Raw genomic sequence first — 72,089 nt, 5'->3', positions numbered from 1 at the left:
TAACTATATAACAGAAAAATCATCGCGTTTCAGATTTTTACTTCAAGTGGCAAATGTGAACACCATGAGCTTTAATTGACGATCGACACTAGTATTACCTAAAGGGGATGTAAGAGATGAGACTTCCGCAGTTCTGAGTGAAGCCTTATGTGCTCAAAAATGCGGCATCGTGTGCGTTCATTACCTTGTCGGTGATCGTCAGGGGGCGGCGAGCAGCACAGCTCCGCTCACCTCGCCGTCTCTGAAGCAACTCTCTCCTAACTTCTCCTTACTACAATTTACCGAAGTTGGTTTAAAAAACTATCTGGCTGTGTTTTCATCTGACCAATCAGGGTCTCAATGTTAACCTTAAGCTCCGCCTACAAAAATTCTGTCTATCCAATGAGAAACGTTATACTTTTCGTGGTGGGGCAATGTTTTTTAAAGTTTGCAACGTAACAGAGACGCGAAAAAGTCTCACGCTAAAACTTGCAGCTGGTGTGGTCCTTTTAGCGTTGTCGTAAGATCTATACTGTTCTTCTGGAGGGCTCTATCTTTTAACATGGGCTGGGGGGTGGTCCTAACGTAACAGAGATGCGAAAAAATCTCACGCTAAAACTTGCGGGTGGTGTAGCACTTTTTGTGTTATCGTAAGATCTATACTGTTCTTCTGGAGGGCTCTAGCTTTTAACATGGGCTGGGGGGTGGTCTTGACGTAACAGAGACGCGAAAAAGTCTCACGCTAAAAAACTTGCAGGTGGTGTGGTCCTAGCAGTTAGATGGTGACGTGGGTGTCCGTCCGTCCCTTATCGTAGGGCCTTCTCGCTTAACACGATTCTGCTCTCGGCTTCTGATCTCGTTTCTCCCCTCGGAACTGCGTCTGTCTCACGGTGGGAAGGTATGACATGCATTTAGGCATTCTTGTGTTAGTCTGTGGTATTCCATTTGCTCACTCGTTACTCGTATTACTTTGGTTAATTTAATGTCACGATTTATTCGGAGCTATGTGACATACTACTGGATTTGCTTATCATGTCAGGGTTTTCATGGAAGGTGTTGGATTTGCCTGACACCTTACAGTACCATACTGTAGAAATATATCTATAAAAACTCCTGCAAAGTTGTTTTTGAGTGTTGCAGAGAATGAGGAGATCCATAAGACGTGGTTGCACTGTACCGAAAAATTGCCACCACGTCGACGCACAAATTTAGATTAGATTAGATTCAGTTTTCGTTCCATAGACCCAAAAAATGAGATGATTCTCGTGGATGTGGAACATGTCAAATTATTACATAAAAACATAAAACATTTAAATATAATACTTGCTACCCTGATCATTTGTCAGGAGATTGTCGAAATAGGTGAATACAATGCAGTAAGGAACAGCTAATATTTACAAAATTAACACATTGTCAGAATGAAACACTGTTATGTACTATTAATAAATTTATCATACACAAAATACCTAATCTTGAATTATGTGACCACGTGTTGTGAAAACTGAAATCTAACAGATATTTTTACTTAAGCTGGCTTAACAGTCTCTGTTAAGATATTCATCTGTGGAGTAGAAGGAGTTGCCTATCAAAAAGTCTTTCAAACTGTGTTTAAACTGTGCTTCACCTGAAACCAAGTTTTTAATGGTTTCTGGCAATTTATTGAAAATGCGCGTTCCTGAATATTGGACCGCTTTTTGGACCAAGGTAAGTGATTTTAGGTCTTTATGTAGATTGTTCTTATTCCTAGTATTGATACTATCTATTGAGCTATTGATTGGAAACAGAGATGTATTATAAATATACTGAGAAGTAGTGCTTAGAATACAAAGTTCCTTGAACAGGTTTCTACAAGATATTCTTGAATTTACACCACAAATGATTCTTATCACACCCTAAAAACTTCTGCTCAGTTTGATGAGTTGCCCCAGAATATGATCCCTTATGACATAATACACTCCTGGAAATTGAAATAAGAACACCGTGAATTCATTGTCCCAGGAAGGGGAAACTTTATTGACACATTCCTGGGGTCAGATACATCACATGATCACACTGACAGAACCACAGGCACATAGACACAGGCAACAGAGCATGCACAATGTCGGCACTAGTACAGTGTATATCCACCTTTCGCAGCAATGCAGGCTGCTATTCTCCCATGGAGACGATCGTAGAGATGCTGGATGTAGTCCTGTGGAACGGCTTGCCATGCCATTTCCACCTGGCGCCTCAGTTGGACCAGCGTTCGTGCTGGACGTGCAGACCGCGTGAGACGACGCTTCATCCAGTCCCAAACATGCTCAATGGGGGACAGATCCGGAGATCTTGCTGGCCAGGGTAGTTGACTTACACCTTCTAGAGCACGTTGGGTGGCACGGGATACATGCGGACGTGCATTGTCCTGTTGGAACAGCAAGTTCCCTTGCCGGTCTAGGAATGGTAGAACGATGGGTTCGATGACGGTTTGGATGTACCGTGCACTATTCAGTGTCCCCTCGACGATCACCAGTGGTGTACGGCCAGCGTAGGAGATCGCTCCCCACACCATGATGCCGGGTGTTGGCCCTGTGTGCCTCGGTCGTATGCAGTCCTGATTGTGGCGCTCACCTGCACGGCGCCAAACACGCATACGACCATCATTGGCACCAAGGCAGAAGCGACTCTCATCGCTGAAGACGACACGTCTCCATTCGTCCCTCCATTCACGCCTGTCGCGACACCACTGGAGGCGGGCTGCACGATGTTGGGGCGTGAGCGGAAGACGGCCTAACGGTGTGCGGGACCGTAGCCCAGCTTCATGGAGACGGTTGCGAATGATCCTCGCCGATACCCCAGGAGCAACTGTGTCCCTAATTTGCTGGGAAGTGGCGGTGCGGTCCCCTACGGCACTGCGTAGGATCCTACGGTCTTGGCGTGCATCCGTGCGTCGCTGCGGTCCGGTCCCAGGTCGACGGGCACGTGCACCTTCCGCCGACCACTGGCGACAACATCGATGTACTGTGGAGACCTCACGCCCCACGTGTTGAGCAATTCGGCGGTACGTCCACCCGGCCTCCCGCATGCCCACTATACGCCCTCGCTCAAAGTCCGTCAACTGCACATACGGTTCACGTGGACGCTGTCGCGGCATGCTACCAGTGTTAACCTAAACTTCTCAAAGTTTAATGACAGTATATTAGCAAGTTCACTAAAGCAATTACAAATGTGTTTCACTGTGAAGTTAAGGTTAACTTATCCCCGAGATATGCTCTTCCACTGTTACAACCAAGGATAGCGCCATCCAACGAAATTGAACTGCTAGTGAAAATCGTCGTTTTACCCAACTATACTTCAACTATTCGATAGCTCAATTGTTATAACACTAGACCGTCGAATGTTATAAGATGATGTCCATAGACCGCTGGGTTGAATCTAATCCGAAAGAAGATTTTAAGTTATGTATAAAACGAGTAGACAGTCATCTCACATGAAAACCAAATCATAATTACAAATCTTTACCACACCGATCAGAAACAGAATTTTATTGTTTTCCTTGTTGATTGCATGCGCTTACACTTGCAATCGCTGTTCACACACGCCACGTTCAAAAAGATATTTTCTAGTAAATTCAACGACACAATTTTTACTTTATTAAAAACAATGCTTTTGATCTTCGTATCGTCCATCTAGGATCCTTACTGTTTAAGCTTTTGAAGTTTCATCATCTTTCGTAAGGTGAAGTTAAGTCTGCTTCAAACACTGTCGTTAGTCTACACTCACAAAGAGTGCAGCCCTTACGTTTGTGTTACCTCTATTTGTACATGCCTTATATCTCTCTGCATAGAAAACTTCATCGTCCTACACCTCGTTCTTCTGGGGTGTATGGTGATATATTCACTACCAGCAATGCTTTCCAAAAAAGTGAATTGTTTGTACCCAAAAATTGCATTTATCCTCAGTTGTCAAATGGGTCAAATGGCTCTGAGCACTATGGGACTTAACATCTGTGGTCATCAGTCCCCTAGAACCTAGAACTACTTAAACCTAACTAACCTAAGGACATCACACACATCCATGCCCGAGGCAGGATTCGAACCTGCGACCGTAGCGGTCGGGCGGTTCCGGACTGCGCGCCTAGAACCGCTAGACCACCGCGGCCGGCAATCCTCAGTTGTCCATTGCTCAGACTAAGATTAATTTGAATCTACACTACTGGCCATTAAAATTGCTACATCGAGAAGAAATGCAGATGATTAACAGGTATTCATTGGACAAATATATTTTACTAGAACTGACATTGATTAAATTTTCACGCAATTTGGATGCATAGATCCTGAGAAACCAGTACCCAGAACAACCACCTCTGGCCGTAATAACGGCCTTCCTACGCCTGGGCATTGAGTCAAACAGAACTTGGATGGCGTGTACAGGTACAGCAGCCCATGCAGCTTCAACACGATGCCACAGTTCATCGAGAGTAGTGACTGGCATATTCAGACGAGCCAGTTGCTCGGCCGCCATTGACCAGACGTTTTCAATTGGTGAGAGATCTGGAGAATGTGCTGGCCAGGGCAGCAGTGAAACATTTTCTGTATTCAGAAAGGCCCGTACAGGACCTGCAACATTATCCTGCTGTAATGCAGGGTTTCGCAGGGATCGAATGAAGGGTAGATCCACGGGTCGTAACACATCTGAAATGTAACGTCCACTGTTGAAAGAGCCGTCAATGCGAACAAGACGTGACCGAGAAGTGTAACCAATTGCACCCCATACCATCACGCCGGGTGATACGCCACTATGGCGATGACGAATACACACTTCCAATGTGCGTTTACCGTGAAGTCGCCAAACACGGATGCGCCTATCATGATGCTGTAAAGAGAACCTGGATTCATCCGAAAAAATGACATTGTGCCATTCGTGCGCCAGGGTTCGTCGTTGAGTACACCATCGCAGGCGGTCCTATCTGTGATGCAGCGTCAAGGGTAACCACAGCCGTGGTCTCCGAGCTGATAGTCCATGCTGCTGCGAACGTTGTCGAACTGTTCTTGCAGATGGTTGTTGTCTTGCAAACGTCCCCATCTGTTGACTCAGGGATCGGGACGTGGCTGTACGATCCGTTACAGCCATGCGGATAAGATGCCTGTCATCTCGACTGCTAGTGATACGAGGCCGTTGGGATCCAGCATGGCGTTCCGTATTACCCTCCTGAACCCAGCGATTCCATCTTCTGCTAACAGCCATTGGATCTCGCCAACGCGAGCAGCAATGTCGCGATGCGATAAACCGCAATCGCGATAGGCTACAATCCGACCTTTATCAAAGTCGGAAACGTGATGGTACGCATTTCTCCGCCTTACACGAGGCGTCACAACAACGTTTCACCAGGCAACGCCGGTCAACTGCTGTGTGTATGAGAATTCGGTTGGAAACTTTCCTCATGTCAACACGTTGTAGGTATCGTCACCGGCGCCAACCTTGTGTGATTGTTCTGAAAAGCTAATCATTTGGATATCACAGCATTATTTCCTGTCGGTTAAATTTCGCGTCTGTAGCACGTCATCTTCGTGGTGTAGTAATTTTAATGGCCAGTAGCGTACATTCCAAGTAAGGACCACGAAAATAAGACAAGTGAACTTCGGGCTTGTACGGTGGCATAGAGACAGTAGATTTTCCCTCGCTTCATTTGCAGGCGTATCAAGGCCGTTATTAGGGCCAGAGGTGGTTGTTCTGGGTACTGATTTCTCAGGATCTATGCACCCAAACTGCGTGAAAATGTAATCACATGTCAGTTCTAATATAATATATTTGTCCAATGAATAAATACCCTTTTATCATCTGCATTTCTTCTTGGTTCAAATGGTTCAAATGGCCCTGAGCACTATGGGACGCAACATCTTAGGTCATAAGTCCCCTAGAACTTAGAACTACTTAAACCTAACTAACCTAAGGACATCACACACATCCATGTCCGAGGCAGGATTCGAACCTGCGATCGTAGCAGTCCCGCGGTTCCGGACTGCAGCGCCAGAACCGCACGGCCATCGCGGCCTACTTTCTTCTTGGTGTAGCAATTTTAATGGGCAGTAGTTTACACTGGCGGCAGGTAATCGCTCTGCACACAGCTCCAAATACAAGTTCTTTGAATTTTCTCAAAACTGTTTCTCTAAAACACCGTCGTCTTCCCTGCTGAGATTCCCGTTTGCATCATCTCCGCAATACTCGCGTGTTGGTCGTACCTACCGGTAACAATTCCAGCAGCACGCCTCTGAATTCCTTCACTGTCTTCCTTTAATTCTACCTGGTGGGGATCCGAAACACTTTAACAGTACTCAAGAATGGATCACACTAGCGTTCTATAAGCCCTGTCCTTTGTAGATGAGCTACATTCTCCCAATAAACTGAAGTCGAGCATTGGCTTTCCCTGCTACCGCCCTTGAGTGCTCGTTCCATTTCGAGGGGATAGTTAAAAATTTATCACTGCCCCATGGAAATTCCTATATTCGTATTTTATGGCAAATGTTGCTCGAATGGCCAAAACTGTTATCTAATAGAGATTATTACGTAAACGGCAGCTTGCTGTCGTTCATGGCGGCTTTTTTCTCGTTTAGTTGGTGTGAACAGATCCAATCACCCCCCCCCCCTCCCCCCTGTCTGGTTATTCATCTACTTTCGCCACCCTCCACTGGCTGCAATCGTCCACGAACAGGGCAGACTGTTGAAGCAACTATCGCTTTCGAAAAGTTACCGGCGAGAGAAGTTAGCGACTCGGCTGCGGCCTATCTCTCACCTTGAGCTGATTTACATTAAAACGCCGTATGCATAATGAGCTTCATCAGAATGGCTAATGTGGCCGAGGTCGGACAGCGACAATGCGAAGGGCTGAGCGCGAATTACGAATTTCCTCGCGCGACTGACTGTGCGCGCGGGTTGCACCTGCTGAATCCCAGCATTTGTCTGTCGACTAGATCAGTAGCACTTACCGATAAGACGCACAACCACCACTCGTTTTTAGTAAAAGAGCTCTAGCGCTAAAAGCACAAGCAGCATCTTACTACAGATGCATTTATCACGGTTTGAACTTGATGGGCGCTTCCGTCGCCATATGCCGTAACTGTTTCGAATTTGAGGGTTCAAAAAGAAAAAAAAATTAGATTTGTACGTCTTACTGAAGTCATACTTGTCGTTAATGTTTGTACAGCTTCATTCGACAACTACTTCCAGTCTGACTCATATACGGCAGGATGTAGGTTTAACGGATTTTGAAAATATCGGTATTAACCTCGGACGTCATGACTGAGAGATGTGGCAGGAAGCTAAACTCTGCCCTTCTGTTAGTTCCCTGTTACGCACACTCAGACGAAACACACCAAAATAGCGGCATACTAGACGAACAAATGAGCTGCAGGAGCATTGGTATAGCATCCCTGCTTCAGTGTACCGCCTATTGTCTTTTTAACAAAAAATGGTTCAGATGGCTCTAAGCACTATGGGACTTAACATCTGAGGTCATCAGTCCCCTAGACTTAGAACTACTTAAACCTAACTAACCTAAGGACATCACACACATCCATGCCGAGGCAGGATTCGAACCTGCGACGGTAGCGCCTAGAACCGATCGGCCACAGCGGCCGGCTCTTCTTAACGTTATGTTTGTTATTGCAAAATGACGAAACAAGATCACAGTAAAAGAAAAAATTCGTCCAACAAAAAATCTAGTCATCGTCTTGGATGAACTCTTAAACGACTAAAAACAAACTGTCGCAGCATGGAGTAAATATTTCTGTTGCAGACCTGCTATCCAACAAATGTGGAGAGTATTTCCACCCAAATTGGAACAAAAACCAATCCAGTCTCTATTCCTACCCAATACTCACCAGTATGATGTCATTTAATACGGCACAAACACTGAAACAAGCAGACATCTTGCCCTAGTGTCCTGATGTTCGATCATGCCAGTCTTTCCTGTGCTCAGTTACGGTGGATGTGACATTATTTACACACTCTCTGTTTTCTTCATCGCTTTGGTTCAAATGGCTCTGAGCACTATGGGACTTAACTGCTGAGGTCATCAGTCCCCTAGAACTTAGAACTACTAAAACCTAACTAACCTAAGGACATCACACACATCCATGCCCGAGGCAGGATTCGAACCTGTGACCCTAGTTGTCGCGCGGTTCGAGACTGTAGCACCTAGAACCGCTCGGCCACCCCGGCCGGCTTCATCGCTTTCTGAGTCAGTCTTGTCCGCAGTACCTCTCTTCATATACGACATACCCTCGACCATTATACAGCTACAATACCAGATCCTACACGTCCAGCGTCTAGGCAGTACATGCCTTTGAAAAATACTGAATGTTTCTCCATCTGCTCCTTCATTGTATCCATATTACTGTGTTGTGAATTAGCCTGTAAACTGTCTCTTGTCCAAAATAACTCCGCTTTACAGAGAACATTAAATCTTTATCTGTTATCATAGGCGACATGTCCCAGTTATTTCCCTTCTGTCCAGCTGTTCAACAGGAAACCACTGTCTGTGTCACACTGAGGACACTAGAAGTTCTTTTCTCATCCCTTTCTGCTTCTGTTTTCTTCTTTCCGTCTCGTCTGGTGCTTTGCCCTCTTCTTCCTCGCCCGTAAATGAAACAGTCAACTTCTTTTCGAGATTTGATTCTTTTTGTACTGTTGGCAAGCGTTGCACATATGTCATCTCTCAAATTCGACAAAAATTACGTAACGCAATATTACGCTGATTGTCAAAAGTACAATCATATAGGCTATCAGATGAAATGTGTAACATGATTGAGGAATTCTTGGTAGGGAGGACGCAGCATGTTATCTTGAACCGAGAGTCATCGTCAGATGTAGAAATAAGTTCTACTGCATCCTAGAGAAACGTATTGCTTCCTTTAAGTTCATGTTGTATATTAATGGTATTGCGGACGGTATTAATAGTAATCTCAGATTTTCGCAGATTATGCAGTTATCTAAAATGAAGTACAGTCTGAACGAAACTGTACAACTATTCGTCCCGGCGGAGGTTCGAGTCCTCTCTCGGGCATGGGTGTGTGTGTTTGTCTTTAGGATAATATAGGTTATGTAGTGTGTAAGCTGATGGACTGATGACCTTAGCAGTTAAGTCCCATAAGATTTCACACACATTTGAACATTTTTGAACAAATATTCATTCAGACCTTGATAAACTTTCAGCGTGGTTGAATGATTGGCAAATTGCTTTAAATGTTCAAAAACGTAAAACTGTGCACATCACAAAACGAAAAAACACAATATCCTATAAATGTAATATCAATAACCCACGCTTGCAATCTTTAAACTCATACAGATATTTCGGTGTGACGCTTTAGTGGGGTCATGGAGTGTAACGAGCACATAAGTTCCTGTCGTGGATAAAGCTGCTAGCAGACTCCGGTTTATTAGCAGAATTAGGGAAATGCAATCGGTGTACAAGGGAGATTGCTTATAAATCACTCGTGCTACCCATTATAGAGTATTGCTCGAGTGTGTGAGACCCATACCAGATAGGACTAGCAGCGGATATTGAATGTATACAAGGAAAGGCAGCACGAATGGCCGCTCCCGTGGGGGAGTGTCACAGAGATGCTGACGAAACAGAACTGCCAGACTCTGGAAGAAAGATGTAAATTATTCTGAGAAAGTCTACTAACGAATTTTCAAGAACCGGCTTTAAGTAATGACTATATACAATAACCAGCTTCACATCACTCCCGTAGAGATCGTGAGGATAGCATTAAATTAATTACAGCATGCAGAAAAGCATCTAAGCAACCATTTTTCCCGTGCTCCATACGTGGAAACAACTGTAAAAAGCCCTAATAACTGGTACAGTGGGGCGTAACCTTTGCCATGCACTTCACTGTGCTTCACATAGTGTAGACATAGATGTAGATATTAATTAGACTGGCGTTTCTGAAATACTATATGTGCATTCTTAAACATATTGTCAGTATCATGTATATTACCGTTATCATTATCATCTTTAAGTACTACTAATGTGCTACTCATACACCGGCTGGTATGGCCGAGCGGTTCTAGGCGCTTCATTCTGGAACAGCGCGACCGCTACGGTCGCGGGTTCGAATCCTGCCTCGGGCATGGATGTGTGTGATGTCCTTAGGTTGTTGTTGTTGTGATCTTCAGTCCTGAGACTAGTTTGTTGCAGCTCTCCATGCTACTCTATCCTGTGCAAGCTTCTTCATCTCCCAGTACCTACTGCAACCCACATCCTTCTGAATCTGCTTAGTGTATTCATCTCTTGGTCTCCCTCTACGATTTTTACCCTCCACGCTGCCCTCCAATACTAAATTGGTGATCCCTTGATGCCTCAGAACATGTCCTACCAACCGATCCCTTCTTCTGGTCAAGTTGTGCCACAAACTTCTCTTCTCCCCAATCCTATACGATACTTCCTCATTAGTTATGTGATCTACCCATCTAATCTTCAGCATTCTTCTGTAGCACCACATTTCGAAAGCTTCTATTCTCTTCTTGTCCAAACTATTTATCGTCCATGTTTCACTTCCATACATGGCTACACTCCATACAAATACTTTCCGAAATGACTTCCTGACACTTAAATCTATACTCGATGTCAACAAATTTCTCTTCTTCAGAAACGCTTTCCTTGCCATTGCCAGTCTACATTTTATATCCTCTCTACTTCGACCATCATCAGTTATTTTGCTCCCCAAATAGCAAAACTCCTTTACCACTTTAAGTGTCTCATTTCCTAATCTAATTCCCTCAGCATCACCCTACTTAATTCGACTACATTCCATTATCCTCGTTTTGCTTTTGATGATGTTCATCTTATATCCTCCTTTCAAGACACTGTCCAATCCGTTCAACTGCTCTTCCAAGTCCTTTGCTGTCTCTGACAGAATTACAATGTCATCGGCGAACCTCAAAGTTTTTATTTCTTCTCCATGGATTAACACCTACTCCGAATTTTTCTTTTGTTTCCTTTACTGCTTGCTCAATATACAGATTGAATAACATCGGGGAGAGGCTACAACCCTGTCTCACTCCCTTCCCAACCACTGCTTCCCTTTCATGTCCCTCAACTCTTATAACTGCCATCTGGTTTCTGTACAAATTGTAAATAGCCTTTCGCTCCCTGTATTTTACCCCTGCCACCTTCAGAATTTGAAAGAGAGTATTCCAATCAACATTGTCAAAAGCTTTCTCTAAGTCTACAAATGCTAGAAACGTAGGTTTGCCTTTCCTTAATCTTTCTTCTAAGATAAGTCGTAAGGTCAGTATTGCCTCACGTGTTCCAGTGTTTCTATGGAATCCAAAGTGATCTTCCCCGAGGTCGGCTTCTATTAGTTTTTCCATTCGTCTGTAAAGAATTCGTGTTAGTATTTTGCAGCTGTGGCTTATTAAACTGATAGTTCGGTAATTTTCACATCTGTCAACACCTGCTTTCTTTGGGATTGGATTTATTATATTCTTCTTGAAGTCTGAGGGTATTTCGCCTGTTTCATACATCTTGCTCACCAGATGGTAGAGTTTTGTCAGGACTGGCTCTCCCAAGGCCGTCAGTAGTTCCAATGGAATGTTGTCTACCCCGGAGGCCATGTTCCGACTCAGATCTTTCAGTGCTCTGTCAAACTCTTCACGCAGTATCATATCTCCCATTTCATCTACATCTACATCTACATCCTCTCCCATTTCCATAATATTGTCCTCAAGTACATCGCCCTTGTATAGACCCTCTATATACTCCTTCCACCTTTCTGCTTTCCCTTCTTTGCTTAGAACTGGGTTTCCATCTGAGCTCTTGATGTTCATACAAGTGGTTCTCTTATCTCCATAGGTCTCTTTAATTTTCCTGTAGGCAGTGTCTATCTTACCCCTAGTGAGATAAGCCTTTAAATCCTTACATTTGTCCTCTAGCCATCCCTGCTTAGCCATTTTGCACTTCCTGTCAATTTCATTTTTGAGACGTTTGTATTCCTTTTTGCCTGCTTCATTTACTGCATTTTTATATTTTCTCCTTTCATCAATTAAATTCAATATTTCTTCTGTTACGCAAGGATTTCTACTAGCTCTCGTCTTTTTACCTACTTGATCCTCTGCTGCCTTCACTACTTCATCCCTCAAAGCTACCCATTCTTCTTCTACTGTATTTCGTTCCCCCATTCCTGTCAATTGTTCCCTTATGCTCTCCCTGAAACTCTGTACAACCTCTGGTTCTTTCAGTTTATCCAGGTCCCATCTCCTTAAATTCCCACCTTAGGTTAGTTAGGTTTAAGTAGTTCTAAGTTCTAGTGGACTGATGACCTCAGATGTTAAGTCCCATAGTGCTCAGAGCCATTTTTGCTACTCATACGATAATGTTTACTCATTAAGGCTGTCTGGTTATATGTAACATGTCAGCTGGCCATCTTGTCACATTAAATAATGTAATATATAAAAATGAATATTAGCTGAAGTTGCTGATGAGTGTTCCGGACTGTATGGCCTTGGTCGAAGAAACGTGTTCGTTCGTGACGTTTCGGCCATAGCTGCGCTGGACCTCTTCGGAGGTGCTCTTGGCGACGCTAGGTTTTGCTAATTGACGAGTCGTACATCGGAGAGCGGCATAAATGTCCAGCGCAGCTCTGTACGAAGCATGAAAATCCAGCCTACAGTTCGGAACACTCATCAGCAATGATGACATCTGGCAGCGAAACCCTTCATTGTATAATATTTGATTAAGTTCGTAGACAGAACGACTTGCGGATCTCCAACAATCTTTATTTGAGCAGTCGCTGTTTCCCCTACAGGCAATGGCTGCTCTCGCTGAACATTTGTTTGTTTGTCTTCTATGCATTTCTCTACAATTCATCCGGATTTCATGAAACTTGTGTGCACGCATGGTAAGATTCCTATCGGGGCTAAAAATTACTTACCACCCAGGGGGTTAAGGGTAAAAAAAGGGTGATATAGAAGATTAATTCAGGAATGTGTGGGGAAGTTTGAAACAAATTTTACATATATGTATGACTCATTATTTTTTATTTATTTGCATAAAAATTATTGTGGATACAATATGCCCCAACCAACCCTAACATGTATCATATGCCGTCCGGAAAAGTTTCATGTGATAATAAGACACCTCCAGCTCCCCCATCACCCCTATTCGAAAGAGGTGATATAAAAGTATAACTCTGGAACACCTCCAGAAATTTCAGACAAATTTAGTGTAGACATGACTGATTATTTGTATAAAAATACTGTGGGAGTGAGGTACACGGGTAGGCATGAGGATGTGAAGGCGCGGAATGTACAACGTTCGAACTCGACGTTTCCTGCTTTTAGCTGGCATGGAATACATTGAAAGTATGAAACGCCATCTGTCTCTTATTTCTGTCGTTCAGTGCATCAACTACATCGTGAGAATGTGCAATGCAGCATCCCAATAATTTTGCCAGCGTATTTCGCGGCCAAAGATCATGCCACACGGCAAAGTACCACAGGTAGATTTAACATCTCTGGCACCACGCGGTGTAAAATACAGGAGAAAGACACAATTGTTGCCGGCAACAGTTCGTCTCCTCGAAACAACAATCAGTTACTCACTGAATTGCAAGCTTCCTCAGAATTCAGATGAAACTGTAGGATGAAATTCTCTGGGGATATGGATGAAATGTGTCTACAAATGAGTGAAATATGTTAAAATGTATTTGAAATATATGTGACATACGCGTACGTAACACCCTTTTCGCCTTGCCTTCTCAGTGATTGACCAGCGACAAGGCACAAAGTCAGTGTGTGCATTACATCTGGAGAATTCATGCGTTCACATGGTCAGTTATATGTTGTGCGCTAACGAGTGGGACAGCCAAGAAAATTGTTTTTGGAGAAGGTGGAAAGATAAAAAATACTGTATATCCCACAGCATTTAAGTAAACTTTTTAAAATTTAATTCAGTGCACAAAAAGTTTTGTCTTTCATTTATTTTGTATATGTAAATGTATCTGTTTTCTAAATGTGGTAACTACATAGAAAGAAAAAGAGCTAATGCAAAGCATGCCACAAACAGCCAATACACAAATACAATAAATAAATGAGTCAGCTAGTTGGTTACATGTTCCATAGATCATTTTAACGATTCTTTTACCGAAATGATGTGGAACCAGTCAGTTTATAGGACATGTACACATGATTAGTGTTAATATTAATGCACAGATTATCGTTTTATTCCTACTCATCCAACTAATCTTAAAAAATTTTTTTTTACTGGGTACCAATTTTTAAGTACAAATTCGACGATGAAATGGAAGGAGTTGTCTGAGTAAAATGGTTTAAGCTAGATTTAAAACTAGCTTTTCCACCTGTCAGACTGTTTACGTTCTTGCGCAAAAGATCAATGATTTTTGTTGCTGCATATTCAACTCCTTTCCGAAACACAGACAGCTTTGATAATGGATAATAAAGGTCATTTTTCCCCTCGAGTGTAGAAGGTATGGATATCGCTGTTATTCTCAAATTGTGATACATTATACATGACGAATTTCATTAGCGAATTGTGACAGCGCAGTGAAAATGCCTATCTCCTTGAAGCGGTAACTACATGAGGTCCGTGGTGGAACATTATTCCTACTGCCCGCTTTTGTGCAACCAGTATTTTCCTTCTTAGTGACGAGTTCCCCCAGAAAATTATTCCATAAGACGTTATTGAGTATAGACATGCAAACTATGTCAGGAGGATGATTTGCTTGTTTCCAAGACTGGCAATTATACGAAGTGCAAGACACTTGCCAAATGTAACTCAACTGAAGTGTTTGAGAAGCTCAGTAATATTCTTTTTCCAGTTCAAGTTTTCATCAGTTTAGTGCATTTTACGCTATTGGCTGACTCCTGCTCATGTGCTACATCAATTGCGTGTTTGACTCTGTTGTAAAGAACTGAGTGTAGTGTGGTTTTTTTCAAAATCTATGGAGAGTCCATATTCTTAGGATCAGTTTATAATGCTTCGGAAAATATCATTTACCATATTCTATGACGCTTCCTCCATAATGGTCTTTATTATAATACCAACATGTCTGGAGAACGTACCTACTCTGCATGTTGAATGTTAAGTTGATGGTCATTCACATACGTAAGGAATAGGACTGGGCCCAAATTAAACCCTGTGGGACTCACTTAGTGATTTCTACCCAGTCACCAAAATTTTCTACCCTCATAACGTTGTTTGAATTATTCGGCACTACTTTTGGCGTTCTTCTTGTTAATTATCACTCAAACCAGCTGTATGTAAAGCCATCAGTTCCATAAAAATTCAGTTTTTCTAATAGAGTAATATGATCTACGGTATGCACTATCAAACGCCTTCGAAAGATCACAAAAAATACCAGCTGGTGATATTTTATGATTTAAGGGTTTTACTATTAATGAGGGGATGTATCAATGATATTCTCAGTCGAGCAACCCTTCTTAAATCCAAACTGGTATGCGCTACGTAAATTCTTTCCACTTACGTGTGAGTATATTACTTTTTCAAATATTTTCGGAAAAGACGTCAGTAAGGAAAATGGACGATAATCGTTGTATGTTTTGTCACCTTTCTTATGAAGACGTTTAGCAATTGTATTTTTGAACCCATCTGCAAAAATTCCCTGTCAGTGATGCATTGCATATATCACTAAGGACATTACCTATTAAGTTGGAGCAATTCTTCAGAATTCTGCTGGAAATTCCATGGACACCATATGATTTTTCGTATTTTAGAATTTTTGTAATTGTATTAATTTCATTGTAGGATGTTGGTGTTGCTTCTGATTGCTTGTTTGAAGTTTTGTAGAACGACATTTTTAATATATTCTCTTGCTTCTTCAACTGCACTGTTTAATCCTATTTTTGCTGCTATCTTTAGAAACTGATTGTTAAAAATACATGGAAATGTATCACATACGTTTTCCGCGTCTTATATAGCAGGTAATGAATCGGTACAGATTGAAACGCCCCCTTAGAAAAATTTATGAATTACTGTGCTGGTAAACACCTTACGTTGTTTGATTTTCAAATAGCTGAGCAGAACTGAACGTACTCAGACATTTCGTTCTTTACTTATTCTGCTCAACACTAAACTGACACACAATATTTTTAGCGCAACGCAATCTGACTTTCAAAAATCCCTACAAATGAATGGCCCTGACTAACAATAACCTATACCTTTCATGAATCACTTACCTCACAAAAATCTTCGTTACTCGAACTACTGCAATAGAGCGAGCGCCACTACTGCCAGCTAAATAAAAGATTCAAACTACTGAAGGGGCTAACTACTGATAGGCATAGTTAGCAAATGAAAGATTTTGATAAAGAACAAACAATATATTTACGTTAATAGTGTTCAAAAGTCCAGTTCATGACATCCAGACTTACAAATTTACTGTCTCTGATGGACACACGTCCAGATCATCCGCCCTCAAAACTCCGCCATCTCTCTCCCCACATCCACCACTGCTGGCGGCTCACCTCCAACTGCGCAACGCTACGCATTGTTAACAGCCAACTGCCCAACACTACAATAGCAAATCCCAACAATGCAAACCAGCCACAGACTTCACACAGCACAGCCAGTGATTTTCATACAGAGTGCTACGTGGCGTTACTAACATAAAAACCTAAACAGCCTACTTACAAGATTATTCTACAGCGTGTTAAAGACGTCTGAGAGATGTACACTGACTTAACGCCCTACAAGATGTAGGCACGTCCACAATTATTCGAGTTTAAAGACGTCGTATTTCTAATATGATACTTATTTGCACAGGTCTGTGATGGCTTGAAAAAGACGGCCTATAGCACCTTCAGAAAAGTGTAGGGGAAACAGTTACGTCCCTGGAGCGCCGGTTCACTAAACGCGTTACGTGGCGCCTTGGCGGGTGTTAACTGGCGCTCACGACGATGTGGCTTTTCGCAGGTCACGTCCGCTGGCGGTGTGTGCTTTGCGTAACAGCCTTGTCTCGCACAGTCAGCGTCAGCTGTGCCGCGGGTGAACCGTAGGTCAGAGAACTGCGCCTACGTCACGGCACGGCGCCACGCACGTCACATGGCAGCTCCACGTGGCCAGGCGGCGTGGCCATTGATACCACTCCGGTAGCCAGCCGGTGTGCTGGGCTGGGCTGCCTATACGGTAGGGGCTATCAGAGGCGAGAGTGAATACTCGACGACGCGCACTGGGTGCCTATTCTGTATCTTTCCGTCATTGTGCCGATCGTTTCGGTACTCAAGAGCACCGAACGGTCTAGTACTCGAATTAGAGCCCCTGCATTATTCAGTATGCATTTCGGTAGCGATACCGTTCGGGTCTACAGAACCGAAGCGCTGTTGTCGGTTCACGTCGCGCAAGCCAACCAAAAGCAAACGGCCGCAGATCCGCGCATGCGCAGTACAGCGCGCACAGCGCCACGAGCACAAAGCGGCTAGCAGACGACACAGGCGCCCTGTTCTTCCAAGTACCGAAAATTCCGTTTACGTTGCCATAACGCATGACGCCGCATTCCATCGAGCTGACATGCCCGCCTTCGTCACTCTTGCCTCCTCCTGAACAGTATCGGGCGCAGTATACCCAGTTCCATGATTCTCAGCTGAAACTCATAGAAATTTTTACGTTTCCCTGACCGCATGTTTCCATGCAGCGTATGTGACTGTATTCTGCAGGTTGTCGTAAATGCCACATTATGTCATCTTATTCTCATTCACACTGACATCGTGTTTTGGTTTTTACGTTTCGGAAAATGAGTTAGGAATACTGTGTAGTACCAAATTGTACTAATACAGGTATAAAAACACCCGAAAAATTGATTCTGAGAGTTTCAAAGAATAAGAAGTTAAACAGAACGTGGCTATAACTCGCTCCTAGAGACCCAATGAAGTAGCCGACTTCCCTATATGATAGGTCGACGATTTGGGTCTTACAAACAAAACTGAAAAAACGCATTTTCAAGAGCTCCTGCAGTTCGTCGAAGTTTATAACATGCATCTCATGAATGAAAATGTTTCGTATATGGTGCTACAGTCTAAAAATATTACGGCGGAGATCTTTCATCACTATCTACTGTTGTTGAGGATTCGATCGCAATAAACAGTTGTGACAAGCAAGATTATGAAGATGACAGCTGCTAATTACATTCCCAGTAATTTAAGTTGTGCTCTTAGATTCCTGTCTAACCGCAACTCGGAAATCTCTACATATTCGGAAAAAATGGTGAACTGTTTCTGACAATAAAAAATATAAAGGTCACTGTCGGTTGTTTCACTCAAAGCAGTTTCATCTCCAGCAATTTGATATTTCGTTTTTTAAACACACAGAAATCACGAAATCATTACTGGGAAAGTGCGCTCTTACATGTAAGTAATAACGAATATTGCAGAAAAATCTTAACTTCCACGAATAACAATGTCTCAGAACGTGTTGCATATTTGAAGAGGAAAAAAATTTATTTTCATCCAACCGTGCGCGGACTTACGTCTCGGTTACACAAGCTGAACTATGAATGTTTAGCGGTATAGGTTTTCCATTTTCATTACGGTCGTAATAACGTCTTCCATTCCAGCACTTTAGTGTATTCATTGCCTTGGATAAGGCTTCTAACAGAGAACAGCGGAATAAATTAATGGACATTCTGAGGAAGAATAGAATCGGCTAGAGGGATAGACGGCTCATTAAGAATCTGTACGTATCACGGAAAATACGAGTACAGACTGGCAATGAGATGACAAAGGAAAGCACAGTTGGAAGGGGAGTGAGCAAAGCTGCTGTCTCTCCCCAGAACTATTTAACATACAGGGTGGAGAAAAATTGTGTCACGAAATTTTAGCCCCGGTAGTTGATGCCAGTAGGAAGTAAAATTACTAATGTTGTGTAGGTCGACAACGCAGAATTCTTAAACCACGGAAACTTGGCGCCGGCCGAAGTGGTCGTGAGGTTCTAGGCGCTGCAGTCTGGAACCGCGAGACCGCTACGGTCGCAGGTTCGAATCCTGCCTCGGGCATGGATGTGTGTGATGTCCTTAGGTCTGTTAGGTTTAACTAGTTCTAAGTTCTAGGGGACTAATGACCTCAGAAGTTGAGTCCCATAGTGCTCACAGCCAAACTTGGCGCCACGCTCTCCGATTGGCCGCGATATTGGCCTGTTGCCGCATTGTCTGGGTAACACAGGACCGCGAATGCTTTGCGTGCCGGACATTGCGATGTATCCAAGGTGGTAGCGCGTCATCCTTCCTCTCTGGGCCGTCATACCTCCCAAACTAACCGATAAGTGATCCCCACGTCGTGTCCAGCCGCTCGAGTACTTGTCGTAGGTGTTTCCTCGAAGCGCTCGAGAACAGTCTCTCCAAATGGAGCACCCCGTCGAGTTCGAGGTCTTCCAGTATCACCACAGTATCCCGATAACGAGCCTGTTTCACCAAGTCGCCGGTGAATTGCTGTAAACGTTTGCGGGTGTGGGTGGCGTCTTGCTGGGTACCGTTCCTCACACAACCGTCGAGCTTCATGCGCATTACCGTCGGCTAGTGCATAAACAAAAACCGTATCTCGTTGTTCTTCAGACGAATACTGTGCCGCCATGTATGACTAAATCGCAGGTGACGCGAGTGTGCTCCGAAGCGAAGCTTACGTATAAATGCCTGTGGAGACAAACAGGAAGACCTATTCGACACGCGTGCGTATCACGTTGGGGGCAGTGACGGGGCGAGGGACGTTTGTATGTCTGAACCGACAACCACAGCGCTGCCCGTCGACCAACGAACGGCAACATGGCAATCCCACGGCCAATCGGAGCGAGTGACGCCAAGTTTAAATAGTTTAAAAATGGTGCGCTGTCGACCTTCACAACATTAGTAATTTTGGTTCCTACTGGCATCAGCTATCAAGGGTTAAATTTCGTGACACAGTTTTTCTCCACCCTATTTATTTGGAGCATATTATTCACCAACGTTGAAAAAGAGGAGTGCGCGTTCGTGGTAGGAGCATATAATGTATTCGATTTGCGGATGGTATTGCGTTATTGGCAGAGAGCGAACTAACTATTATTTGGAATTTAAAAAGAATTAAATAACACCTTTGAGGAATTCGGAAAGAGAATTAATAAGAAAAAGTCAAAAGGTACGACGATAAATACAAGAAAAGTAAGATCAATTACAAAGTTAGGAAAGGGAGATACAGAGCAAGTTAGCTAGCACAAATATCTGGGAAACATAATTTCGGAAGACGTGGGATGCAAGAAGCAGGTGGAAACGAGTATAGAAACTGTCGAGAAGACATTAAATAAGAAGAGGAGGCTCCTATGTGGGTATATGGACAGGGATCTGAGGAAGAAAATGGTGAAGTGTCGTATATAGAGCGTGGCATTACAAGGAGTTAAGATACTGGCATTCAGGAAAGAGGAAGAAAGAAGAATAGAAGCATTTGAAATGTCGGTTTGGAGGTTAGAGGGTCTCGGGGAAACACAAAAAGGCCTTCAGTCTCAAAGGGTGCAGTTCGAACACAGGAAAAAGGTAGATCTAGGAAATATCAGTAAAACAGTTGTTAATTGCCGTAGCTGCGTTGGGAAAAAACCGAAGCTCCAAGCGCTAGTAGAAAGCACTGATGGTCAAATCGTTGTAGGCACTGAAAGCTGGCTATAGCCGGAGATAGGTTCTGCCAAAATTTTTGCGAACGACCTTACGGTGTTCGGAAAGGGTAGGCTAAACACAGTTGGCGGTGGCGCGTTTGTTGCTGTTAGAAGTAGTTTATCTTGTCGCGAAATTGAAGTAGATAGTTCCTGTGAGTTAGTATAAGCAGAGGTCATTCTTGGCAACCAAAATAAAATAATAATTGGATCATTTTACCGACCTCCCAACTCAGATGATGCAGATGTTGACTGGTTCAAAGAAAACTTGAGTCTAATTTCAAACACGCAACCGGTTCATACAATTGCAGTTGGAGGTGACTTCAATGTGCCCTCGATGTGTACGCGAAAATACACGTTTAAGTGCAGAGGTACGGATAAACATTATCCGAAATCGTGTAAACGCTTCCTCTGAAAGTTATTTCCAGCAGTTAGTTAATGAGCCCACGCGAATAGTAAATGGTTCTCAAAACACACTTGCCCTCTTAGCAGCAAATAATCCTGAGCTAACAACGAGCATCAAAACGGGTACAGGAATTAGTTAATGCAGTATTGTCGTAGCGAGACTGAATACCCTAGCTCCCACATCCTTCAAAAATAAACGAAAAATATACCTATTTAAGAAAGCAGATAAATATTCGCTTGACGCCTTCCTGAGAGACGATCTCCATTCCCTCCAAATTAACAGTGTAATGTAGACCATAAGGGGGTTCAATTCAGAGGAATAGTATTGACAGCAACTGAGAGATTTATACCAAATAAATTAACAAACGATGGAACTGATCCCTCTTGGTACACAAACCGGGTCAGAACACTGTTGAAGAAACAACGAAACAAACATGCCAAATTTAAACAGATGCAAAATCTCCAAGATTGGCGAGCTTTTACAAAAGCTCGAAATTTAGCGATCGCTTAAAATACGAGATTTTCATTATGGTTTCCACAACGAAACTTTGTCTCAAAATCTGGTAGAAAATCCAAAGAGATTCTGCTCGTATGTGAAGTATGATAGCGGCAAGAGGGAATCAATACCGTCTTTGCGCGATAGAAATGGAGATACTATCGAAGACAGTGCTGCCAAAGCAGAGTTACTAAACACAGCCTTCCGAAATGCCTTCACAAAGAAGACGAAGAAAATATTCCAGATTTCGAATCAAGAATAGCTGCCAGCATGAGTAACGTAGAAGTAGATATCCTCGGAGTAGTGAAGCAACTTAAATCACTTAATAACAGCAAGTCTTCTGGTCCAAACTGTATAGCAGTTAGGCCCCTTCCAAAGTATGGTGATGCAATAGCTCCATATTTAATATTCACATACAACCGCTCGCTCGACGAAAGATCCGTATCGAAATACTGGAAAGTTGCAAAGGTCACGTCAACATTCAAGAAAGGCAATAGGAATAATTCACTAAATTACAGACCCATATCATTAACGTCGATATGCAGCAGGATTTTGGAACATATATTGTTTTCGAAAATTATGAATTAACTCGAAGAGAAGAGTATTGACACACAGTCAACACGGATTTAGAAAACATTGTACCTGTGAAACACAACCAGCTATTTTGCTCACACGTAGTGTTGTGTGTTATTGACAAGGGGTGTCAAATTGATTCCGTATTTATAGATTTCCAGAAGGCTTTTGACACTGTATCTCACAAGCAGCTTGTAACAAGATTTCCATACTTATGGAAAATCGTCTCAGTTATGTGACTGGACTCTTAAGTTCCTGTCAGAGAGGTCACAGTTCGTAGTAATAGAAGGAAAGTCATTGAGTAAAGCAGAAGTGATATCTGGCGTTCCACAAAGTAGAGTTATAGGTCCTCTCGTCTAATAAAGTCATCAGACGATCATAACGAATTGTATAAGGATTTGGAAAATATATCTGTATGGTGCAAAAATTGGAAATTGAACCTAAATAATGGAAAGTGTGAGGTCACCTACACGTGTGCTAGAATGGGTCCCTTAAACTTCGGTTTCACGATAAATCAATCAAATCGAAAGGCCGCAAATTCAACTAAATACCTAGGGATCGGAAAGAACACATAGAAAATGTTGTGGGGAAGGGGAACCAAAGACTGTAATTTATTGGCAGAACACTTAGGACACACAACAGATGTTCTAAAGAGATTGCGTACACTACGCTTCTCCGTCCTCTTTTGGAGAACTGGTAGGCTTATCTGAGTACATCGAGAAAGTTCAAAGAAGAACAGCACGTTTTGTACTATCGAAAAACGGGGGAGAGAGTGTCACTGACATGATACAGGATTTGGCGTGGACATCGTTAAAACAAAGGCCTTTCTCGTTGCGGCGGGACGTTCTCAGGAAATTTCAATCACCAACTGTCTCCTCAGAATCCGAAAATATTTTGTTGATGCCGACTTACATAGGGAGAAACGATCATCATCACAAAATAAGTGAAATCAGAGCTCGCACGGGAAGATATAGGTGTTCGCTTTCTTTCGCGCGATGTTCAAGAGTGCAATAATAGAGAATTATGTCTCAGGAACTTAAGTGTAATCTGCAGAGTATCCATATAGATGAAGATGTAGATGTACATGTAGAGGAGGATGGAAGAGATAAAACGGGTAGACAAGGTGAGAAATGAGGAGGTGCGGAGAAGAGAAGGGCAAGAAAGAGAAATTTTAAAGGTAAGCAGGAAGGGGAAACACAGTTGGCTTGGACATTGGATGACAAGAGGTTGTTTACTGATGAATGCTATGGAAGGAACGGTGAACTGAAGAAGGAAAAAACGCAGGAATAGCAATTGTTAGACAGTAAAAGTATAGAAAACAATTATGAACCCACGGAGAAGGTGGCAAATGACAAGACTGCATGGAGAGTTACAGGTAAAGACCTGTCTTAGGGCAGACGATGATTCTAGCTTTCCTGTGTCTCCCAGTAAGTCCCAAAATGCAACTCCTCAGTTCTCCCTGAGAAAATCTGTTTTTAAGTGTTTCTCGCATTACTAGACGAACTTGTCAGGAGGGAAGAGGGATGGCGACAATTTAGTTAAAAAGTATACACCTGCTGTACAACAGAGTGGCTTTCACACCAATAAGACATCAGTTCGTTGTAGGCCTAAATTATTAAAGACGCGTAGTAGTCATTATACGTGACCTGAGTTACATGCCAGTGTTAGCAGACGCATCCCGTGTACGTAAACGTATTACTTGTGCCTCTTCTTTCTTCATTAACTAACTGCTTCGTTTTCAACGTGCACAGCAAACGCCACGTTTTCAAATGCGCAGAGCCTTTTCTCCTCTTTCGATCTCCCTACAGGGGCTTCGTTCCGTTTCCAGTCTACACTGGGCTCTGTTTCGTTTCCGGCCTATACTCTGTTCCAAATGATTGCTTCGATAAACTTCATATGCAGTGTTGTAACTACGATTCATACTAGCCTATTATTGAATAAACACATTTTCGTTTACATGTCTGTTCTTAATGTTTTCATTGCTTTTTCTATTTTCAATATCGTCTGATCAACACGGCATAATTCTTCCATTTATTTGATTGTAGTTTCTCCCATTTCTGGTTTTCGCTGGGCCACTGCTTTTCTTTTGCACTACCTATCTCACATTTTTATTCATATTGTTCTATCGTTGTCGGAATCCAGTCGCCAATGCTGCACAGTGTGATGTAATTAAGCTTAATGCATATTAGTAACCCTTCGATAGCGGCGGGTCTCGACCAGTTCATAGATTAAAAATAATTATAACTCTAGGTAAATTGAATTAGACGCTATACCTGTAAACTGCTATATAAATAGAATCCTTCTAGCACATAAACAGAATAATTTTGAAGTTAATTAAGAAGGGATCCGACTATGTAAATTTTATAAAGTTATTTACAACAAGATTTTCACTAAATTTTCTTATATTTGCGTAAATAAATATGTTAATCCATTTTAAATACTTTCGTTATCAGCACTGTAAGTGATGGAGTCTTTGCATCGAAGTGTAATCTCTCTGCTCTATCTCGTCTGGCAGGAAGAGCAATTGCAGCAAATAGCTCATGTGAGCAGATGGAAATTATACTGTTATACAAGTTGAGTAATTACTATCAAACAGTTCTTTGAGTGTTCAAACCTGTCAGGGTAGCCGAGAGCGCTAATGCTGCTTCCTGGATTCGGGCAGGCGCGCCGGCCACGGATCGGATCCACCTGGCGGATTAACGACAAGGGCCGGTCTGCCAGCCAGCCTGGATGTGGATTTTACGCGGTTCTCCACATCCTGCTCGGTGAATGCTGGGCGCCTTAGTTACACGACTCGCAGACATTTGAAAAGTTCGAACTATTCCTGGCTTAGACAGCTGGGGTACACTCATTCCGTCCCGGGGTTTCAGGGTGGCGCAGGAAGGGCATCCATCCACCCTCTGCACCTAACACTGCCAAATCGATAGTCACATGGCCGACCCCACGTGACGTGGGACCAAGGCCCCAAGAAAGAAAGAACGAAAGGTGTTTGAGTGTTCAAAAAGTAAAGAAGCTAAAATGAAAGAACTTTTATTATCTAGTGGTTAAAGTCACCCACTGAGCTATTATGAGTCTGGAAAGTTCCAAATTTCTCATCACAGAAAAAATTTCCGACAACAATCTTACCCCAAATAAGATAACTAAACCAACACACAACCAGATAAGTACCAGATTTATAATTTATCAAAGTGGTCATGATTACTTTCAATTTTTCGAGAAATGAATATCTGTAGGGTTGATATGTCATTGGATGGAAATATAATCACTTTTGAGAGGTCATGTCACAGCAGACATGCTCTTAACAAGTCACAACTGTATTCCTGTACATATTACTAATAAGGGTGGCCAGATGCAGGTTCTATCTGTATGCTCAGGTTAATGACAGAAACTACTGTAAGGATTTTAATATATGTTTCACTAATAGGGAGACTGCTTCACCATGAGGAAGGTGTGTGTATATGATGCATTATGACAGACAAGTCACCCAGCTGTAGATACTTAATACTATCTATGTGAAGCTGTGGCAGATTGCTAATATACCTGTATCTCCTTTTTATATGTCTATATAAAATCATGTGTATATGCATATATCTGGGATCTCCTCCTATACCCCTGGATCAGTTTCAACCACATTGGGCAGATAAAGAGCAGGACCCATCTGTAACAGCACTGTGGAGTTAATAGCAGCATTGCTCCAGTAGGAGTGGAGACATGGACAAAATGTGTTTACTTCAGCCCCTAGTATATAGGCTGCCCTGCACAACAGGCTTTTGTACGGGAACATTATCGGCCTGCCAGAACAACCTGCTTTGCGGCGCTGCCTACATGTCAGGGGCAAGAAACAGTTTATTTTCAGACCTCTGATGTGTAGTCTGTTCTGCATGTCAGTTTTCTTGTGGGAGTGGTATCAGCCTGCTGTACTGAACTTTAATGCAGGGGCCATACATGTAGATGAGCACAGTTGGGGACATGGACAGGCGAGGGGATAGAAAAAGGAAGGAGGAGAAGGAAATGGACAGTAGAAGGAAAGGAGAGAAGATGGGGCAGTTGGAAGATGTAGAGGGGCAGTGGGCAGGTGGAGACAGAGATGGAAAGAGAAATGAATAGGAGGATATGGTCAGAGGGAGAGGGTGGAGGCAATGGTCAATGAGAGGTGGACAGAGAGAGGTAAGAAGAGGTGGCACAGAGAGTGGGAGGAGAAGGTGTTCTCAATAAATGTGTTGAACACATATGTGAGTGAAGTTGCATTGAAAAGGCGCATATGATATGTATGCATCTTCTAGGTGTAATGTGACAAAGTGCCATCTAGTGAATACCAGGCATAGTCAAGGCGCAACGGTAGAGAAAGTGGACGCTTATGCCATCTGTGGGCCAGAATCGAAGGCAAAGTGGAAGTGCTTCCGCCTGGTGGCAGCTAAATTAAAGAACACTATGTGGGAGACAGTGTCTGGCTTGTGCTGCACTCTGACAGCGAAATAGCAAAACAATTAAACTAAATAATATTATTCTGTGTAGTAAAAATATAAATGTAATATTACTTTAATATATGAAAATGACTGTAATTGAATATTGTAATGCTATGGTATGTTTAATTGTAAATAGAGAACTTGGCGTAATGTAAAATAATGTTTAGGTGTGGGGGAAATTCCCGAGAATGAGAACTGTGTACAGGTTGGCGCGTAATTTTGGAGATAGAAGTAAGTTGGCGTAGCTCTGAGGCAGAACAAGTGTTAAGTGGCGTAAAAGTGACTGCCGGTGTGTGCTACGGTAACGTTGCTAACAGACCATTTAGAAGTGAGCTGAAAACAGAAATGGACTTCGTTTATAGTAAGGCTACAAGCTAAATGGACACTCAGGCTTGTAAGACGCGGTATTTCGACGGAGATGGGCAGTAAGTGACAAAATAGTGCGGTTTCCCGCTCTGAAGTACATGGCACTGCATGGTGCAATGCTGTGTTAATTGCGACGAGTTGCTTGTGCCAACAGCGAGGTGTGAAAGGACCAGTAGCCGCATCCAACGCCGTATTGTGATCTCAGCAACTGATGAGGTACACTGGTGAGCTCAGTTCGGTAGCAACGAACTAGAAGTTATCTTACAAGAGTATTATTATGAACAGTGGTTGTTATACCGACGCCATTACCAGTACATTTATATTTGGTGAATCAGTTTGTGTCATAATCAAACCAAGTTCTCTACAGTGTGTAAAGTTTGGAGGCAATAATAATTTTGTGGTTTAAATTGCATTACTCGAGTGTAATCAATTATTTAATGGAAATAGCTCATTATTTCCCCCTAACCAATGATTTCTATGTGCTGCAACATCAGTGAAAAGTTATGGTGCGTGAGTATCGGCGTAGCTATATTACAAGAGAAAATAGTCGGAATTAACGACGAAATTGCCAGCAGACGCCGCTTCATGCAACGGATGGAAGATGCCAGGTACTGTTCCACCATAATTGCTATCCAGCTCGATGTGGTGGCTTTTCAGTACATTGCCATAGTCAAAAATTACTCGGTTCCGTCCGAGCAACGTGATTTTCAATTAGTGTTTTCAGTAAGTGCATTGACAAGCAGATCTATATTGTTCTTTAATTAAGCGTTCAAGGAAATTGCTGCCACCACAGTACACATTGTGCCTTCAGCACAAGGCAAGCTCAATAACATTAAATTCAGTAATTACAATTTGTGTAGTTTACATTAACTTAAAACATGTTCAGGTGTTTATCATGTGTGTTTATGTATTGTGAAACTATTTCAGGCTGTGGTATTATTTTAAATGAAGAAATTCCTCCTGCTAGGCAATATCAAACATACAGAATTAAGTGCTCCCTGTTCAGTCACTTCAAAGAGATTATAATTGCTACTAATAATCAAATATACGCGTAAAAATAAGTTTGTTACGCGCCATTATCATTATTTATTCCAAAAATTCGGTGTAGTAGTTGGATCACCGTAGGGTGTCTGTTCAAACCTATTACACGCGAAAGCCGCTTTCCAGAAGTCCGATGCCGCATGGTCTAATAATAATGCAGTAAATTCGGGTAGTGGCATCGCATAGAACAACCACTACATTTTAAGAACTTTCTTGTTTCTTAGGTAGCATGAACCGTAGATTAAAACTGAAGAAACTGCAAAAAGGTGGGAATTTAAGGAGATGGGAACTGGAAAAACTGAAAGAACCAGAGGTTGTACAGAGTTTCAGGGAGAGCATAAGGGAACAATTGACAGGAATGGGGGAAGGAAGTACAGTAGAAGAAGAATGGGTAGCTCTGAGGCATGAAGTAGGGAAAGCAGCAGAGGATCAAGTAGGCAAAAAGATGAGGGCTAGTAGAACTCCTTGGTTAACAGAAGAAATATTGAACTTAATTGATGAAAGGAGAAAATACAAAAATGCAGCAAGTGAAGCAGGCAAAAAGGAATTCAGACGTCTCAAAAATGAGATCGACAGGAAGTGCAGAATGGCTAAGCAGGGATGGCTAGAGGACAAATGTAAGGATGTAGAGGCTTATCTCACTAGGGGTAAGATACATACTGCCTACGGGAAAATTAAAGAGACCTTTGGAGAAAAGAAAGCCACTTATATGAATATCAGGAGCTCAGATGGAAACCCAGTTCTAAGCAAAGAAGGGAAAGCAGAAAGGTGGAAGGAGTATACAAAGGGTCTATACAAGGGCGATGTACTTGAGGACAATATTATGGAAATGGAAGAGGATGTAGATGAAGATGAAATAGGAGATACGATACTGCGTGAAGAGTTTGACAGAGCACTGAAAGACCTGAGTCGAAACAAGGCCCCGGGAGTACACAACATTCCGTTAGAACTACTGATGGCCTTGGGAGAGCCAGAAGAATATAATAATTCCAATCCCAAACAAAGCAGGTGTTGACAGATTACCGAACTATAAGTTTAATAAGTCACAGCTGCAAAATACTAAAACGAATTCTTTACAGACGAATGGAAAAACTGGTAGAAGCGGATCTCGGGGAAGATCAGTTTGGATTCCGTAGAAATATTGGAACACGTGAGGCAATACTGACCTTACGACTTATTTTAGAAGAAAGATTAAGGAAAGGCAAACCTACGTTTCTAGCATTTGTAGACTTAGAGAAAGCTTTTGATAATGTTGACTGGAATACTCTCTTTCAAATTCTAACGGTGGCAGGGGTAAAATACAGGGAGCGAAAGGCTATTTACAATTTGTACAGAAACCAGATGGCAGTTATAATAGTCGAGGGGCATGAAAGGGTAGCAGTGGTTGGGAAGGAAGTGGGACAGGGTTGTAGCCTCTCCCCTATGTTATTCAATCTGTATATTGAGCAAGCAGTAAAGGAAACAAAAGAAAAATTCGGAGTAGGTATTAAAATCCATGGAGAAGAAATAAAAACCTTGAGGTTCGCCGATGACATTGTAATTCTGTCAGAGACAGCAAAGGACTTGGAAGAGCAGTTGAACGGAATGGACAGTGTCTTGAAAGGAGGATATAAGATGAACATCAACAAAAGTAAAACGAGGATAATGGAATGTAGTCGAATGAAGTCGGGTGATGCTGAGGAAATTAGATTAGGAAATGAGACACTTAAAATAGTAAAGGAGTTTTGCTATTTGGGGAGCAAAATAACTGAGGATGGTCGAAGTAGAGGAGATGTAGACTGGCAATGGCAAGGAAAGCGTTTCTGAAGAAGAGAAATTTGTTAACATCGAGTATAGATTTAAGTGTCAGGATGTCGTTTCTGAAAGTAGTTGTATGGAGTGTAGCCATGAATGGAAGTGAAACATGGACGATAAATAGTTTGGACAAGAAGAGAATAGCAGCTTTCGAAATGTGGTGCTACAGAAGAATGCTGAAGATTAGATGGGTAGATCACATAACTAATGATGAAGTATTGAATAGAATTGGGGAGGAGTATGTGGCACAACTTGACAAAAAGAAGGGACCGGTTAGTAGGACATGTTCTAAGGCATCAAGGGATCACAAATTTAGCATTGGAGGGCAGCGTGGAGGGTAAAAATCGTAGAGGGAGACCAAGAGATGAATACACTAAGCAGATTCGGAAGGATGTGTGATGCAGTAAGTACTGGGAGACGAAGAAGCTTGCACAGGATAGGGTAGCATGGAGAGCTCCATCAAACCAGTCTCAGGACTGAAGATCACAACAACAACAACAACAGGTAGCTGTGTGGACTGGTTAACAGCTGTGAGATTTGACGTTCTACAATACTTGGAGATGTTTGCTATTGTTATGATGATCCAAATATCTTGGGGATGTCTTTCTTTTTAATTGCTTCTATTTAACAAATGGCGTTTGCCACCCCTGCAACACAAACTCTAATAGCTCACTGGGCGTGGATAAAATTGAGCTCAAACTGGAAAAAGTTGCTGACAGGTTAAAACTATACTCTCAGGTGGGCACTGATTCCAGTGCTTGTGAGTGCAGTGTATTTATCAGCTCAAATTGTCTCAAACCCTTAAAGATCAGCCTCAACCTTAAATCTGTTAGTGTATTCCTCCAGCTCCTTACGAAATACAGAACTTTAGTTCCCTTGCTCAGTACGCCCACAGCCTTAACCCATCTGGAAATTTCATTGCAACATACCCTGATTTTGAGAATAAAAGATTCACTGTCTTGTATCAGGCAGAAAAGTGTTACTAGAATAAGAATGGGACAGTTCCGAAATTGAGGGCGGAAGAGATTGGTGAAAGCTGATGGGAAGGACAAAAATCAGATTACAGAGTGTATGAGGTGTGGAGATACACACAAGTTATAGCGCTTTGCATTTATTGATGCTGTTGTCAGGACGTTAAACACCAAAAAGTTAGGTCCCCTTTTTGCCTTTCTGGAAGCTATTTATGGCGTTCTTATTCGACTATTATCGTGAAACATTTTAAATAATCTGTCGGAGCTATTCACTGTTGCCTGCGTATTATGTACCTTCTGTTTGAACATTACCCAGTCCACGCCACTTTCATAAGCCGGTCGAGTTTGGGGACAGCGCACAAACTGCAACTGTGTATTGTGTCACGAACACACTGTAACCCAGAAGTGTGCAGTGAGTCAACTGTTTAGCTGTGGACTGAAATGCAGCAGTACGCAACAGAACAGCAGCCGGCCATGAAATGAAGAGCAAGTTTGCGCTGTGTGGCTTCTGGTCCCACTCTGGCTGCAGATATGCGGCTGTACGTAGCCCCAGTGACGTCACAATGTCCACTGTAACAAACTGCCACTAAATGGAGAAGTACTCCAGAAAAGGACTCGATACTGGTGGTATCTCCAGAACTGTACTTCGAACAATGAAACCGAAAATAATGAATAATAACAATAATGTGATGGCTTACGACCAATTCTTTCTAACTGTGTTCTGCAAAAAATAGTGATAATTTGAAATGAAACGCTGACTGAATATCAGATTTCACCAATAAGGTTGGGAAGAGGAAACAAAAAATGTTGGAATAAACTGTCTCGCATTTGCAGATGACTTTGCTATACTTCCTGAAAATGTGACATCTGCTGTAACATAAATTAATCTTTTAATAGAAATAGCCAGTAGGACCCGCCGAAGAATTTTTACAGAAAAAATTACATTGTTAATAAACGTTAAAAATCCAGCAAAATTTTGGAAACAGATATTGGTCAAACAGAGAAGGTTAAAAAATTTGAACATGTTCAGGAGATAACACGAGAAAATGGTTTGGAAAATGCGACTATAAAATTTACATAATATTGGAGGGAAATATCGTATAACTGAAGATATTTGTAATATAAAATGCTTATTTAAAATTGGAAAAATATGGCATTACAATAGAGTACGAAGCTAGAATGTCTAAACGCAAGCTTATGCCTAAAATTTAATTTATTTAAATTAGAAACACTAGAAAGGCGATTCACTAGGGAAATATGAGACCCATGCAAAACTGTGGAAAGTTAGAAATTACAAAGTAACCATGAAATTTATCGAAACATAGGAAACATATTACAAGTAATGAGAAAAAGAAGTCTAGTATTTTTTGGACACGTATAAGCAGTGCAAGACAGTGGGTTAAACAGAAAGTTCTTCAGATGTCTGTGGGATAAAAAGTCAATTATAATTTTAATCCAGGACGTAAAAGTGATTTAGAAAAGATAACATGAAAGCTGAAGAAACAACAGACAGAGAAGTGTTCAGGGAAAAGGCACTGAATATGGAAGGATCCCAAAGTAGGAGAGTGAAAAAACTGTTCTGAAGTGGTGAGAAGACAGGAAAAAACATAGTGAACAAACGAAGGAGTACTGGAAAGTAAGAAAATAACAACGAATAAGAAAATGAAACTGTCGGGTGGTCTTTACTTGGCCCATCAGAGAACAATAATACTGATAATGATACTAATAATAATAGTAATAATAATGTATTTCCAAACTCACTAAATCGAACCATTATAAGTCTATCATTAAAAAATAGTGTCAGTTTACCTCAGAAACACTAATTTTGAACAGAAAATCAAATATCGAACACTCTCAAGAAAATGAGAACGAAAAATTATAGGAAAAATCCTCAGACCAAAATGCATATGCAGTAGGTTAACGCTAACAAACAACCAAGAGAACACAGATACTGTAAGTGACATTAATAAATAAAATAAAAGTTTTAGAGGCATACAAAGAGAATTAAAGTACATAGATTTATAACAAGACAAGAAGTGGAATTTTATGAAATCAGAGATAAAGTAAAGCAGAAAGACGTTCGAATGGTTTGAGAAAGTCAAAAATGAGCGAAAATTGCCAGGGACCTCACGAGTTACCCGTAACAGAAAAATTTTCGATTCTGTAGTTCAACGAAGGCAGCGTGGCCAAAAGTGAAGACGGAATTTTGAACCAGGATAACATGAGCTGTTGTGAACAAAGAAGTGCATGGAAAAGTAAATAAATATAGGAACAGAGGAAAGGCAAGCAAAGTTTCTGAGGAAGCTCACTGGCGAAAATGTTACTCACCCTTAGAAGATCATTCTGGTCGATTCGCACCGTTGTAGGTGGTGTAGAACTCGTACGAGACGGTTATGTTGGCTTCCGGCGCTGACGTCAGTACTGGCTGCGTAGAGCTATTGTGCCAGTCGATTGTACGGAATTGGCGCAGAGAGAGATGGGTGCACGTGGTGACGTCGCAGAATGGGATAAAACAGCTGTCGTAGACGTGGCCATTCCGGGAATGAAGTTGGCCGATTAGTTGATGAATCAGTCAACGCTTATTGTCCAATGTGTCTACAACTACTTGCAACGATGTGACATAGTATACGAGGGTGAATCAAATGAAAACCTTAAATACTTTTTTAAATCTTATTTATTGTGCAGAGGTGGTACAAAGCAGTGTCACTTTTCAACATAATCTCCCCCACGCTAAATGCAAGTCGTCTAGCGCTTACAAAGTGTATAAATTCCTTTAGAAAAAAATTCTTTTGATAGTCCGCGCAACCACTCATGCACCGCTTGGCGTACCTCTTCATCAGAACGGAACTTCTTTCCTCCCATTGCGGCTTTGAGTGATCCAAACATATGGAAATCACTTGGTGTGAGGAATGGCGCCATTCCTTGCTCTCTCTCTTCGATTCCGGTTGGTGGAAGTGAACCCAGGTTTCGTCCCCAGTAACGATTCTTGCAAGGAAGCCTCTCGTTCAAAGCGCGAAAGAAGTTGTTCACAAGCATCAACACGTCGTTCTCTCATTTCAGGAGTCAGCTGCCGTGGCACCTATCTTGCAGACACTTTGTTAAACTGGAGCACATCATGCACCATGTGGTGTGTTGACACATGGCTAATCTGTAAACACGTTGCAATGTCATTCAGCGTCACTCGGCGGTTTTCCTTCACTATGGCTTCAACTGCTGCAATGTTCTGTGGAGTTACAACTCGTTGTGCCTGACCTGGACGAGGAGCATCTTCCACCGAAGTCACACCATTTGTAGACTTGCTGCTTGTGACATTACAGCCTTTATCACTGCGATTTTTAACATGTAAAAGTTTTTTTTCTGTATTCGCGTTAGTATGTGCGAACTTTTAACATATACCAATGAATGTTGTAACCAGATATCTTTGCCGCGCTCCTGAAAAGCGCAGAATATCACGATAGCTATAAACTGTTATACGCTGCTATCGATCAGTAAAAAAAAAAAAAAAAAAAAACGATGCACCTATGTTTCAAAATAACAATTGCCAATTGTTACTTCTGCAGGGAGCCGCGCCGCTCTCTAGCTGTTCTTCTGTGAATGTGTTGCGAGTCGGACGCAAAAGTATTGTGCTCCATACTGATATAATCATTTTATTGTAAATTTAAGAGTTTAAGTGATTAAAAATATATGTAGCCACAAACAAGCGAGAATGTGTATCATGAAAATTCGCTCCACCGCCACAATGGGTGGCCATGTTAATGTAAGTTTCCGTTTCATAATATAATACTTGAAGCCTTGAAGTTTATTTAATTTCAAAGAAAATCTCTCAACCTTATTTTCATTAATTATACTTGTGATAATCTTTCCTGTTTAAATGATTTATGCAGCTTATGATCCAGCCTGTGTTCTGTCGGAACAGGAGGCTGTCGTGACGACATCGTTATAGTATTTATTCCAAGTTCTTTCAGTTCCGTTTGTATGTTCGTACAAATCCAATTAGTTGGTCCCTTAGGTTTCTTTCATGTAACTTCTGTTTGTTTTCTCCGCGCGATCTTCCTCCGAAAAAAAATTTCTGTTCATTTTTTAGTAATTTTCGATATCGCGAATGAGAAAAGACAGCCGCCTCCTGCTCCGAACGGAACACCACGACTTTTCTAACGTCGGAGAGTACCGCACGAATTTTCCGCTAAAAGGTAATAGAATTTCTTAAAGCTGGATCAATTACACATGTTGCTGCTGTTCTCCGACAAATCTGGTGTGATTAATAGTAATTTATTCTGTCACGACAAAAAGAACCAATTTTATTTTTACCAAAGCAACAAAGCTTTCAATTAAATTACTAAAAAAAAAAATCATACCAGATGCTGTGACAAACATGGATCACCGTACAGAACCTTCATTCGTAAATGAATTTCAGTAGGTTTCACACCTTCACTACGCAAAAACCGAATAACAGAAGGCAGTCTTCCCTGGTACAAGTCGCAAGTGGGGCGGCCATCTTTATACTGATACCGTGACGGTATGTGTGCATCTGCACTCTGCTGCCACCTACAGGCCATTCTGCACGCTGTTTGTAGAACGCTTACCAACTTACAGGATAATGGCGCGAAATTTCGATTTGTTATTACAAATTTAAGGTTGTCATTTGACTCACCCTCGTACAATGAGCTGACAAAAGTCATCGGATAGCGATATATACGTACATAGATGGCGGTGCAATCGCATACAGAAAGTATAAAAGGGTAGTGCATTGGCAGAGATGCCATCTGTACTCAGGTGACGCGTGTGAAAAGATTTACCACGTGATTATGGCCGCACGACGGGAATTAACAGACTTTGAACGCGGAATTGTAGTGGAGCTAGACGCATGGGACATTCCATTTCGGAAATCGTGAGATCTACACTGTCAAGAGTGTGCGGAGAATACCAAAATTCAGGCATTACCTCTCATCACGGACAACGCAGTCGCTGACGACCTTCACTTAACGACCGAGAGCAGCGGCGTTTGCATAGAATTTTCAGTGCTAACAGAGAAGCAACATCGCGTGAAATAACCTCAGAAGTCAATGTGATACGTGCGACGAACATTTCCGTTAGAACAGTGCGGTGAAATTTGGCTTTTAATGGGCTATGCCAGCAGACGACCGACTCGAGTGCCCTTATTAACAGCACTACATCGCATGCACCGCCTCTCTTAGGTTCTTGACTATTTAGTTTGAACCCAAGACAAGTGGACTGGTCGGATGAGTCCCGATTTCAGTTGGTAAGAGCTGATAGTAGGGTTCGACTGCGGCGCAAACTCTACGAAGCCATGGCAATTTGTTGCCAACAAGCTGATGGTGGCCCCATAATGGTGGCGGCTGTGTTCACATCAAATGGACTGGGTCCTCTGTTGCAAGTGAACCGATCATTGACTGGAAACGGTTATATCGGCTGGGAAGCCATATGCAGCCATTCATGGACTTCATATTCCCAAATATCTATGTCATGCCACTGGACCGCAATTGTTCGGAATTGGTTTGATGGACCATCTGGATAATTCTATAGAATGAAAAAAATGGTTCAAATGGCTCTGAGCACTATGGGACTTACTGCTGTGGTCATCAGTCCCCTAGAACTTAGAACTACTTAAACCTAACTAACCTAAGGACAGCACACACATCCATGCCCGAGGCAGGATTCGAACCTGCCACCGTAGCGGTCATGCGGTTCCGGACTGTAGCGCCTAGAACCACGCGGCCACTTCGGCCGGCTCTAGAGAATGATTTGCATTCCAGGTTGCCTGGCATGAATCCCGTCGAACATTCATGGGTCATAATTAAGAGGTCACTTTCGCAATGCTGGACGGCTGTAGAGGCAGCAGGCTCAGTGTTTCTGCTGGGTGCTTCCAGCGACTTGTTGAGCCCATGTCAACGTCGGGTAGCTGCACTACGCCAGGCAGATGGAGGTGGGACACGGTGTTATTACATGTCCCATGAGTTTTGTCACCCCAGTAAAAGAACATTGGTTGTTAAAGGATGCTGACCGATAGGGACAGCAGGAGACAAATGTCATGCCTTCTTGTCAATGGCTATCGTTTTCAAGTCTGACAGGAAGCGCTGTTGTGAGTAGATGCGGGTCCATCCTAATCAGTTTCCGTACGAACATTGCAAAGAAAACTACATGCAATCGACATCCGAAGTCAGATACGCCTCGAAAGGCTAAAGCTTACTGGTGCTCATGAAATCACAGGTCTTCGTTGGGCCAAGCAAACTAAACTGAGAGTTGCTGACTGGAGATTAAGGATGGAAAAAACCGACCGGTTAAAACGGTTACCGGTATTTTAGTTCTGAATAACCGGTATTTTTCGATATGTGTTTGATCTCGGTTATAACAGATGTTTTTTTTTTTTTTTTAACACAGAATTATCAATTAGCCATGGAAGCAGTGCTAAAATTTTTCGTATTTAAATAATCGTTTTTTAAAAAAAGAAGTAATTTTTATTCGTCAAATTTGCATTAGTTTGAAATATTGTGTTATGATGGAAAGCTGGAAAAGCCATCAGTACCATTTTAATAACAATGCCGACTGAAACAAGCTAGAAACTCGCATTGCTGAGACGACAATGTCCCTGTTATAGTGTGTCACGTCTAAAGATACGCATGTACGTGCAGTGTTCAAGACTTCCCCCACCTGTTCTGTGCGGAGGTTTCTCGCCGTCGTCGCCGGCCATTCGTTGTATTGCAGAATGGCACCAACACTAGTCTACAAATATTTTAACGAGGTGAGGTAGCAAAGAAGTGCAATGCTCCATTTGCTTTAAAAAATTAAAGATTTGTCTGTCATTTCTATTAAATAATAAAAGAGTAAGAAAATTATGGTAACAGTAATACATCGAAACTTAACAACTGTTCATTCTTAGTATACAACAAAAGTAGGAAGTAGCTGATCTGCTGCCCCTGTCTACATAATACGCCTTTGCCTGCTTGTAGCCCTTGAAAACGGACAAATTAACACGAAAAACAGAGTTCTTCAACCTCAATTTCTATCATTAGCAAGAAATCACTTAATGACAGGTGTGAAAATTACCGAACTATCATTTAATAAGTCACGGTGACATAATACTAACACGAACTCTTTACAGACGAATGGAAAAACTGGTAGGAGCAGACATCGCGGGAGATCAGTAGAAATTTAGAAACAGTAGAAATTTAGGAACATGAGAGTTAATACTGACCCTACGACTTATCTTAGAAGATAGGTTAAGGAAAGTCAAACCTACGTTTCTAGCATTTGTACACTTACAGAAAGCTTTTGACCAATGTTGACTCGAATACTCTCTTTCAAATTCTCAAAATGGCAGGGGTAAAATACAGGAAACACAAGACTATTTACAATTTGTACAGAAACCAGATGGGAGTTATAAGAGCTGAGGGGCATGAAAGGGAAGCAGTGATTGGGAAGGGAGTAAGACGGAGTTGTAGCCTGTCCCCGATGATATTCGATCTGTATACTGAGCAAGCAGCAAAGGAAACAAAAGAAAAATTTGTAGTAGAAATTAAAATCCATGAAGAAGAAATAAAAAACTTGAGATTTGCCGATGACACTCAAATTCTGTCAGGGACAACAAAGGACCTGGAAGAGCAGTTGAACGGAATGGACAGTGTCTTGAAAGGAGGATATAAACTGAACATCAACAAAAGCTAAAAGACGATAATGGAATGGCTTCAAATGGTTCAAATGCCTCTGAGCACTATGGGACTTAACATCTCAGGTCATCAGTCCCCTAGAATTTACAACTACTTAAACCTAACTAACCTAAGGACACCACACACACATTCATGCCCGAGGCAGGATTCGAACCTGCGACCGTAGCGGTCGCGCGATTACAGACTGAAGCGCCTAGAGCCGCTCGGCCACCAACGGCCGGCGATAATGGAATGTAGTCGAATTAAATCAGGTGATGCTGAGGGGATTACATTAGGAAATGAGACACTTAAAGGAGTAGATGAGGTTTGCTACTTGCGAAGCGAAATAACTGATAATGATCGAATTAGAGAGGATGTAAAATGTAGACTGGCAATGGCAAGGAAAGCGTTTCCGAAGAAGAGAAATTTGTTAACATTGAGTATAGATTTAAGTGTCAGGAACTCGTTTCTGAAAGTATTTGTATGGCGTGTAGCCATGTATGGAAGTGAAACATGGACGATAAATAGTTTAGACAAGAAGAGAATAGAAGCTTTCCAAACGTGGTGCTACATAAGAATTCTGAATATTAGATCAGTAGATCACGTAAATAATGAGTAGGTACTAAATAGAATTGGGGAGAAGAGGAATTTGTGGCACAACTTGACTAGAAGAAGGGATCGGTTGGTAGGGCACGTTCTGAGGCATGAAGGGATTACCAATTTAGTATTGGAGGGAAGTGTGCAGGGTAAAAATCGTAGAGGGGGACCAAGAGATGAATACAGTAAGAAGATTCAGAAGGATGTAGGTTGCAGTATTTACTCGGAGATGAAGAGGTATGCACAGGATAGAGTAGCATTGAGAGCTGCATCAAACCATTCTCTGGACTGAAAACCAAAACAACAGCAGCACTGATTATTCGTAATGGCGTAATGGTATTATGATCCCAGATTATAATATAATTCTTGAGCAGTGTTTCAAAAAAAAAATAGTTCGCAGCTCGTGGTCGTGCAGTAGCGTTCTCGCTTCCCGCGCCCGGGTTCCCGGGTTCGATTCCCAGCGGGGTCAGGGATTTTCTCTGCCTCGTGATGACAGGGTTTTGTGTGATGTCCTTAGGTTAGTTAGGTTTAAGTAGTTCTAAGTCTAGGGGACTGATGACCATGGATGTTAAGTCCCATAGTGCTCAGAGCCATTTGAACCATCAAAAAATTATAATCAGTGTGAAAATACTAATGTTTCAAATGTTCAAATTTGTGTGAATTTCTAATTGACCAAACTGCTAAGGTCATCGGTCCCTAGAATTATACACTATTTAAACTAATTTAAACTAACTTATGCTAAGAACAACACACACACCCATGGCCGAGGGAGGACTCGACCTCCGGCGGGAGGGGCCGCGCAGTCAGTGACATGGCGCCTCAAACCACACGGCCACTCCGCGCGGCTACTAATGTTTTTTGTAGTATTAAACCACTTATCAGTTTTAGAGATAAGCAGCAAACGGTGGACGGATAGTTTTCATTTACTTGCCTTTTTAATATCTTGATTCTACGTATCACGAAACAGAATGAGTCAAATTTTTTCAATCATTATTCGATTTCTACGTTTATTAAAGGAAATAACAGGAATTTAAAAAACCGAAAATCAGTTCTTTCGGAAACGAGATATTTTAAGCGGTTTCAATTTTCAGATTAAATTAGCGTGAAAAACAAAAGATATAACCAAAAACCGCTTGTTACCGCAATGACCGCCATCCCTACTGGAGACCAGATCTGGGCTGAATTTGAATGCTAGGTGTAGCTTAAGTTTCCACGTCCATCGTGTTGGCTGGACTGCTTTCGTATGATAATACTAGATAGGAAATTTTACAGAGTTACAGGAAACTCATAAACATAATCAACAGAGCATACACAGCTTAACTATACCAACTCAACTGATAAGAGCATCAGACACGAGAAGAAAGGTACGAGGTTTGAGTAGCGGTTTGGCACATGGTTTTAATCTATTCGGAAGTTCGATAAGGACGCACACTCCGGTGCAGAGTTTGTCAGTCGTTACAGAGAGAGAAAGCGAGGAATTCACTGGAAGTGCTGCCCCCGAAGCAACCTCCCCAGCCATGCTAAGCTGTTGAGTGAAGGCATTTGTAGATGCCACCTGGAACTTTTTGTTGCATGTAGTTAAGGTAATGCACATGAAGGACGTCACAAACTGACGACTCAGTACCACACGAAATTTTAGAGGTAGCCTGTTGAAGAAACTAAACGGTACATAAGATTATGCAGAAACTTTTTTTTTTTTAAGTGGATCATTCTTGAGAAGATGTGTCTTTTAGTGTGCAAAAGAGGATGTTACCCTACGGCACTTACACTTTCTACTAAATAATTCGTTTGTTGAGACGAAGATTCTGAGATAATCTACCTTATGTAAAGATATTTCCATAGAAAAATGTGCAGGATGCTCAGGGAGAGATTGTCCTACTGTGGGTGGCAGAAACTTTTGGAAGGACTTAGGAGAGACACTAGGCTGCCAAACCCCTCTTCAACTACTACTTGAGGGTTCGCCAGGACTGTCACACGGTCAGAGTCATTGCTGGCAGATACCTACCTAGCTCTACGTCTACCCATAGTCACAGAACACACACTGCCCACTGACCAGAAACGCTATCACCCGAGTCTTCGTCACCAGCATAACCACAGAACTGCAGCAAAATTTCATTCGTCTGTCTGTGTAATGTTTGTCTCAAAGTGACTACTAATATCCAGGCAAAGCGACTCGGTCGCAGTTATTGATACGATCGCCAAAGCAAGAATGTAAATGTTCTCAGACTCGAGTTGGTGTTGGTGGTGGTGGTGGTGGTAGTGGTGCTGGTGGCGAAGGGCAGCTGGACGCCTCAGTAAGGGCAGAGTTCATCATATGTCACCGTGTCCGTCCACTTTTTCAGTTTATTGATTCGTTTCTAATATTAATGTAAAATAGAAAAATAGTAATTATTTCACAATTGAATAGGATAAAAACTAACTGCAATGAATCAAGACGTAATAGAAAACGCATCGAAATGAAAACCACATTGAAAATCAAAAATTTTTTATCCTCAACAGTTAGCCACACCTTCCAGCTACCTCACTACATAGTCGCCACTCCGACTTAGACATCTGTCGTGGCATTGTACAAACTTTCCAGTACCCTCGTCACAGCCGCCTGTGCTTTCCGCCAATTCTCTACGCTGGTCTGGCTTTCGTTGTTCAAATGGTTCAAATGGCTCTGAGCACTACAGGACTTAACATCTGAGGTCATCAGTACCCTAGAACTTATAACTACTTAAGCCTAACTAACCTAAGGACGTCACACACATCCATACCCAAGGCAGGATTAGAAGCTGCGACCGTAGCAGTCGCGAGGTTCCGGACTGAAGCGCCTAGAACCGCTCGGTCACAACGACCGGCGACCTGTCGTTGTTTGTGCCAGTGGTTCATATGAGCAGACATGAACAATGGAGGGAACAAAAAAGGGCTATATTGTGGGCGATCAAACACTTCCCATCGTCTTCATTGCCCCTGCAGAATGTGGCTGAAAATTGTCTTGAAGAAAGAAGCGCCTGACATTTATGTTGTGTGGGCTGCATGAAATGTGGCGAAACCTCTCACAGGTACTCGTCCTTGACGGGAGACACTATCTTCTAGGCATCTTTACGTACTCACTGTGCGCTGAGTACTGAATAGAGCGACGTGACGTGATCAGTGGGCATACCAGAGACACTGCCCAAGACATCTGTGCAAAGCTTCATCTGATTTTCAGTGTAGTTACCATTTCGCGATCGACCGGACCTCGTATTCACATTCCTGCAAGTGCCACTCCTAGTAATATTATTTGCCGTTGATTTGAAATCATCATTGGCTCAACATATGGCCATACCTAATAACTTTTTATAGGAACACACTGTCATTCGACCGTATTGTTATTTATTTAATTATGACCCAGGATTCGACCCTTCATGCCGTTTTCAAGTGATTGAGTTTATGTCATTAACATGTATTACAGGACATCAAGTTCAAAATTGGCCACAATTAAGAAAAATATTCGCTCCCCACGAAATGCCAGATCTAAAATCATCATCTTGTAAAAATATAGTGGGAGCACATCATATTTAGCCCTCCCGGCTAGCCGCTCGGTCTAACGCGGTGCTTCCCGAGCGAGAAGGCGTGCCGGTCCCCAGCACGAATCCGCCCGGCGGATTAGTGTCGAGGTCCGGTGTGCTAGCCAGAGTGTGGATGGTTTTTAAGGCAGATTTCCCTCTACCTCGGCGAATGCGGGCTGGTTCCCCTTATTCCCCCTCAGTTACACTGTGTAGGCGATTGCTGCGCAAACACCATTTCCACGTACGCGTACACCATAATTATTCTACCACTCAAACATTTTGGGTTACACTCGTTTGGTATGAGACGTTCCCGGGGGGAGGGTCCACTAGGGGACGAACCGCACAATAACCCTAGGTTCGGTGTGGGGCGGCGGTGGGATAGGTGGGCTGCTGTGGCCTGTTGTGGGGTTGTGAACCGCTGAGGACTACGGTGGGACGAAGCCTCTTGTCGTTTCTAGGTCCCTGATTTAATAAATACATACATACGTCATATTTAATAAAAATAGATTTACTTTCATATATATAAAATATGAACACACGTCCTTGAGTCGTAATGTTTACGACTCAAGGACATGTTAATGACATAAACTTTAACTGCGCATGAATGAATGACGGATAACTGCTACTGTTCATAACTGTAGTTCCGTAATTCTTCGACTTTAATTCTTTACCCTAGACTCGAATGATTATCTCCACACTCGCTACTGTTTCTTCGAAATAAATCAGTACTGAACAAAAGCCTGGGGTATGTGTTCATCTTTTATGTGACACAGTAAAACTGTTTTTATTAAATATGAAGTGTTCCCATTCTTATTTACAAGATGATGATTTTACATCTGGCATTTCGTGGGGTGCGACCATTTTTCTCAATGTATGGCCAATTTTGAGCTTGATGTCATTTAATATATGTTAATCGCATAAACTCAATCACTTGAAAATGGTATAAAAGGCCGAAACCTGGGTCGTAATTAAATAAACAACAATACAGTCGAATGGTGGTGTGTTCAATAAAAAACTATTGAATGACTGTTGCTCAGCAACATCAAAAACTGTTTATCTACTAGCAACGCGACATGAATAGGACCCGAGATGGGTCCAACAAAACACATAACCACAAGTTACGGATCAATTCTGCAGCCCTGCACTCGCCGCGTTACTTTTTCTTAAGACAAGCTTTGGAACTAGCTCCCAGCAGTACCTTTGTTTTGCCCCCCCCCCCCCCCCCCCGAATGGCGTGGCTACTCGAGCAGCGAAGGGAGCGTAAAGGGCTTCTCGCGCTACAAGTTTCAGGTGCGCAAATAACACGATCACCGAGTTGGCAGAGCACACGAAGAAACTTGCCTTGCCGCCGGCCGAGTCCGGGAAGCCACAAAGCACGAATGCACCCAAAGTAACGGCAGTTTTTCTTTCGGCGTCTGACGTCACGCTCGCGGCGAGAAGGGACTGTTGCTCCGAAACTTGGCGGGCGCTGAACTCTGCGCTGTGTTAAAGGGAGCCCTCCGCCACCAACTCGCTGAGGACAACCCGGCCATTAGGGCACTCCGTATAATCCAGTGCGCTGCTCCGTGGAGTCCAACGTTGCTCGTAGACATTTATAGTATCGACAGCTTGCTGTGGAACTACTGATTTGGAATTTTGGACGTACTGGGAGTGAAAGGTTGTGTACAACTTGTGCAGAAACCATTGTGCAGTTATACGAGTCGACGGACGTGAAAGCGAAGCAGTGCTTCAGAAGGGAGTATAAAACCGTTATTGCATCTATCTTATACCGAAACACTGTTCTTTCACTATGTGTAAATGAATGTAAATTATATGGGTAGATCACATAACTGATGAGGAAGTATTGAATAGGATTGGGGAGAAGAGAAGTTTGTGGCACAACTTGACCAGAAGAAGGGATCGGTTGGTAGGACATGTTCTGAGGCATCAAGGGATCACCAATTTAGTATTGGAGGGCAGCGTGGAGGGTAAAAATCGTAGGGGGAGACCAAGAGATGAATACACTAAGCAGATTCAGAAGGATGTAGGTTGCAGTAGGTACTGGGAGATGACGAAGCTTGCACAGCATAGAGTAGCACGGAGAGCTGCATCAAACCAGTCTCGGGACTGAAGACCACAACAACAACAAATGAATGACTGACTAACTGCTACTGTTGTTATCTGCGGTATCGTAATTCTCCATCTTTAATTCTTTAACCAAGGCTCGAATGATTATCTGCACACCCGCTACTGTTTCGACGAAATAAATCAGAATTGAACAAAAGTCTACACTGAACTGGTAAGCGGCTACATCTCACGTCTACATCAGCAAATAAGAGGAGGCCTGAGGTCATACATACAGACACTCAGTTACCCGTACGTAAAGAGATACAATTATAAACTTACAATAATGTTTACAATTTTATTATGTGGAACGGATTGTTATGCTTAAACTCGTGGAAAGCCGCTGTCTGTTGATGTCGCCAGTGCAAATTTTCCTTAGTGAAACTATAAATGTTTGACTTGGTCAGCATTTATTAAAATCTATTGAACAGTCTATATGTAGCCGGCCGGTGTGGCCGAGCGGTTCTAGGCGCTTCAGTCTGGAACCGCGCGACCGCTACGGTCGGCCGGCCGTGGTGGCCGTGCGGTTCTAGGCGCTCCAGTCCGGAGCCGCGCTGCTGCTACGGTCGCAGGTTCGAATCCTGCCTCGGGCATGGGTGTGTGTGCTGTCCTTAGGTTAGTTAGGTTTAAGTAGTTCTAAGTTCTAGGGGACTGATGACCACAGCAGTTGAGTCCCATAGTGCTCAGAGCCATTTGCCTCGCTACGGTCGCAGGTTCGAATCGTGCCTCGGGCATGGATGTGTGTGATGTCCTTAGGTTAGTTAGGCTTAATTAGTTCTAAGTTCTAGGGGACTGATGACCTCAGATGCTAAGTCCCATAGTGTTCAGAGCCATTTGAGCCAGTCTATGTGTAAATAAATGCAAATGAACTGAAACTGTACTGTGAGACAGCTATAACAATGTTACTATTGTTGTGTAAGTAGTCGTAAATAATATGCGCGGTCTTTCATTAATATAATACCAGACTGTCACAATCGGGCCAAGGTCCATAGAAAAATAAGATTCGCTGCAAACGTCCTATGCCGCTTTTGGCTGACTCTTCTACGTCACTAAGAAAGAGCGTCAGCCTCAGGAATAGCACTGTACTACACTCCTGGAAATGGAAAAAAGAACACATTGACACCGGTGTGTCAGACCCACCATACTTGCTCCGGACACTGCGAGAGGGCTGTACAAGCAATGATCACACGCACGGCACAGCGGACACACCAGGAACCGCGGTGTTGGCCGTCGAATGGCGCTAGCTGCGCAGCAATTGTGCACCGCCGCCGTCAGTGTCAGCCAGTTCGCCGTGGCATACGGAGCTCCATCGCAGTCTTTAACACTGGTAGCATGCCGCGACAGCGTGGACGTGAACCGTATGTGCAGTTGACGGACTTTGAGCGAGGGCGTATAGTGGGCATGCGGGAGGCCGGATGGACGTACCGCCGAATTGCTCAACACGTGGGGCGTGAGGTCTCCACAGTACATCGATGTTGTCGCCAGTGGTCGGCGGAAGGTGCACGTGCCCGTCGACCTGGGACCGGACCGCAGCGACGCACGGATGCACGCCAAGACCGTAGGATCCTACGCAGTGCCGTAGGCGACCGCACCGCCACTTCCCAGCAAATTAGGGACACTGTTGCTCCTGGGGTATCGGCGAGGACCATTCGCAACCGTCTCCATGAAGCTGGGCTACGGTCCCGCACACCGTTAGGCCGTCTTCCGCTCACGCCCCAACATCGTGCAGCCCGCCTCCAGTGGTGTCGCGACAGGCGTGAATGGAGGGACGAATGGAGACGTGTCGTCTTCAGCGATGAGAGTCGCTTCTGCCTTGAAGCCAATGATGGTCGTATGCGTGTTTGGCGCCGTGCAGGTGAGCGCCACAATCAGGACTGCATACGACCGAGGCACACAGGGCCAACACCCGGCATCATGGTGTGGGGAGCGATCTTCTACACTGGCCGTACACCACTGGTGATCGTCGAGGGGACACTGAACAGTGCACGGTACATCCAAACCGTCATCGAACCCATCGTTCTACCATTCCTAGACCGGCAAGGGAACTTGCTGTTCCAACAGGACAATGCACGTCCGCATGTATCCCGTGCCACCCAACGTGCTCTAGAAGGTGTAAGTCAACTACCCTGGCCAGCAAGATCTCCGGATCTGTCCCCCATTGAGCATGTTTGGGACTGGATGAAGCGTCGTCTCACGCGGTCTGCACGTCCAGCACGAACGCTGGTCCAACTGAGGCGCCAGGTGGAAATGGCATGGCAAGCCGTTCCACAGGACTACATCCAGCATCTCTACGATCGTCTCCATGGGAGAATAGCAGCCTGCATTGCTGCGAAAGGTGGATATACACTGTACTAGTGCCGACATCGTGCATGCTCTGTTGCCTGTGTCTATGTGCCTGTGGTTCTGTCAGTGTGATCATGTGATGTATCTGACCCCAGGAATGTGTCAATAAAGTTTCCCCTTCCTGGGACAATGAATTCACGGTGTTCTTATTTCAATTTCCAGGAGTGTATGTGCGTCGTGCGTTAATATGCGGTGCATTTGTTGTATGGTTTAGGCTATTGAAACAATGAAGTCCAAACAGCTATTCTGCTATTGCTGGAATGTTACTGCTGCATTCCGTAACCTGCTCAGAATTTAATTATTTTTAAAAATTTAAAACATTCATCGAAGCGAAACTTGCAAAAATAGCGCAAAACATAGTCGGTTTCTGCAGTTTTCTGTCAAAGTAAACGTTCGAAATGAGCATGGATTTCTAAGTTGCCTCTGAGAGAAGTTTTAGCGAATGGAAAAGTACATTCATCTTCAGAAAAAAAACAGAACACCTTGAACGACCACAGATAGGACGTTCATATTCACAGGACATGTACATTACTATGTTGTGCAGAAATGATTAGCATTTGAACCATGTCGCCCGCGCGTTCAAGGTCAACATCATATCGCGGCGCAACGCCACCCACTGGTAAAATGTGCCTGCGGCTTTCGTTGTCGCTGTAAACCGAATATAATGGACCATTGTTACTTGAGCAGACGTGCAGGATGCCTCGCAGACATGTGCGCGAAGCGTACCGTCAAATCTGTGAGTTTGAAAGAGGGAGCATTATTGGCATGAAAGAATGCTGCTCGTGTAGGACCAGGTGATTCGGCAGTGCAACGGTTGTGTGCAGAATGCTTCACGGAAGGCCGTAGAACACCACGAGATGGGTCAGGTCGCACCACCCAGACCACCTCATCGAGAAGATCGACACGTCATCCGAATGGCACTGCAGCACCGATCTGCGTCCTCCTCGGCTCTGGCGCAACTGTGGAACAGTGGAACACGAGGTACAGTATCAGGGGTGGCAGTCCGTCGCCGTTTATTACGGCTTGGGTTACGTGCGCGTCGTCTACTTCTCCGCCTACCTTTGACGAATGTGCAGAAACATGCTAGGCGGGAACGACATCGCTGGGGACAGAAATGGCATCAAACAATGTTACCGGACGAATCCAGTTTCTGCTTGTTTGAAAAATGATGGCCGCATTTTGGTTTGACGCAGACAGGTGGAGCGGCATCACAGTGACTGCATTTGTACAAAGGGCGTTCTAAAAGTTTTGCACAGTCGTCTCTAATTGTTTTATTTTTTTGCAGGAGGAGAATGAAATATTTTGCCAGCATACAACGGAGGGGTATCTGTTGAGAGGCCAGACAAACGTGTGGTTCCTGAAGAGGGGCAGCAGCCTTTTCAGTAGTTGCCAGGGCAACAGTCTGGATGATTGACTGATCTGGCCTTGTAACAATAACCAAAACGGCCTTGCTGTGCTGGTATTGCGAACGGCTGAAAGCAAGGGGAAACTACGGCCGTAATTTTTCCCGAGGGCATGCAGCTTTAAGGAAAGCCTTTCTGAAGAAGAGAAATTTGTTAACATCGAGTATAGATTTAAGTGTCAGGAAGTCGTTTCTGAAAGTATTTGTATGGAGTGTAGCCATGTATGGAAGTGAAACATGGACGGTAAATAGCTTGGACAAGAAGAGAATAGAAGCTTTCGAAATGTGGTGCTACAGAAGAATGCTGAAGATTAGATGGGTAGATCACATAACTAATGGGGAAGTATTGAATAGGATTGGGGAGAAGAGAAGTTTGTGGCACAACTTGACCAGAAGAAGGGATCGGTTGGTAGGACATGTTCTGGGGCATCAAGGGATCACCTATTTAGTATTGGAGGGCAGCGTGGAGGGTAAAAATCGTAGGGGGAGACCAAGAGATGAATACACCAAGCAGATTCAGAAGGATGTAGGTTGCAGTAGGTACTGGGAGATGAAGAAGCTTGCACAGGATAGAGTAGCATGGAGAGCTGCAACAAACCAGTCTCAGGACTGAAGACCACAACAACAACAACTTGGAACATTTAGCTATAAGTTGGTATATAAAAGTATTTTCTTTTATTTACAGATGAGCCATAATGGACCGTAAAGTAGACGTCAGGTTGCGACAACGGTCGGTGTTGGAGTTACTCTTCAAGACCGGCGATGACTCTGCCACATCGATTCACAGGAAGTTGCTCCCTGTTTATGGGGAGGACACAGTGGATCGTAGCAGTATCCAGCGTTGGTTGCAGAGGATTAAAGAAGGTGACTTCTCTCTACTGGACAATCCACGATGCGGTAGACCATCGACGGCAGTGAGTGATGTGAATAAGGAGACTACTGATCAAATCATCCAAAATGACAGATGTGTGTCGATACGACAGCTTGCTAAAATGACTCGTTTGTCATTGGGAAGTGTGGTATCGCTGGTACAGTCACTAGGGTACAGAAAAATCTGTGCACTGATAAGAGAAATGCAAACGACGAGGAAGAATGTGTGTGAGGGTCTCATGAAGACCTTTATCGAAGAGTGGAAATAGTGTTTTGACGGCGTCATTATCCCGGAAAACATGGTTGTTTTTGTCCGAACCTTAGAGCAAAACTCAATCCATGGAGTGGCGTCATCCGGGTTCCCCTCGGAAGAAGAAACCAAGAATTTCAGAAACAGCAGGCCGAAAGGTGATGGCCTCCTACTTCTGGGAACAGTGTGGTGTCATTGAAAATGACTTTTTGGAACCTGGCTCCACAATTAACCGGGACCGTTACTCTTTGTCATTGGACAAGCAGCAACATGCCAGCAAGACCCACAGACCACAGCTTCAAGGTCAGCTCATCAGACTACACCATGACAATGCTAACCCCATACTGCCCTTATGACGCAGGAGAAAATCAGGACAATCGGTTGGAAAATTGTTCCTTATCCTCCCTACAGTCCAGACTTGGCTCCGCCTGATTTTTACCTCTTTAGTCGTCTGAAGGCCCACCTGCACGGTAAAACATTTGATAGTGAGAAAGACCTTATTTCCTGTGTCAAGCGATGGTGTAAAAGTTAATCCCCAGAATTTTACCAAAGTGCATTTATTTATATTATGGAAAGAACTTTGGGCCAGAAGTGTCACAGCTCATGGAGACTACATTGAGAAGGCTCAATGTACAGCTAAATGTTCCAAGTACGTTCACAAAAAATTTCATTCTCGTCATGCAAGAAAATAGCGACGATTGTGCTAAACTTTTTGAACGCCCTTTATACAAGAGATACAGCGCCAACTCAAAGCCTTGTGGTGTGGGGTGCTATTGCGTACAACCACAAATCACAGTTGGTGCGTGTCCAGGGCACTGTGACCAGTATGATTTGTGTGAATGACATCCTGCGACCCGTAATCATACCATTTCTGCACAACACCCCAGAAGTCATGTTTCAGCAAGTTGTAAGTGGGCTGCTTCTGTGTTGGCAGCCCTGTGTAGCGCTTTGCATTGGATCTCTGACTGCGCTCCCTGTGTAAGAGACTCTGTGGCTGGGTGGACTCGTTGTTGAAAGTTAATCGCCAGTAGTGTTGGGCAGTTGGAAGTTAGTTGCCAGCAGTGATGGAAGTACTGTTGGGCAGTTGGAGGTGAACAGCCAGCAGTGCTGGATGTTAAATGTGAGAAGTTAGCATTGATGGAGGGTACAGGTCTGAAGTGTTATCGTAGGCTAACGATCTCGAAGTATCCGACTTGGAGATTGAAAATTATTTATGATTATATATCTTCGTACCGGGTGTCAATGACGATTTATATTCGTGTTTGAACTGGATGTCACATAATTAAGGTAACAAAAAATACATTATTTGGTTTTCAACAAAATCTTTCCTTTGCTAACCACATGCCTATTAGTAGTTAGTGGCTTTAGTAGTTAGAATATTTTATTTATCTGGCAGTATTGATGCTCGCTGTATTGCAGTAGTTCGCGTAATGAAGGCTCTGTACGTTCAGTTTTACTCAGCTCTTTCAGACTCAAATAACGTAGAAGTTTCATCTTCTCAGTCATTCAGCAATTTAAGTACAGGCACAGACTCATTTAAATAAAGAAGTTTCAATGTGAATACACAACCACATGTTGCTGCACGAACAAGTGCCCTCCTGACAAGCTGTCAGGCTTTTGCCCTGGCCAGCCAGGTCACCAGACTTGTTCCCAGTGTAAAATGTGTGGGATATGGTGAAATGACGGATGCAGCGCTGAGACCCAATGCCAACCACCACAGATGAACTATGGAAGCAGGCGAAAGCAGCGTGGCTGGCTATACCACAGAAACCCGCATCTCGTGGTCGTGCGGTAGCGTTCTCGCTTCCCACGCCCGGGTTCGATTCGCGGCGGGGTCAGGGATTTTCTCTGCCTCGTGATGGCTGGGTGTTGTGTGCTGTCTTTAGGTTAGTTAGGTTTAAGTAGTTCTAAGTTCTAGGGGACTGATGACCATAGATGTTAAGTCCCGTAGCGCTCAGAGCCATTTGTACCCATACCACAGAATGCCATTCGCGCCTTATACGCATCGATACCTTCACACATGGAACAAGTTACCAGAGCCTATGGTGGACCCTGCGCCTATTGGGTAACAGCACACATGCTAAACGGAGGTGACTGAAATGCTGGTCATTCCTGCAGAACGTACTAATGTAATGTCCTGTGAATATATATGTCCTGTCTCTAGTCGATCAAGGTGTTCAGTTTTTTCTCAACCTGAGTGTATACAGGGTGATTTTTTCCACCGTGTGCCAACTCTAGGGCTTGATCGATGAGAGAATACGGAAAAAAACGGTCTATTGAACTTATTACCGGAAATGCATGGTTTCCATACTAGAGATCATTTATTCAGTCACTCTTTGTTGCAGAGACTGCCGTCTAATACGCGCTGTACCATGCAGCCACAGTTACAGTATGCTTGATTTCCTCCTAGAGGGTGGCATACGTCTTGCCTTAGCGCCCTCTCCTGCCATAGTAATTGGTAATGTTGTGTCCAAATCACTTCTGTTGCTGACTGCCCGCATCTCGTGGTCGTGCGGTAGCGTTCTCGCTTCCCACGCCCGGGTTCCCGGGTTCGATTCCCGGCGGGGCCAGGGATTTTCTCTGTCTCGTGATGGCTGGGTGTTGTGTGCTGTCCTTAGGTTAGTTAGGTTTAAGTAGTTCTAAGTTCTAGGGGACTTATGACCACAGCAGTTGAGTCCCATAGTGCTCAGAGCCATTTGAACCATTTTTTTTGTTGCTGACTCACCTTGTGGTGGATGTGATGTAACGTTGTACACAATGGTTCCGTATTCGAATAGTGAGCTTGCCGACTTGGTGTTTGCTTAAGGAAAGGCAAATGGCAACAGGCGGCGGGCAGTAAGGTCGTATCAGCAGACCTATCCCCTCCGACAACAACCACGGCATTCAATGTTTGGAAAGAGTGTTTCCCAGTTTTTCTGAGACAGGATCGTTTCAGGAAACAGGAAATCATGAAGGACGTTCCCGAAGTGTTCGGACACCAGACTTGGAGGAAAATGTGATTAGCACTGTAGAATGCGACCGCTGTGTCAGAACCAGGCAGTTGGTCCGCCGGTACAGGGTAAGCCAGGCGACCGTGTGGAACATTCCCCATGACAACTGTTACTACCTTTATCACTTACAGCGTGTGCAGGACGTACTATCGACAGGCTTTCGACAACGGGAGGAAATCTATCACTGGTTTCTTCACCAGGCAACCACGATTTAGGGATTTGTGTCGTCCAGCGTATTCACAGATGACGACACCTTACGCGAAGTGGTATCTTCAAGTTTCATTAGTCATCTGTGGGATAGTACGTAGAACCGCCGTGGTATAGTGATAGCGAATCATCAGCATCGGTGCAGCCGGAATGTATGGGCCGTATTTTGGGAGCGGTCTTCTTTCCACGTCACCTAACAGGCCGGAACTATCGGCGTTTCTTGCAGGTGACTTTGCCTCCCCTGCTGGAAGAAGTGCAGAGCCGTGGCGCTCGTTACTGGCGCGCCAGTCTCTTGGATGTTTCTTATCTTTGCATTCCGCATTCGAGGGGCGAGTGGCAGTTGACCTTTGCTCGGGCGAGGTTGCCTTAGTGCTATACTGCGCTCCAAAATATTAATTCAAATGGCCAATTCAGAATTAAGTACACATAAACCAGCATTAATCAACGAGGAGTGAGACCAGGTCGCTCGAAGGGATGACAACACTTAATTGAAAAGACAAATGCCGGAGGCGGCAGTAACATCAAACACCTTCCCCGAGTTTTAACCAGGACTCACTTCCCGCTATACAAGTGAACATTTAACCAAGCACAAGGAAGGAACCCCAAAGAGAAAATTCGAATTAAACCCCCAAAAGATTATAAAGGACAATGAACCCCAACTATATGAATTAAAAAGAATTAGCTCTCCCCAAAGGCAGTGTAAACGCTAAGGCCACACTTCAGAGGCCACCAAAATTGGTCACAAAAGGTCTTATACATTTTCTCCTTTTCTTTAAAATAAACACAAGGCTGCTTAACTTCTGCTGGACGTCCGGTATGGCTCGTGTCCGTCGTCCGATCCATCGACCATGGAAGACACGATTGAGATGCGTCCGGACGTTAACAGCGAAGTGGGCTGGAGCACCATCATGAAGCAGCCAAATAACCCTTCAAATCATCAGTGGCACTTGAACCGTGGCGCTCGTTACTGGCGCGCCAGTCGCTTGGATGTCCATTATCGATCCTTCGATGTTTCTTATCTTTGCTTGCCTCGTTTTCCGCATTCGCGGGGCGAGTGGCAGTTGACGTTTGCTCGGGCGACCTGCTGAACCGCCGCGAGGTACGAGGTGCGAAGCAACCACATACCCTTGTGTATTTGTTTTCTTCCTGTCTCTGTGTAGTTTCATAGAATTTTTTTCTCTTCTAATACTAAGCTACATTCACTATGATGAGGAATACTGTTATCCTCAAATATAATTTGCATGAATAATATGTTATTTACTCTCATAAGGATGCTTAGACATTATTTATTCTGTTTTGTTTTAATGCTCATGTGTAAAGTTGATGTTTCAAAAGTTATTCTGATCTTTTATGTATGTACTCATGTCATAATTCCTGTAACACTGATGTATATGTTATTTCGATTCTATTGTAAAGCCTGTACTACAAATGTTATCTGTATTGTTATGTTCTTTAATGATGTATTTTGTACCTTTGTAATTGTATTCTTATGTTATAAAATTGTAATTGACACCAGTTCATCAAATTAAGTAACTTGTAAGTTACATTTCACTGCACACGTTTCTGTTGGTCATGGTATATGGACAATATGTGAGAAGTAGGGACTGTTAGTGTTTGCACGTGTGTTGATAATTCAGCAAGGGACTGGATAACAGCATTGCTGGTTCTAAGGATAAAAAAAAAACTTTGTGAGTGCACAAGTGGTGGTTTATGGACTCGCTATATTGTCCGCAAGACTCTTCGATGGTGATTGTGCACCTGCACAGTCGCAGCAGATGGCTGCTGGCCATCTCTACATGGACTACAATGGGTCTGCATCTTTGATGGCCCACCAATACCATTATTTCTACCAGGACTACAGTGGGTCTGCACCTCTGGTGGCCCACCAATACCGTAATCTCTACCAGGACTACAGTGGTCTGCTCTGTGATGACCTACCTACCAATATTCTTCAAAACTTCGAATGACTCTGCTGTGGGTTTACTCTGTTGTGGCCCATTACCTGTCAGCATGTCAAGAGTCAGCATTGTCTTTCTGTTGGAAGGACAACACTACTTCTTCAAGACTGCATGGAAATCCACTACTTCTGTGTGCATTTTTTTTTACTCCTCAGACTTTGAGAAAAACACTGCAATTTTACTGTTATGAACAATCTGGACTGTCTTTATGGACTGTGAGAAAATTTTAGCTTTTGACCAACATTTTATCAATAAGTGTGTGCATTTGATATCTTTGTTATTGTAATTATGAAAAATTTTATCAAATCATTATTGGCCACTGCCCAAAACAATTTGTAAAATTTTTTGTGGGGAGCATGGGGGCTATGTAAGTAGGCTGTTTATGTTTTCTTATTGGCAACGTTACGTAGCGCTCTATATGAAAATCACTGGCTGTGCTGTGTGCAGTCTGTGGCTAGTTTGCATTGTTGTCTGCCATTGTAGTGTTGGGCAGCTGGATGTTAACAGCGCGTAGCGTTGCGCAGTTGGAGGTGAGCCGCCTGCAGTGGTGGATGTGGGAAATGAGATGGTGGATTTTTGAGTACAGAATGGATGTCATGAACTGCTGTATATATTATGACTATTAAGGTAAATACATTGTTTGTTCTCTATTAAAATCTTTCATTTGCTAACTATGCCTATCAGTAGTTAGTGCCTTCCGTAGTTTGAATCTGTTATTTAGCTGGCAGTAGTGACGCTCGCTGTATTGCAGTAGTTCGAGTAACGAAGATTTTTGTGAGGTAAGTGATTTGTGAAACGTATAGGTTAATGTTAGTCAGGGCCATTTTTTTGTAGGGATTTTTGAAAGTCAGATTGCGTTGCGCTAAAAATATTGTGTGTCAGTTTAAGCACAGTCTTGTATAATTGTTCAAAGGGGACGTTTCAAGGCCTTTGTCAGCAGTAGACACACATACACACACGCACACACACACTCACGCAAACGAAACTTGCACAGACGTCTGCAGTCTCAGAGTGTGGTTTCAGTTCTCTGACACTGCACACGTGTGGGCAAGTTTCGTTTGCGTGAGTGTGTGTGTGCGTGTGTGTATGTGTGTCTACTGCTGATAAAGGCCTTAATGACCGAAAGCTATAATTGTGTGAATCTTTTTGTTGTGCCTATCGCGACTCAGCATCTCTGCTATATGGTGAGTAGCAACTTTCCTTCTCGGGTATTGTTACTTATAGAAAGCATTTTAATTAGTTAGGCCGGTACTACACTATCAAATTTCTTTGTCCAATATCTTTGTCCAATATCTTTGTCAAAGATATTTGATAGTGTAATAGGGACTTTGTCAAATGTCGTCCAATATTTGATCAAATCTAGGGCCCCGCTGTATATTTGATCAAAGAAACCGCTTGTCTTCTGTTCACTGTAATGTGACATGTTACCATATGGAGCGCTAGCATCGCTGCAGCGTTCTGTCGTCTGTAGTGTTTTTATAACCATTGCCGGTAAATACAATTGGTGTGTGCCGACAACTACAAAATTAATAAAGATGTCTGAAGCTGATGAGGCGCTTTACAACGTGAGGCACCCTGAAAACAAAAATAGATTAAGAAGATTGGAGACCTGACCAGAACTGACCTGACCTGACCTGACCTGACCTAACCTAACCTAACCTAACCCTCTCCTGTAGCAAGGAATCGGAGTGTTACAGCGAGCCTGTCTTCTGAAGATGTAGCAGTTCTTAAGTGAATATTGTGCTTTGTGGTATGAGGATACACTTCATTGAGCACATACAGAAATGTATGCTCATCCATTCTTAAGTAATTGAAGTACGACTTGACGTCTTCCACTGTAAGCTCACGTAACAAGTTTTGTTGAATGCTTTTATCGTGTCGTCGTAAAACTCACGGCTTCACCCAGATTAGATTAGTTTTTCGTTCCATAGATCCGTGCTGAGGAGATCCTCGTGGATGTGGAACATGTCGATTTTTTTTAAGCTGAAATAACAATACTAATAGTATGAATAAATACAATACACCATTTGTTTCTATTAAAAATTTCGCCAATGGAGTAGAAGGAGTTGGCCAGTAGTAAGTTTTTCAGGCTCCTTTTAAACTGATCTTTATTTCTAATTAAATTTTTATGTTTCCTGGCAAATTATTGAAGATGAGTGTTCCTGAGTAGTGGACCCCTTTTTGAACTATAGTAAGTGCTTAAGTCCTTGTGCAGATCATGTTTGAACTGAGTTGTTTGTTGGAAAAAGAGATATATTATTTACGACAAATTTCATTAAGAAGTAAATATACTGAGAGGCAGTGGTTAGTATATCCAGTTCTTTGAAGAGGTTTCTGTAGGACGTCCGTGAATTTACTCCACAAATAATACGTATTACACGCTTTTGGACTCTGAAAACTTTTGTTTGACTTCAAGATTTACCCCAAAATAATATCCCATATGACATAATGGAATGAAAGTAGGCAAAGTATGCAAGCTTTTCATATTTATGTTGTCTATGTCTGCTAACACTCGAATTGCAAATACAGATTTGTTAAGGCCTTTCTGCAGTTCTGTGGTGTGCTCCTCCCAACTGAATTTATTATCAAGTTGTAATCCCAGGACTTTAAGACTGTCAACCTCGTATGTATGGTTCCATTTTTCCCCCACTTCTTTTCCGCATGTGCACACAATGCAATTGGGGTACGTACAGCTGCTGCGGTTAATAACAAGTTGTTGTCAGCCATCTTGAACTCTGACGAAAAATTTGAAAAATTTGACAGTGTAATACCCCTTCTAGCGCTACGTCAAAGATCTTTGTCAAATATATTGGACGGAATATTGGATCACATCTTTGATCAAATCTTTGACAAAGAAATTTGATAGTGTAATACCGGCCTTAATCCAAGATCCTTCGTGGCAGCCGAAACTGCGGCTTATCCAAGAACGCAAGGTTTGACGCTGCAGGTAAAGGTTATCCGAGTTTTCCCCATGAGAAAATCGTAATTTATCTGCGAAATGGCGCGCAAAGTAATCGACTTGCTAAATTCCTCTTGACCCATAGAACCGTTTTCAACCCCTGTAATGAACGTTTGATTTGGCGAAGACATTTGACCAGTACTGGATTAATTTCAGGTGACACAACAGTAGTTTTATTACTTTTTCCGTCATGCAGACGTCGTTTTGCTGACGACAACTGCCTTCAAAGATCTTTGTTACGTGCTCACAATTTCATGCACGTCTTTTTCAGAGGAGCGATTGTCCTTAAACTTGCTTTATCTGAATCATTACAAAACACTACACCTATAAATGTACATTTATCAGCACTGTTCTTCCGTGGTGAAATCGTTTCTATATCCTCTTTGCTTTTTCTATGGGTCTCATGTGCTGTTGCGTCTGGTGTGCTGTCCCTATCGCTACCACCACAAGACGAATTCCGCGACGGCAGTGCACCGCTCTCTAAGTACTCGTTTCCGCGATAAATTTAGCAGTGTCAAACACAAGTCTCTAACGTCATCAGTTTCTTCGAAATGACGAAAGCATGTTGTAGCGTTTCCAACATTCACAGCATGCTTCTCTAAACCATTTCGGCCGTCCCCGCGGTGGCCGAGCGGTTCTAGGCGCTCCAGTCCGGAACCGCGCGACTACTACGGTCGCAGGTTCGAATCCTGCCTCGGGCATGGGTGTGTGTGATGTCCTTAGATTAGTTAGGTTTAAGTAGTTCTAAGTACTAGGGGACTGATGACCTCAGATGTTAAGTCCCATAGTGCACAGAGCCATTTGAACCATAAACAATTTCGACAGCCACATGTTCTGCAACCAGAGCAGTAGCAAACCGTATGTATTCGGGACTGGGTAACGAATACTGTGGCTGACTCGATGTACCCAACCGTTACCCATGAATATATTTCGCTACTCTCATCTGTCGACACGATCTCTGTAACGGAAACCAATTCGGACCCTGCGTATACTGGAATGCTGCAAAGGCGAATGCGCTGCGAATCGTACGGATACGAAATGTACACTCGATATAGCATGCGGGATGGAACACGTTACCGTACTTTGCGTTCGACTCGTCTCGTTCGGCTTTACTCGGTCGTTTTCGGAAGTAGTTGCTATTTGAGGAATACGGATTTGTTGTACAAGCTTTGTTGTCATGTAAATTTAGTTTCATTTAAAATCAAGGCAAATAGAAACAACAATGTAGGTCTTCCGGGGGTCGCGCTGCTATTAGTTAGCTGGTTGGTTGATATGGGGGAGGGGACCAAACAGCGAGGTTTACGGAGGGACGTCGGCCGTGACCTTTCAAAAGAACCATCCCGGCATTTGGCTGAAGCAATTTAGCGAAATAACGGAAAACCTAATTCACGATGGCCGGACGCGGGTTTGAAACGTCGTCCTCTCGAATGCGAGTCCAGTTTGCAAACCAATGCGCCACCTCACACGATACTATACTATTGGCTAACGCATATGACGTCAGCGGGAATACTTATCTACCGCGGCGAGCGAGAATTTTATAAAACCAGCGGCGTAAATTGTATGTTGTCAAGTGCTGATGCACATTATTAAGCATCACTTAAACCAAAAATTGTAATAAATAAACATTCGCATGCCACCTTCAGAGACTCAACATAAAGAAGTAGAAAATCTTACTCCGTTCTTAAATACTCACCGCAGCTCAGGGAAATAACGACGCAGCCCACTGAAGATTTGTCTTCGGGGAAAGTTTTTTGTTTCCTGTTTTAGCTTGTGTGTCAGATGATTATTCTAATGAAGGTTCTTGGCCTTAAGTAGAGAGAAACCACGTTGTGATTCATTTTGGGAAACTGTGAAGTCATCATCATCATCATCATCATCATCATTTAAGACTGATTATGCCTTTCAGCGTTCAGTCTGGAGCATAGCCCCCCTTATACAGTTCCTCCATGATCCCCTATTCAGTGCTAACATTGGTGCCTCTTCTGATGTTAAACCTATTACTTCAAAATCATTCTTAACCGAATCCAGGTACCTTCTCCTCGGTCTGCCCCGACTCCTCCTACCGTCTACTGCTGAATCCATGAGTCTCTTGGGTAACCTTGCTTCTCCCATGCGTGTAACATGACCCCATCATCTAAGCCTGTTCGCCGTGACTGCTACATCTATAGAGTTCATTCCCAGTTTTTCTTTGATTTCCTCATTGTGGACACCCTCCTGCCATTGTTCCCATCTACTAGTACCTGCAATCATCCTAGCTACTTTCATATCCGTAACCTCAACCTTGTTGATAAGGTAACCTGAATCCACCCAACTTTCGCTCCCATACAACAAAGTTGGTCGAAAGATTGAACGGTGCACAAATAACTTAGTCTTGGTACTGACTTCCTTCTTGCAGAAGAGAGTAGATCGTAGCTGAGCGCTCACTGCATTAGCTTTGCTACATCTCGCTTCCAGTTCTTTCACTATGTTGCCATCCTGTGAGAATATGCATCCTAAGTACTTGAAACCGTCCACCTGTTCTAACTTTGTTCCTCCTATTTGGCATTCAATCCGTTTATATTTCTTTCCCACTGACTGTGAAGTTACTGTAGAAATTATCTTTTGCATCGCTCAGTCACAATTATCAATACTTGGTCGATGAGAACTGCAAAATATCACTTAAAACTTTTTTTATTTTATTGAACCAGTCAGTTGAAGGAGAAGTTGAGTCCAGCTCTGGATATTACGGTGATCCAGTCGTTGCCAGTGGTGTAATCTGAATCCAGAAAAACTTTCTCTGCGACTGGGCGACTGTCAATGTAAGATCCAATCCGACTTGCTGCGAAACATTTTCTATGTTGTTGTATTGCAGAAGAAAACTGGCAACTGACTAAATAATGAGAAGAGTGAGGTCATCCACATGAGTGCTAAGGGGAATCTGTTAAATTTCGGTTACACGATAAATCTCATGTCTACTAAAGAGACGGAGACGGCTTACACTAATCTTGCCCGCCCTGTTCTAGAGTAGTGCTGTGCGCTGTAAGATCTGAATCATATACGATTGACGGAAGGCATCCAAAAACATCAAAGAAGGGCAGCTCGTTTTGTATTATCGTGAAATAGGAGAGAGAATATCAGAGATGTGATATGTGAACTGGGCACGATCTACCCATGAAATTTCAGTCACCAACTTTCTTCTCCGAGTGCGAAAACATTTTGTTGGCGTCTACCCACACAGGGAGAAATGATCATCGTAATAAGAGAAATCAGAGCTCGCACGGAAAGATTGAACTGTTCATTTTTCTACCTAGCTACTTGAGAGTGTAATGGTAGAGAAATACCTTGAAGATGTGTAACGCCGGAAATGCATATCCTCCTATTTCCAGTTATTGTACTATAAATGTGTTTCCTTATTTTTTTGCCTGAATATATGACATTTCTGTGTCTTTGTATATTGTAATTGTTTTACTGTTTATGCATTTATGTCGATGTATAATTGGTTGTTTTGTGAATATTATTTGTATTTATACGCTGGGTCTAGCCTAGGGAAAACTATACTATCGGACGAATACATCGATAGGTCGTGTGGAGAACGAAAGTGTTTAGGATCTTTGGTAGTGTTAACTCTGCCGCGTGGAGCGCGGGCTGAGCAGAGAGAGAGTCTGGCTGGAGTAGCGAGTGGAGCAGGTGTGTTGTGTGAAGCTCCCGCGAGTTGCCGCACTTTCGGGGTTTGGCAGCATGTAATTGCGCTCGACTCGCGATGATAGTTTCTGACATGGTGTCGCGGCCGGGAAACATTAGCTGGCGCACATCAAGAGCCCGTTTCGCCTGGTGACCGTGTCGAGAAGAAGGCGCGCCAACATCCAGCTTCTGCAACAGCGACGGCCGACAATGAGTGACTGTCGCCACCTCCTCGATCGACGGCTTCAAACCTTCAATCAACCAACAAGGAAGACTGGGAGCACGTAAAGTTTTAGAACTGTATGGCAGACCTCAGCTTTTCAAACTGTACCATTTTCGTAACTATAATTACAGCAACTTAGCATGAACATTTGTTGCTCATTGTCCCAATTGCATTACCAAGCAGGGTCTCTTCCTTTTCCGGAATGAACCCGAGCGTCATTGAAATTCAAACGCCAGCATTAAAATTATAATATAGCATTTCACTGCTTTAATTTCAAAGTTCAGTTAAAGTATTCATAGCTGGCTACAATATTTAGATTACACAAGCACGAATTAAGAGTGCGAGTTTTGTTACCGTATTTTAGCTTACCTGTGACTGCAGCTCAGCTTGGTACGTACTAAATTTTACTATTGTTAATTGTTCAGAATCATTTAATTCAAGTTCAAAGTTAAATCTCTTCTTTCTAAATTGCGTAGATTCAAGTAGCTTTTGAAATGATTGTTGAGGTAGTCCAAGACTAACCGTATTTTACTGAATTTCGATGTGCTTCAGAAAGAAAGCTCATTATTAACTTCAGTCACTAAATTAACTTTCGATTTTCCTGTTTTATTAATTCTTTTGCTAAATTAAGTCAGAGTGTAGCGAAATTTATTACTTCTGACAAACTTTCAGTTTTCACACTACACGTGTCAACCTTCAGTTGCCACGCTTCTAGTGCTAATTATATGTGTAATAACCTTTCTTTTTCAGTTACTATAGTAATTGTCCTTAGGACTGGCGACCGTAATTTCCCCCAAATCTCAAATATCTAATTACCGCTAGTTAATTGTTAACGTGACGGCCGCACATTTACTTTCTTTATTAACTTTACCCCTTTTCAAAATTAATTTCCACCAGTTTCATTAGCACTTTTCCTTTCATTTAGATGTAACCCTTTCCTCCCTCTTTACCGACAGATTAACTTCGGTGACGATTGTTTTTCCCAAATTTCCATTATGTACACGCGGTTTAATTTTTCACTGTCATTAAGGTCGATAAGTGAGGGGGAGGTTACAGATGGTTCAATGAATCGTCTGCCACTCAGTTAATTGCGAAATGCAGAGTAGTGATGTAGATGCAGAATAAGCACCTCTACCGACTTCCACAATACTCACGGAATACTTGGTATGCGGGATCCTGTTACTTCTTTTCAAAGCGTAGTTTTCTCTCCTCAGCAGTTGTGTTTCAGTTTTTAATCTGTCTGTCTCGTGTTTACCATTAACGTCTAGGTCAACCGAACTATTGCCGCGCGGAGTGGCCGCGCGGTTAGAGGCGCCATGCACTGATTATGCGGCCCCTCCCGCCGGAGGTTCGAGTCCTCCCTCGGGCATGAGTGTGTGTGTGTTGTCCATAGCTTAAACTAATTAATGTGTACCCTAGGGACCGATGACCTAAGCAGTCTGGTCTCTTAGGAATTCACACACATTTGAACAAGAACTATCTGTGTGCTGATCGACTGGTCTAATTAAATTTTCTTCGGAGATAAAACTTACTCGTCTCGCATAGTTGATTTCTTGCTTATGTTACTTATTTATAAAAGCAAGTCCATTTTTGGATAACATTATTGTCATTGTAGAAATGAAACTTATGTAATCGCTATAGAAATAATATACGAATAATTCGAAAAACAATTATACATAGGAATGTATTTCTAAAGAGGTTGAATATCTGTCAGTTATCTGAACGTTGTCCTTGCTGATACTTGCGACAACCTCAAATGCGTCTCCATGCTAGTTTAGAAATTATTGTGATGGCAAAAAGTCACCATTTAATTATCTTTTCAATGGAACCCCTAAAGATCATTTTTTAGGTCCAGTTGATATTCTTTGGGAAGAAAATGATCTAAGCAAATCCTTGCATTATTCACGTTAACAGCATCAGTTCTTTTTGAGCGTGGGACCCAGTTGCGCTATAGTCGTCTTATCTTTCCGAAATCGATGGTAAACGACATCCGCAGTTTTATATGGAGCATTTTTGCATTCAGCAATAGTGGAGTGATTTCCAATTTTGCTCACAGTACTACAAAGCGATCAGAAAGAAGAATAGCTGATAAACAACTGCATTTTATTTATTTCAACTTATGGATTTGGCAATTTGCTTGCACTAACATTGCACGTGTAGTGTCCTCGCTTCCCGCTTCTCGCTTCCCGCATCCCTAATGACGTCACTCGGTTTCTCCAGCAGTCCGAGTGGGAAGCCAATGTGGGAGCCCTTGATTTAAAATATTGTTTTTGGAATTGTAACATTCTGTGTTAATATTTGTTGTGGGATAAGTAATTAATATAGACCTCCTTCACGAATTTTAAGCGTGAAGCTCTATAATTTAGGTGCTCATTATTTGTTATAAGACATTTTAGGTCTTAATTCTTGGTCCGTTTTTGTAGATTAATCCTCGATGATCTGCAGGTGTGCCTTTAATGCAAACACAAGGTTCTTTATTTTTTTATTTGCAGGTGTTTCAGTTTATCAGTTGTTATTGGTTTTTGATCTCGTTTAGTATAAAACAGATGTAAACTGCAAATGCGATACTTTTTCACTCATGTCGATATTATTTTAATTGTTAATGTTACAAAAAAGCAGCACAACAGTCCCGCGGCTGGTACATATAGTGCTACAATTATGATCGATCCCACTGTCCGTAATGGGAAACAGGCAACAGTCGCCACGAAATACTCTGATTGGTTCTGACATTCCATGAGCGAATTTCAGGCCAAACTTCCAAGATGGAGTGCGGGAACAGTACTTAGCATTTTTATCCCAGCCCAAGTAGAAGTGTGGACACGCAATTCGCCATACCGGGATCGATATGTATCGCGTTGACCGCCTTCTTCCAAGCTGCCGAAGCGTGAATTAAGCTATGTTCATATATGTGATTAACAATGAAGAAATAACACAGCCAACCGGTTGCAAATAATTGTTTAACACATTTACCTGGGTTTCGACACCTCTAAGGATGTTTTCATCAGAATGGAAATTAAAGGTCCTGTAAAATAATACACAGGAAAATAAGTCCGACAGAAATATTAACCGACATCAAAACTATCGTAACGTAGAAAGGTTACTTACTTAAAGTTGCAATGCGAGAAGGCAATAGCCAAAGTTTAGAGCAGATATGCTCAAGTCAAAACTTAAAAATTAAAAACGTACACCTTGCAAGGAACAACAACAGACTGAGCGACCCGGTGGCTTACACTGCTGCTACATAAACAAGACACGAATTGCGGCTAATGTATGCCGATTTGAGACGTTATAACAGAAATAATCGAATTAGACAACAGTTAATTATAAATAATTCAAAGGATGACAGCTTAATATATTTTTGAAAATGCAAAGTAGTCAAGTAAAAGAAGTACAACAGTTACTGAAATGCCCATTACGTAAAGAACAGAGAGTCACAGAATATTTACACAAACAGCTGCACAGTCCAAAATACATCTGTATGAAGGAAACTTTAGTAGTAAACATCTACACTGAAGCACCATAGAAACTGGTACAGGCATGCGTATTCAAATACCGAGACATGTAACAGACAGAATACGGCGGTGCTGTCGGCAACGCCTATATAAGACAACAAGTGTCTGGTGCAGTTGTTAGATCGGTTACTGCTGCTACAATGGTAGGTTATCAAGATTTAAGTGAGTTTGAACGTGGTGTTATAGTCAGCGCACGAGTGATGGGACACAGCATCTCCGAGATAGCGATGAAATGGGAATTTTCCCCTATGACTATTTCACAAGTGTAACATCAAAATCAGGAATCCGGTAAAACATCAAATCTCCGACATCGCTGCGGCCGGAAAAAGATCCTGCAAGAACGGGACCAACGACGACTGAAGAGAATCGACGTGTCAGAAGTGCAACCCGTTCGCAAATTCCTGCAGATTTCAATGCTGGATCATCAACAAGTGTCAGCGTTCGAGGCATCCAACAAAAACGTAATCGATATGGGCTTTCGGGACCAAAGGCCGATTCGTCTACCCTTGGTGACTGCACGACACAAAGCTTTACGCCTCGAGTGGAGTCGTCATGACCGACATTGGACTGTTGATGACTGGAAACATGTTGGCTGGTCAGACGAGTCTTGTATCAATTTGTAACGACTGGATGGACGTGTAAGGGTATGGAACAAACCTCATGAGTCCATAAACCCTGCATGTCAGCATTGGACTGTTCAAGGTTGTAGAGCGTCTGTAATGGTGTGGGACGTGTGCAGTTGGAGTGATATGGGACCCCTGACACGTCTAGATATGACTCTGACAGGTGACTCATACGTAAGCATCCTGTCTGATCACCTGCATCCATTCATGTCCATTGTGCATTCCGACGGACTTGGGCAATTCCAGCAGGACACCCCATATTACCAGAACTGCTACAGAGTGGCTCCAGCAACACTCTTCTAAGTTGTTTAAACTCTGGCCACCAAACTCCCCAGACATGAACGTTATTGAGCATACCTGGGTTTCCTTGCAACGTGTTGTCCGGAGGAGATTTCCACCCAGTCGTACTCTTACGAATTTATGGACAGCCCTGCAGGATTCGTGGCGTCACTTCCGTCCAGCACTACTTCAGACATTAGTCGAGTTCATGCCACGTCGTGTTGTGGCATTTCTGCGAGTTCGCGGGGGCCGCACACGGTACTAGGCAGGTGTACCAGTTTCTTTGCTCTTCAGTGTATATGAGATTTGAAGAAAATGATGGCCGGCTGGGGTGGCCGAGCGGTTCTAGGCGCTACAGTCTGGAACCGCGCGACCGCTACGGTCGCAGGTTCGAATCCTGCCTCGGGCATGGATGTGTGTGATGTCCTTAGGTTAGTTAGGTTTAAGTAGTTCTAAGTTCTAGGGGACTGATGACCTCAGAAGTTAAGTCCCATAGTGCTCAGAGCCATTTGAACCATTTTTCTGAAGAAAAAGATGTTTCGGAATTAGAGACAGGAAAACATAGTATAAAATAAAGGACCCAGAATTGCGATTAGTTGATTAAAGCTGTTGAACAGAATTTTGCTACGTAATTGTGGCTGTTCGTTGAGGATGAGATAATCGTTCTTAGAAATATGCTTGAAAATCTCCAGCTCTTCGAGTACGTCGAGCCTGTGAAGTTCCTTTTCCCTGAATAAAATGGAAATTTCTTCAACACCTTTCGATTTGTGGAAGGAAACTAACAGACGATCAGCGGATTTATGTTCCTTAATTTCTGTTTTTACCAATTAATGTCCTTTATACCTGACACTGTCTTATTTAAGAAGCAGGAAACGTATCACTCCTGAACTGTAAATAAGAGCAGCTGTGGACTTGAGATTCTGATTAGATTTTTTTTTTTTGCAAGTTATTCTTAGTACAAAGGCAACTTAGGATCCACATTTTTTAACTAGAGTATGGAAAATTCTAGAAGAAATAGGAGCTAAAACAGGAACTGAAGAAACATTTTCGTACTCGTTACTGTTACAAGCAGCACTGATGTCTAAAGCAGGCACTTCAGCGTCAGTTTCTACTTTGAAGACGTTTTCAACTAACAATGGACCATACTTGTTATTAAGTGCAATAGTTTTTATTAAATTCACCTCATCACAAAGCTTGTCTCGTGACAAAAGCACAGAAACTGCACGATGAATGGCTGAATGGAAAATGCTTTTTTATGGGAATGAGGGTGCACTGAACTAGCGGGCACAATCTGATCTTTGTTAGTGGCTTTTCGAAAAATACTGAAGTGAAGTCTGTCGTTGTCTACGGCGTTACTAAGATCCAACTAATGTAGCTGACGATCATTATTATCTAACTCACAAGTGAAGCTTGTTTTTTCATGAAGACCACTAAACATTACAAACAAATGCTCAGTATCTCCCGAGAAACCATTGTATATGATCAAAATGGCGTCTACGTACCAAGAATATAACAAAATACCCGGATCAGTGGCTGAAAAATTATTGAAGAAATTGTCTTCCAGTGAATTAATGAAAGCCGGCCGCGGTGGCCGTGCGGTTCTAGGCGCTCCAGTCCGGAGCCGCGCTGCTGCTACGGTCGCAGGTTCGAATCCTGCCTCGGGCATGGGTGTCTGTGATGTCCTTAGGTTAGTTAGGTTTAAGTAGTTCTAAGTTCTAGGGGACTAATGACCACAGCAGTTGAGTCCCATAGTGCTCAGAGCCATTTTTTGAATTAATGAAAATATCGGCCGAGATGCTTGCCAGGCCGTCAGACTCATGGTCTTGCCTTATGCAGGCGGTTTTTCGGCTTGGCATTGCTTGATAGAGTTGCTCGTTATCCCCCTGAGCGATATCGTGGCAAATTCTGTCCAATTGGTGCGTTACGTCGTGAAAATTCCGAGATGGTTGGAGGGCTCTGCCCATAATGCTCCAAACGGGGAAGAGATCGGATCCAGCAACCCTGCTGGTCGACGTAGGTTTTGGCAAGCAGGAAGACAACAGTAGAAACCCTCGCCGTGTGCGAACGGGCATTATCTTGCTGAAATGTAAGCCTAGGATGGTTTGCCATGAAGGGCAACAAATCAGGGCGTAGAATATCGTCGACGTACCTCTGTACTGTAAGGTGGCCGCGGATGACAAGCAGAGGGTCCTGCTATGAAATGACATGTCCCTCCAGACCATCACTCTTGGCTGACGGATTGTACGGCGCCCGGCAGTCAGGCCGGTACAGCGCCGTGGTCCATGGCATATCCAGACACTTCTTTGCTGGTCATCGGAGTTCAGTTCGAAGTGGGATTCAACACTGAAGGCAGTTCTGCTCCAGTCAATGGGATTGAGGTTCGAAGATGCGATAACAGGACGCAGCATGTCATTCTCAATGGAGAGAAGTCTTCCGAAGTAAGAGTGATTTCAGGTGTGCCGCAGGGGAGTGTCATGGGACCGTTGCTATTCGCAATATACATAAACGACCTGGTGGATGACATCAGAAGTTCACTGAGGCTTTTTGCAGATGATGCTGTGGTGTATCGAGAGGTTGTAACAATGGAAAATTGTACTGAAATGCAGGAGGATCTGCAGCGAATTGACGCTTGGTGCAGGGAATGGCAATTGAATCTCAATGTAGACAAGTGTAATGTGCTGCGAATACACAGAAAGATAGATCCTTTAACATTTAGCTACAAAATAGCAGGTCAGCAACTGGAAGCAGTTAATACCATAAATTATCTGCGAGTACGCATTAGGAGTGATTTAAAATGGAATGATCATATAATGTTGATCGTCGGTAAAGCAGATGCCAGACTGAGATTCATTGGAAGAATCCTAAGGAAATGCAATCCGAAAACAAAGAAAGTAGGTTACAGTACGCTTGTTCGCCCACTGCTTGGATACTGCTCAGCAGTGTGGGATCCGTACCAGATGGGGTTGATAGAAGATATAGAGAAGATCCAACGGAGAGCAGCGCGCTTCGTTACAGGATCATTTAGTAATCGCGAAAACGTTACGGAGATGATAGATAAACTCCAGTGGAAGACTCTGCAGGAGAGACGCTCAGTAGCTCGGTACGGGCTTTTGTCAAAGTTTCGAGAACATACCTTCACCGAAGAGTCAAGCAGTATATTGCTCCCTCCTGCGTATATCTCGCGAAGAGACCATGAGGATAAAATCAGAGAGATTAGAGCCCACACAGAGGCATACCGACAATCCTTCTTTCCACGAACAATACGAGACTGGAATAGAAGGGAGAACCGGTAGAGGTACTCAAGGTACCCTCCGCCACACACCGTCAGGTGGCTTGCGGAGTATGGATGTAGATGTAGATGGATACGCCACAGACGATGGTGGGATACCAGAGTGAACGTCGCCAACCATGCGCCCCGACAGCCAGGAGTGATGATCTGCAGTGCCATTTATTTTCATAGCAGGACCCCTTTGGTTGTTACCCAAGATACTCCTTACAGCTGGAACGTCCCCTTTGGAAAATTATAAATTACAGTGCTGGTAAACCTCTAACGTTATTTGATTTTCAAACAGCTGAGCAAAACTGAACGTACTCGGACATTATTCTCTTTACTTACTCTGATCAACACTAAACTGACACACAATATTTTTAGCGCAACGCAATCTGACTTTCAAAAATCCCTACAAAAGAATGACCCTGACTAACAATAACCTATACCTTTCATGAATCACTTACCTCACAAAAATCTTCGTTACTCGAACTACTGCAATACAGCGAGCGCCACTACTGCCAGCTAAATAAAAGATTCTAACTACTGAAGGCACTAGCTATTGAAAGGCATAGTTAGCAAATGAAAGCTTTTGATAGAGAACAAGCAATGTATTTACTTTAATAGTATTCAAAAGTCATCATATATATATATATATATATATATATATATATATATATATATATATATATATATATATATACTCCTGGAAATTGAAATAAGAACACCGTGTATTCATTGTCCCAGGAAGGGGAAACTTTATTGACACATTCCTGGGGTCAGATACATCACATGATCACACTGACAGAACCACAGGCACATAGACACAGGCAACAGAGCATGCACAATGTCGGCACTAGTACAGTGTATATCCACCTTTCGCAGCAGTGCAGGCTGCTATTCTCCCATGGAGACGATCGTAGAGATGCTGGATGTAGTCCTGTGGAACGGCTTGCCATGCCATTTCTACCTGGCGCCTCAGTTGGACCAGCGTTCGTGCTGGACGTGCAGACCGCGTGAGACGACGCTTCATCCAGTCCCAAACATGCTCAATGGGGGACAGATCCGGAGATCTTGCTGGCCAGGGTAGTTGACTTACACCTTCTAGAGCACGTTGGGTGGCACGGGATACATGCGGACGTGCATTGTCCTGTTGGAACAGCAAGTTCCCTTGCCGGTCTAGGAATGGTAGAACGATGGGTTCGATGACGGTTTCGATGTTCCGCGCACTATTCAGTGTCCCCTCGACGATCACCAGTGGTGTACGGCCAGTGTAGGAGATCGCTCCCCACACCATGATGCCGGGTGTTGGCCCTGTGTGCCTCGGTCGTATGCAGTCCTGATTGTGGCGCTCACCTGCACGGCGCCAAACACGCATACGACCATCATTGGCACCAAGGCAGAAGCGACTCTCATCGCTGAAGACGACACGTCTCCATTCGTCCCTCCATTCACACTTGTCGCGACACCACTGGAGGCGGGCTGCACGATGTTGGGGCGTGAGTGGAAGACGGCCTAACGGTGTGCGGGACCGTAGCCCAGCTTCATTGAGACGGTTGCGAATGGTCCTCGCCGATACCCCAGGAGCAACAGTGTCCCTAATTTGCTGGGAAGTGGCGGTGCGGTCCCCTACGGCACTGCGTAGGATCCTACGGTCTTGGCGTGCATCCGTGCGTCGCTGCGGTCCGGTCCCAGGTCGACGGGGACGTGCACCTTCCGCCGACCACTGGCGACAACATCGATGTACTGTGGAGACCTCACGCCCCACGTGTTGAGCAATTCGGCGGTACGTCCACCCGGCCTCCCGCATGCCCACTATACGCCCTCGCTCAAAGTCCGTCAACTGCACATACGGTTCACGTCCACGCTGTCGCGGCATGCTACCAGTGTTAAAGACTGCGATGGAGCTCCGTATGCCACGGCAAACTGGCTGACACTGACGGCGGCGGTGCACAAATGCTGCGCAGCTAGCGCCATTCGACGGCCAACACCGCGGTTCCTGGTGTGTCCGCTGTGCCGTGCGTGTGATCATTGCTTGTACAGCCCTCTCGCAGTGTCCGGAGCAAGTATGGTGGGTCTGACACAACGGTGTCAATGTGTTCTTTTTTCCATTTCCAGGAGTGTATATATATATATATCAGTTCATGATATACAGTGTTACAAATTTACTCTTTCTGATGGACACACGTCCAGATTGCATGCTCTCAAAATTCTGCCATCTGTCTCCCCACATCCACCACTGCTGGCGGTTCACCACCAACTGCGCAACGCTATGTTTAGTTCACATCCAACTGCCCTACACTACAACAGCGAATATTTCAACAATGCCAACCAGCCACAGACTGCACGCAGCACAGTCAGTGATTTTCATACAGAGCGCTACGTGGCGGTACCAACATAAAAACCTAAACAGCCTACTTACACAGCGAAGCGGTACGTCTACGATATAATATATCCCGTTTTGTTCCTTCGCCGCAAGCCATCCTGGGCTTACACATCAGGAAGATGGAAATGGAAATGAGAATTTGGCGCTATTGGTCGGGAGGCCCCTTACGGGGGCCTTGGTGCAGGTCTCATTGCATTCGACGTCACATTGGGCGACCTGCGCGCCGGTTGGGGATGAAATGATGATGAAGACAACACAACACCCAGTCCCTGAGCGGAGAAAATCCCTGACCCAGCCGGGTTCAAAAAATGGTTCAAATGGCTCTAAGCAGTATGGGACTTAACATCCGAGGTCATCAGTCTTCTAGACTTAGAACTACTTAAACATAACTAACCTAAGGACATCACACACATCCATGCCCGAGGCAGAATTCTAACCTGCGACCGTAGCAGCCGCGTGTTTCGGGACTGAAGCGCCTAGAGCCGCTCGGCCACCGCGGCTGGCGTCGCAGCCGGGAATCGAAACCGGGTCCCCTGAGGACGGCA

This window comes from Schistocerca cancellata, chromosome 2 (genome assembly GCF_023864275.1).
Source record: "Schistocerca cancellata isolate TAMUIC-IGC-003103 chromosome 2, iqSchCanc2.1, whole genome shotgun sequence".
NCBI lineage: Eukaryota > Metazoa > Arthropoda > Insecta > Orthoptera > Acrididae > Schistocerca > Schistocerca cancellata.
The sequence above is the reverse complement of the archived record's forward strand: the minus strand, read 5'-3'. Positions refer to the sequence as shown.